This window comes from Hibiscus syriacus, unplaced genomic scaffold, assembly GCF_006381635.1.
Source record: "Hibiscus syriacus cultivar Baekdansim isolate YM2019G1 unplaced genomic scaffold, ASM638163v2 tig00111131_pilon, whole genome shotgun sequence".
Taxonomy (NCBI): Eukaryota; Viridiplantae; Streptophyta; class Magnoliopsida; order Malvales; family Malvaceae; genus Hibiscus; species Hibiscus syriacus.
The window spans coordinates 844,577-905,524 of record NW_024062991.1 but is presented as its reverse complement, the minus strand read 5'-3'; the positions used below and the strand labels follow the sequence as shown (position 1 = coordinate 905,524).

Below are 60,948 nucleotides of genomic sequence, written 5' to 3'. Positions count from 1 at the left end.
TTTACTTTTATTTTATCTAACATATTTTTTTAGTAGTAATTCCAACCAATCAGAGGTAAGTAAGTCGAATCAGGTTTTTAAATTTTAAATTTAAATTTTAAATTTTCGTAATTAAAGACAACCGAAAAATTAATTGGTACTGAAAGGGAGGTTCAAGGGTGCTAATCCTTCCTTGACTGTAATCGACTCCCGAATCCGACACATCTATGGTAAGACGCAGACCAGGTAACAAATAAGGTGTCCGATCAACCTATTTATTTTTAAATAAATGATCGGTGGCGACTGCAATTCGTTTAGTCCAAGTCGAAGCCCAATTCCAGACCCAACCGAAAGACGGTTCCAACAATATATAAATTAAAAACCATAAAATCAAGTGAAACAAAATGATTCAAATCAACTACAACATAATATTTAAGGTAAAACATATTAAATAATAAATATAATTATATAACTATAATCAAAAAAATAAAATTGGGGCTTAAAAAAATCATAAAAATGATGTCATTTGATTTAATTTTTTAAAAAAAAAACAATCTTACATAGCTAAGAAACATAGAAGAGCATCCCAAAAGTTTAAAGAGTAAAAATATGAGAACAAAACAATCTCACATGGCTAAGAAACATAAAAGAGTATCCCAACTTACTTCTATAAATAATAGAGGTAATTTGACATTCAAAATCATGGAGCCTTTTGGTGAGCACAGAGCGAACTATTCTTTCGCTTCAATTGAGCTCAAATTTTAGGTTTCAATCGAACTTCTAATTTTTTTTTGAGTTCGAGCCTTTTTGAGTTCAAGTTTTAATATTATATTTCGAGTTCGAGTTGAACTTGATAATTTTTAGCTAGTGAGTTTTTGAGTCGAGTTGAGCTTACTTTTAAAGTTTTCGAGTTCGAATCGAGCTCAACAATACTCGAATTTGAATCGGCTCGTTGAACAAATGACGTCGTTTGGTTTAATTTTTTTTTAAAAGAAAAAAAGTGAATCACCAGTTCAAACCGGTTTTGCCGGTTTTCAGCCGGTTCACCCCGGTTTTACAGGTTTTCAGCCGGTTCTATCGGTTCTACCGGTTTTCAGCCGGTTCTACCGATTTTCAGCCGGTTCATTACCAATCCAGTTTTGTGAGATAACCGGACCGGACAGGCCACCGGTTCACGGTTCAACCGGTTGAACCGACCAGTCCAGTTTTGATAACCATGCAAAATGCAGTAAAAGAGAAGAAAAAAAGGGTTTTTATCTTTATATTTTAAATTTCCTTAATATTATAATGGTTTTTATTTTTTTATTTCATCTACTTTAATTTTCCATTTCATATTACATATTTTAATATAATAATTTTATTTTATAGAATATCATATTATTTATATTTAAATTTAATTTATAAATTTTAGAAACAAATTAAAGTGACTTTTGGTTTAAAAGAATATTTTTAAGAGAAACTAATCTATATTTAACGTGTAATTCACCTAACATATTCAAATTTTATAAAAATCCGTTAAACACCCTAAACCATGCCTAATTGTTTTCTAACGTACCAAGCATATAAAAATCATCATTTGTTTAGCAGATGCGGTTAGTATTATTAAAAAATGAAAATATCTAAAATTTTTATAAGAGTTACAATTGTTATAGTAAATTAATTATATAATTTTGGCATTTTTCTATAACATTTAAATTAGTTTTAGATTATACAAAGACCACACATGAAAAAATTAAAAACCAACTAAAAGACTATAACAAAAAATAGATATGAACAAATCTACTGCAACAACAAACAAACCACAAAAGATGAATGATCTATTAAAATACTACCAAAAACTATAAATTAGAATCTAACGTATTGAGAAACTATCCACAAAATCAAAAACGTGTTTCCTTTCTTTTTAAATGAAACTAGAAAAAAAGGCGCTAATTTTTCACCTTAAAAAGGTTCAACTTGATTTCTTCTTAGAATGTTTATTAAGAGAGTTCCGCAATGCCTAGAAATTTTAGTATAAATATGATTAAAATGTAATTCTTTCTTCACTCCGGGAATCATTTTTCTGAGTGTCATTGACTTTGGAAATGGATGATACCTTATTTTTTTTATAATAATTGGCTGATTTGGAACCTTAGGTCTAAAGTGTTGGGCATTGAATTCCAGTAAAGTTGGCTTTGATTTCATTGTGAGTGAAGTTAGAAGAAATGGAGAGTAGTTTTAGAAAGCTGCTGGATTAGAAAACTTTGCTGTTGGTTCAGTCATTGTTATATGATAAAGTAGTCTGCTGCTTTGTATGTTTCAATGTTTGGTGTCAGTCCAATCGCTGATTCATGGATCTTAAGTTTGAACTTTTTTTTCTTCCAATTTGAGGCAGTATAGGGTTGATAATGCAAGAACCCATCGTTTAAACCTGTTTGTATGCTTTCTCTATGGGAATTTTTCTTTGGCTGGTTGGCCATCAGGGATTGGCTTACTACAAAGAGGATGATATTTAACCTGGGAACACATCGGAATGATTAGAGAACTTGATGTTCAATACTATTTTAATTTGTTTTAGTAATTGAAAAGAGTGCTAAGTGCTTGCGAGATGTTTTCCATGCTGACTTGATTCGGAATGATTTACAGGGTCTTGGCTTGTTGACTCTGTCAACTGCTCTTCCTTCTCTTCGGCTTCAAGTGATACTATTCTTTTTCTCACTGTATCTAGTAGCATTTGGACAAGGTGGGCACGAGCCGTGTGTTCAAGCTTTTGGTGGAGGAGTGCAAAGCCCAGAGTTCATTCTTTAATTGGTGGTACTTTGTATATGTCCTGGCACCTTCATAACCCTTTGGATTTTAACCTACATCCAAGACAATCTTAGTTGGGTTATTGGATTTGGGATACCCACTATTTTAATGGTTGTTGGACTGGTACTTTTTCTGCTTGGAACGACGACTTACAGATATAGTATCAGAGGGGATGAAGAAAGTCCATTTGTGAGAATTGGGCGAGTGTTTATTTTGGCAGTTAAGAATCGGAAAACAGAATCTTCTGCAATTGCCGCGGAGGAAGAGGCCCGGGGAACGCTTCCTACTGAAAGTTCCAAGCAATTCAAGTGAGATATTTTTGCATAATGAAAATTAGGACCATATAGAAGGGATAACAAGAGCTTTAGTGAAGTTCCATATCTCTATCTTTATACAAAGTTTCCTTTAGGAAACAAACTGAAGTTTTTTGAAAAATGATTCATGCTGATCACTTTTCTGTTTTAATGGCATCTTACATAGGTTCCAGTTATAATCTAAATGAGGCTATAAGCCGGCACATGTGCATGTATGGATCTTGTAAAATATAGTGTCATCATAATCTCTCTGTCATACAAAGCATGTGATAAGCTCATGTTCATAAATGTGCTGGGCATGTAGTTTCTTTTGCCAATCTTAAATAGCCTTGGTTGAGGCATCTATAATGATTTCTAAATGATTTGGAGCTCTTGCTCATTTCTTTTCTGTTTCCAACTATTATAATGTTCCTATTCACATTTTCCATAACAAACATATCTTAAATGGCGTTATGGTGTTGTCAACACACCTTTTCGTCCGGGTATAATATTCTCAACAACCCCGATTTAGCGGGATTCAGAAAACAAACGTTAGAGTTTTAGTACGATTCAAACTCCTAAAAATAGGATAGAGTTTTAGTAGGATTCAAACTCCTAAAAATAGGATGAAGTTTTACTATGATTCAAACTCTTAAAAATAGGTTCTATAAACATTATAAATAGCCATTGTAACTTACTATTGTAACACACGATTTACATACAAAATACAGAGGAAAGTACGAAAAATAAAAAGGCAAAGCTATTGTAAACGATTCGAAAAGGAAATAAAAGGTAACATCTTTTTTACCTTGATTCGTTCATTTATCGCATGTGCATGTTATTTTTCTTGAGATTTGGTTCGAATAACCCAAAACGTGGGTTGCGCCGATGACCAAAAAGGGGTGGGGTTTCGAAGTTTCGAACCTAGATCTACCCCCGAGGCGTGTTCATATTTTTAAATATTCAATTATCCCCCCTAAATCAATTTTTTTCTTCAAAATTTTCCCATTGATTTATTTTTCCTTTTGATTCCGTCCCTTACATTTACGTTTTAATTATTATTATTTTATTTATTTACATTTATTTATACGCATATTTCCCTTATTACTCATTTTATTTAATTGCTTTGTTATTTTTTTTCATGTAATATTTTTTTACATTTTATGCATTTTCTTTTTACTTTATATATTTTTATTTTTTAGATTATATATATATATTATTTTTTATTATTTGTTTTATTAATTTATATATATATTTAATATTTTTTATGTTTTTATTATATATATATATATTATTTTTACCTTTTTTATTATTTTTTTATATATATTTTTCTTCTTTTTCTTTATTTTTTTATATTTTTTTTATTTTACTTACTATTTTATCTTTGCTTTCTTTATCTTATCTTTTATTTAATTTTTTTTTCTTATTTTAATTTTATTTATTTATTTATTTCTTACATTTTTATCTAACATGGTTTCTTGACCTTCTTAAGGGCACACCTTTAAAACTATCTAAAGTAAGTAATTGGGATCGTATTTTTACCTTTTAATTTTAAATTACAATTTTCTTAATTTAAGACAACTGAAAATTGCATAGTACTGAAAGGACAGTTCAAGGGTGCTAACCCTTCCTTTACTGTAACCGACTCCTGAATCCAACACATCTTTGGAAAGACGCAGATCATGTAAGAAATATGGTATCCGATCAACCCATTGTTTTTAAATAAATGATCGTGGCGACTCCAATTCGTTTAATCCAAGTCGAAGCCCAAATTCACGTGCTCTCAGGAGACTTCCTCATATTCATGTAATGACGTCACCATGGCATTTCTCTGTGTGGGGCATGGACGTTATTGGGCAATTCATCCGAAGGTTTCGAATGGTCACCGTTTCATTCTCGTGGTAATCGATTACTTCACAAAATGGGTAGAGGTTGCGTCATATGCCAGTGTCACTCAGTCCACTATTTGCAAGTTTCTGAAGAAAGAGATTATATGTCGGTATGGTCTACCTGAAAGGATCATCACCGATAACGCTACAAACTTGAACAACAAAATAATGAATGTTGCTTGTGAGCAGTTCAACATAAAACATCACAATTCTACTACTTACAAACCAAAAATGAACGGAGCAGTAGAAGCAAACAAAAACATTAAGAAGATAGTGGAGAAAACGACTGAGACTTACAAAGACTGGCATGAGAAGTTGCCTTTTGCTTTGTTCGCCTACCGAACCTCGGTACGAACCTCGACTGGGGCAACTCAATTTTCACTAGCTTATGGAATGGAAGCAGTGTTGCCCATTGAAGTAGAAATTTCGTCACTCTGGGTCTTGACAGAAGTCAAACTAGATGATGCAGAATGGGTGCAATCCCGATATGATCAGTTAAATCTGATAGATGAAAAGAGATTGAAAGTCATTCATCATGGTCAAATCTATCAGAAACGAATGATCCGAGCACATGACAAAAAGGTGCGCCCGAGAATATTTCGCGAAGGAGATCTGGTGCTAAAAAGAATTTGGCCAGTCCAGAAAGATTCTCGAGGGAAATGTAGGCCAAATTGGGAAGGACCTTATGTCGTGAAAAAGGCCTTCTCCGAAGGAGCCCTTGTCCTGACTGAAATGGAGGGACTTGAACTGCCATATCCCATCAACTCGGATGCAGTCAAAAAGTACTTCGCTTAGGATGAAAACCTGAAAGGGTGTCTTAAGTTGAAGAAAGAAAAAAAGCAAAAAACAAAAAAGAGAAAAGAGAAAAAACGTTTAGGGTGAAAACCCGAAAGGGTGCCCTAAATTAAAAAAAAAAAAAAAGAGAAAAAGAACAAAAGAAAAAGAAGGTGGGTTCAAGATGAAAACCCGCAAAGGGCGTCTTGCAACCAAGGATGGGTCCAAGTTGAAACCCAAAAGACAATTTGGATATTGACTTAAGAAATCTATACAATGGAAACATCCCGACATCTGAATCTTCTACAAGACTCAACGAGTCGGAGAAATGTTGCATTCTCCTTAACGTTGTCGCATTTTCAAAGATCCTTTGGCAAAGGCTGCATTCAAGGTCACCAAACGGCTTTTCAGCTCAGAAGTGCCCATATTATCGAGATCTAAGACATTCATTTACACCTCATCATGTATTCATTTTCCAGAATGTTTGTCATGTATTATTTGTTCTTTTTTTCTCATGAATAAAAGACAATATTTTTCTCTAAACCAATTCCTTTTGAGCATCTTGGATTGAGTTTAAACTTAATGATTTATTTACTTATGCAAAATATAATCACATATTACTGTAGAAAGATTCATTGAAAAGTACAGGTACCCGGAAGCCGATCAAGGCTCATGCATATACTTGAGATGGCCGAGAAGTATTTCCCAGATCAAGGATAAAAAAAACAAAATATGCACATCATTTCAACATTTGAAGAATTCAAGACCAGGGATCAGAACCTCAAGATTCCATAATCAAAATTCCAGACATGCAACCAGAGATCAAGATTTCACTCCAGTGACCAAAATAACATATGTTGCATATGCATTTTAGGCCTACCTAAGAGCATTGCATCTATAACATCGCATATATGCATATCTTTTCAGGTTTTATCTAGAGCCAATTTCAACTTCGCAGTGAAGGAGATTGGAATCGAAACACAATTTACTCGAGAGTAGATTTCAACTTCACGATGAAGGATATCTAGCTTGAAGCCAAGCTTCACAATAAAGGGGTCATCCACGGTTTAAACTTCATGACAAAGGGAATCGTGTCCACCCACAATAAATATACTTGGATTTCAACTTCATGACGAAGGATATTCAAGTCAAGGCTCAACTTCACGACGAAAGGGCCATCCGCAATTTCAACTCCACGATGGAAGATATCGTACCACACATCCACGATTTCAACTCCACGACGGAGAATATCATGTCATTCGAGGCTCAACTTCACGACGAAGGGGCTTCCCAATTTCAGAGCCAATTTCAACTTCACAACGAAGGTTATTGGACTCAAGACAGCACAAGCTCAACTTCACAGCGAAGGGGCGGCTGACTGTCAACAAACAATTTCCCAGTTCCATAGCCAATTTCAACTTCACGGCAGGATATATTGGACTCGGAACAATACAACTTACTTGGATGTCAACTTCACGACGAAGGATATCCAATCACCAGGCTCAACTTCATGACGAAGGGGCCACCCGCTGTTTCAACTTCACGACGAAGGGAATCGTGCACACAAGCAGCATCCATCTCTAGATTGGATTTCAACTTCACGATGAAGGATTCCAACTCAAAGAAGGAGTGTCTGTCAATAAACTTTCCAGTTTCAGAGTCAATTTCAACTTCACAGTGAAGGATATTGGCCTCGAAACAATGCAACTTACATTGGATTTCAACTTCACGACGAAGGATATCCAATTCCCAGGCTCAACTTCACGACGAAGGGACCATACAATTCCAAACAGATTAACCCAACTTCATGACGAAGGAGTCATCTGTAACATAACCATACAGAAGTCTTCAAGACAAGTTTCACTTTCACGATGAAGTATCTTGAGCCAGAAGACATCCAAGAGCTACTGGTCAAAGTTCTGAGTTCGATTTCAACTTGGAAGATTTCGTGCTCAGAATCTTCCAGTCTGACTCAACCTCACAACGAGAGAGTCATTTCAAACCAGTCTTAATATCGGATTTCAGCTCTACGACAGAGGATATTCGATATGGACAAATTTTGTGTCTTTAATCTTTGCTCTAATTTCGTGACACGATAATGAGCAAAGAGAGACAACTGAAGACACCGAATTTCAGCCATTAACATTAATATTATATAATATATTTTATTTATAAACTATATTATATAATAAATATATATATGTTTATTTTTTATTTATTTGGGTTTTTATTTTTTGTACAGGCTCAATACATCAGCAACCCAATTACAGCAGACTTGTTGAAACCTAGCTGGCACCCAAGTCAAACCCGAGACCAGGGTTTTCAGAAACCCTAGTGCGCCACCTTCTTCGTTTGAAGCCCCATCTCGCGAACCGTCCTCACACTGCACGCCTCTCCCACGACCACCATCCGCCCGAGATTCACGGCAACGTCAAGAGAACAAGAAGTGTTAATGTTTTGTTAGGATTTAAACACCTAAAACTAGGGGTATTCTAACCCTATAAAAGCATGTAACCATCTATTTATAACACCACGGTTGATACGAAATACAAGCAAAGATTTTGAGCAAATTATAGCCAAAGTAACAGAACGTTCGAGGCATTTTTTTAGAAATATTTCGAGAGAAAACAAGGTAAAAGGACTCACCTTTTTTCATGTTCTTGGTTTGCATGTAGTCAATGTTCGCTCTTCATTTCTAATTAAAAAAAAACCAAAACCATGATTTCTAGCCGATGAACCGAGGCGTTTCCAAGATCTACTTCCGTAGATCTAGCCCCCGAGGCTTGTGTTTTTAAAAAAATATTCGGATTTTTAAAACAATGAGAGGAAGAGCTTTGAAAAAATCAATTTTTTTTATGTTTCACCATCGATGAATGGTGGTCGGCGCCATTCAACGACGGTCGGCGAGGCAAAAAAGGCGGTCGTTTTCTGGGTTCATCGAACCCCACGGCAGTGTTCATCTCTCGGATGAACAAACGAGAGAACAGAGTGAGAGGGGTTTTTGGCTCGTGAAGAGGGAAAAATGAGAGACAAAACAAATTTTTGGGTTAAATACTAAACCATTGGTGACTCGCCTGTCGACCCAACCCGGGGAGGATCCACGCATTTTCTAGTAATTAGGGTAAACTACCCTTTTGGTCCCTCTGGTTTTAAACTTATATTTTTTAACTCTAATTCAAATTTCCCCTTGATTTTTATTCGAAATTGACCTTCAAATTTGATTATCGTTTCAATTTCATCCTTCTATTATTAACGTATATTTATTTGTTTCTCTTTTTATTATTTTCTAATATTTCCTTTTTTTATATCATCATTCTTATTTATTATTTATTTTACCCTTTATACCTACTATATTTTCTCTAATATTTTATATATTTATACATATATATATATATATATATTCCTCATTATTATTATTATTATTATTATTATTCTAATACCTTGCTTATATGCTATTATATATATTTATTTTGTTTTTTTCCTTTTTTATTTTTTATCGTGTTTTTATTTCTCTTATTTCATTATTTCTTTATTCTATTTTTTTAGTTATTTTCGTTTATTTTTTTTCTTCTCTACTTATCTTATGTTTTTATACTTGTCCTTATTTTTATGTCTTTCATTTCCATGTTAATTATGTTATTTACTGTTTATGATTTATTTTGTCTATTTTGTTCTTTATTTCATTTTCTTCATTTTCAATTATTTCCATCACATTTGTAGCACTTTTCATGACTCTTTAAGGTTATCCTTTTAAATCGATTAGAGGTAAGTGGTTTGGATCATTATTTTACCTTTAAATTTAACTTACAATTTTCTTAATTTAAGACAACTGGAAATTACGTAGTACCGAAAGGGCAGTTCAAGGGTGCTAACCCTTCCTTGACTGTAACTGACTCCCGAATCTGACACATCTTTGGTAAGACGCAGATCAGGTAAGAAATAAGGTATTGGATCAACCCTATTTAAGTAGGGGTGAAAGCGACGCCTTCGTGTGAATTTATTCACCGCACAGGTCTAGCAAGTAGCCTTCGGATTCATATACCTTATGTATTCGTATGAATTTATTCACCGTGCGGCATAAGGAATATTTCCTCTCGAGTTTAACTTAGTCCACACAAGCTTGTAACGGGCTTAGGACTAAAAGTCTGGCAAGCCCAAGGGGGCACCGGCAATGAGGGTACCATTTTAGAACCTAAATCGAGATTACAAAGAATTAGAGCCAACCCCGAAACCTCATTCCAAACCCTAGGTTGCTTTGATTTTATTTTCTGTTTTACTTTCTGTTCAAAGCATACAAACTAGACAAATATGCGGTTAGAATTTGTTTGAAATTAGCATGCGGGATAGAGATCATGTCCGGGTATGAATAATAAGCATGTGGTGTAGGATTTTTCATTTTTATTATTGTTTTGATTTACCTCACTAACTCTTTTTATTTTTGTTCTCTTTGATTTTAATTTTCATCATTTGCATCATTAAAAAAGAGGTGTTGATCCAAAACAAAATGTGTTCGTTAAACGTAAATAATTCGCATTAATGGACAAAGGGGTTGTAATACAAGAGGTGAAAAACGCAGGAGTCCAGCTATGGTCAGAAAAGACTCAGAAAGAAGAAGGACAATTTGCAAGGCAACTATGTGTCACATTCGATCAAGAAGACGTGGTGCCCACAATCAAGTACATCACAAGTCAACTTTTCAAAAATAGGTTGACAAAGGTAGGGGCAAGACGAGAAAAATATTGCTGACCTCGAGAGTCCCTTCAAAGACAAAAATAACAAGATGACAAAACGATAGCTGAATTGGAAGCCATTGTCGACAAATTTAAGAAACAATCAAATGAACTTCAAATAATCCCTTTGATGGAGGATTTCAATGGCGTTTCCATTATAGAACAGGTTCAGAAAAGGATGAAAGCTAGAGATACAGTCATTCAATACTTCTGGGAACATGTACAAAAAGCAGCTCGTCACTTGCACGTTTGGCCAGAGAAGCCGAAGCGTTCGACAGGGTATTCGACCGGTGACAGATTAAAGGATAAGACTAGTCAACTTGTTTCTTGTTTAAAAGATTTAGTACGGATATACCTTTAAATATGTTTATTGTCTCTTAAAAGATAAAACACTTTTGTCCCAATAAGGATTATTTATAATAACAAACATGTTTTCGGATCAATGCCTCAAACATTTCATGCATTTTTCATCTATATTTCATTTTTAAGTATTTTTATAAACATGAAATTTCTTCATGGAGGATTCGATGGAGTGTTCTTAACCACGTGACACCACATGAAAGCAAGATTTTAACAATTAAAAGAAAAATTAAAATCAGTACAGTGGGAGCCTGGTCAGCTGATTATAGGAATAAGCCTGCCAGGATGATATGAGAATAGAGTCCATATATCCTAGGGGCTACAATGTTGAAGTTGTTTGCAGTTACCACATAGGAAGCTTCAGATATTCATCTAATAACTTTTAGCGCAAGATCCAAAACCTGATGGATTCAGGGGCATGGACAGTCGAAGAAGGGGGCATGACATTTACCATTTGCATTGAGAGCATTGTTTTGTTTGAACACGCTTTTGATCTTTCATGTTTGTTTAATCTTTTAAACGATTGAATTTATGCTACCTTCTAAGGTGGAATAATTGAACAAATTTTAATCTTTAGTTCTTCGAATATTAAATGAATTAAGGATTCTTTTAATTCTTCAAGAATTATAGATTTTTGACATATGGCAAGATTAGACCTTTCTTATCCTGTCTCAAATCCCAAAATAAAATACCTTGATTCTTTACCCAAAATAACTCATGGTCATTACCAAAAGACCAGATTTTGACATTATCACCCTTTAAAACTTTTGAACCTTTCTTTGAGTCAATAAAGTCACACCATTTTCTTTTTAGACTCAAAATTGATTTTTTTATACCATTAAGACCTAAGGCATTGAGTTGTTCATTTGAACATGAGACTTCTTCTAACTCGGGGCATTTCGCAGGGAGCTTGAACATTAAGACATGTCGGACCAAGAAGCAGAAAGAAGAATTCATTCGAAATAATTCTATCATGCATTAATTACATTGTTTTCATGTAAACGAAATTAATCCTGAAAATCTATCCCCCTGGGGATACCTCTTCTGTGAAAACTTCCATGTATAAAATAATGAACATATTTCTTTCTTTATCCCTTCACAACCGGAGAAAATATATATCCCTTATCCCCTTTTGAGCCTATAGTATTTTTCTTCTAATTCAACCCTAACCAAGGATCACCCTCCACACTGGGGGCAAGGTGAAGAAATCTACTCACATGAGTGAAGACATCAATCCAAAGGAGTAACAAATGCCAAGTGCAAAGATCCAATCAAGAACAAAAAGAGAAGAAGAAAAAAGAGAAAAACAAAGAAAAAAGCAAAAAGAAAATAAAAAAGAAAAAAAACAAAAATAAAGAAAAAAGAAAACAAGATGTATATGCAAAGATTCACTCGATTCAAATGACGCGTCGAGATTCAAATTATGAGATTGATCATGCACAATCATTCTAGAATCACTTCACTCAAAGATCATGAAACATCCAAAGAAAATCAAGATAAACACATACGATCAGATTCAAATTAATCCTTGGTTCGATACCTTGAAACACTTGTTTGGGCCTATTTATCCTTTTCTTTCATAATCATGAACCATGACCTACATTACGTGCCTTAAAAGTCCCTTCTAATCATACATGAATTTCTGAACATAAGAGACTATCTTCAGATTTCATCTCGCCCATCAAGATTAATCTGTATTTGCAAAAAATAATGTAATTAATGCATGATAGAGAAAAATAACAAAGGGGGGTTCAAGACGTAAATTCCGAATGACATCTTGAAACCAAAGGAGGATTCAAGTTGAAAACTTGAAAAGGCGACTTGAATATAAAAATTGGGCAATTGAGGTGATCGCACAAATTCCTTGATAAGGCATCGCACAATCCGAGCGTGACCATGAAAGATGGGAGTCAGAGAACACTTCCAATAGAGGAGCATACAAGCTACCCCATCAAACCTTTGAGCATCAAAAAAACAAAAATGTCAAACCTTTGACCAAACACAATAACCTGAGACTTTTTTATCCTTTCCTTACTTAACCATCTCCCAAAAATAGCTTTGATCTTGGCACGTGTCAAATAGCTATAATTTATTGAAGGATTAACAATGTAATTAATTCTTTAATATCCAATGAACTCTAGTTTTATGATTCGTCTCAATTGTAAAACCGTGAAAGGGAATATTTTCAAAACTTTTGACTAAACATTTTTCGAAATTCTTTTAATTGATATTTTCAGAACTTTGAAAATAAAATAGAAAGAAAAACATTTTTTCAAACAAGACAATCTCTCTAGCGTGGATCTTGGTAAATGACATGTGGCTCTCAGACACTAATCTCATGCTTAGAATCAATGTTGAAGCAATAAATGAGGAACATTGAGGGCATCTTTGAAGATTCAACATCAAATGTTGGGCATTTTTGAAGATTCAACATCAAATATTGGGGCATCTTTGGGGATTCAACATCCTGATGTGAATGATTAGACCTTCTGAAGGCATTTCCTCCATATGCAGGAACAAGCAGTCAAAACATGAGACTCCATCTAGGAGATAAAACGAAACTAATTCATGTTACATGCATCTTAGACATACTTAAGAGTATCACAATTATCATATTTTGTATACATAAGTTTTTGTAGCTTTTAGAGTCAAGTTTAAAAGATACTCGATTCAAAAGCACATTCAGAAATTGTTAGTGGTTGCTCAACTTTACAGCGAAGGGGCGACTGACTGTCAACAAATAACTTTGCAGTTTCATTCAGAGTCAATTTCAACTTCACAGCGAAGGATATTGGACTCGAGACAACACAAGCTCAACTTCACAGCGAAGGGGTGACTGACTGTCAACAAACAACTTTTCAGTTTCATTCAGAGTCAATTTCAACTTCACAGCGAAGTATATTGGACTCGAGACAACACAAGCTCAACTTCACAGCGAAGGGGCGACTGACTGTCAACAAACAACTTTGAAGTTTCATTCAGTCAATTTCAACTTCACAGCGAAGGATATTGGACTCGAGACAACACAAGCTCAACTTCATAGCGAAGGGGCGACTGACTGTCAACAAATAACTTTTCATTTTCATTCAGAGTCAATTTCAACTTCACAGTGAAGGATATTGGACTCGAGACAACACAAGCTCAACTTCACAGCGAAGGGGCGACTTACTGTCAACAAACAACTTTTCAGTTTCATTCAGAGTCAATTTCAACTTCACAGCGAAGGATATTGGACTCGAGACAACACAAGCTCAACTTCACAGCAAAGGGGCGGCTGGCTGTCAACAAACAAATTTCCAGTTTCAGAGTCAATTTCAACTTCACGGCGAAGGATATTGGCCTCGAAACAACACAAATATTTGGATTTCAACTTCACGACGAATGCATCCAATTCGAGTCTCAACTTCACAACGAAGGGGCCATCTATGGTTTCAACTTCACAACGAAGGGAATCGTGCCCACCAAAGGCCTTCGAGTTTGACTATGCTCAGCTCCAAGGCCCATCATTTGCATCATAACTTAAGTCGAGAAGGGTTATCTGCCAACCAAAAACCTTTGAGTTCGACTACGCTCAGCTCCAAGGCACATCATTTGCAGCATAGCTTAAGTCGAGAAGAGCTATCTGCCAACCAAAGACCTTCTAGTTCGATTACACTCAGCTCAGAGGCAAATTTACAGAATAGTCCAAGGCAAGAAGGGTTATTGTCAATAAATTGGTCGAGCTCAATTTCATTCAGCTCAATGACACATCAATCACACCACTTTCCGGTTGTAGTCGAGAAGAAGACCTGAATTAACTGTGCCTTAGTGACAAACAACCATTTTCAAGCAGCATAGCTTAAGTCAAGAAAAGCTATCTATCAACGAAGATTTCTGAGTTCGATTCCGATCCAAGGTCTTTAAACCGAGAAGAAGACCGAAGGGTAACGAGAAGCCACGTGTTGATTCCAATTATGAACTACGGCTTCAATTCCATATCATTTCAAGATGAACTCAACTTCACGACGGATGAGTCATCCGCTACTCAATTCGACAGGGAGTTATTGAAACATCAGAGTCAATTTTCAACTCCACCGAACGAAAAGCGTTTCTTTTAATTTTGCCCTATCCCCGTTACATGACTATGGGAAAAGAGGGGTAGCTGTCAACACACCTTTTTGTCCGGTATAACACTCTCAACAACCCTGATTTAGTGGGATTCAAAAAACAAATGTTAGAGTTTTAGTAGGATTCAAACTCCTAAAAATAGTATAGAGTTTTACTAGGATTTAAACTCCTAAAAATAGGATAGAGTTTTACTATGATTCAAACTCCTAAAAATAGGTTTCATAAGCATTATAAATAGCCATTGTGACTCACTATTGTAACACACGATTTACATACAAAATACAGAGGAAAGCACGAAACAATACAAAGGCAAAGCTATTGTAAACGATTCAAAAAGGAAATAAAATGTAACATCTTTTTTACCTTGATTCGTTCATTTCTCGCATGTGCATGTTATTTTTCTTGAGATTTGGTTTGAATAACCCAAAACGTGGGTTGCGCCGATGACCAAAAAGAGGTGGGGTTTCGAAGTTTCGAACCTAGATCTACCCCCGAGGCGTGTTCCTATTTTTAAATATTCAATTCTCCCCCTAAATCAATTTTTTTCTTCGAAATTTGCCCATTGATTTGTTTTTCCTTTTGATTCGGTCCCTTACATTTACGTTTTAATTATTATTATTTTATTTATTTACCTTTATTTATACGCGCATTTCCTTTATTACTCATTTTATTTAATTGCTTTGTTATTTTTCTTTTTTTTCATGTAATATTTTTTACATTTTATGCATTTTATTTTTTACTTTAGTATATATTTTTATTTTTTTAGATAGATATATATATATATATTATTTTTTATTATCTGTTTTATTAATTTATATATATATTTACTATTTTTATGTTTTTATTTATTATATATATATATTATTTTTACTTTTTTATTATTATTTTATTTATATATTTTTTCTTCTTTTTTTTATTTTTTTATATTTTTTCTTTATTTTAGTTACTATTTTATCTTTGTTTTCTTTATCTTATCTTTTATTTAATTTGTTTTTTCTTCATTTTAATTTTATTTATTTATTTATTTCTTACATTTTTATCTAGCATGGTTTATTGACCTTTTTAAGAGCACACCTTTCAAACTATCTAAGGTAAGTAATTGGGATCGTATTTTTATCTTTTAATTTTAAATTACAATTTTCTTAATTTAAGATAACTAGAAATTGCGTAGTACCGAAAGGACAGTTCAAGGGTGCTAACCCTTCCTTGACTGTAACCGACTCCCGAATCCGACACATCTTTGAAAGATGCAGATCAGGTAAGAAATAGATATCCGATCAACCCATTTGTTTTAAAATAAATGATCGGTGGTGACTCCAATTTGTTTAATCCAAGTCGAAGCCCAAATTTGGGATCCACTCGAAAGACGGTTACGACAGGTGTGTAGGTTCCTAAATAAAGCCTTGCTTGCTCCTGATGGTTCGAAGGAACAAGGAAAGGTGTGTAGCATCGGAGAGGTTGAAGAAGCGAAGACAGTAATAAGGCTTGCCCCAATATGGGCTTCAAGCTTGTTTTATGCAATTGTCTATGCGCAAACCACGACATTCTTTACCAAGCAAGGGCTATCATGGACAAATCAATTACAACAGGGTTTCAAATACCTGCTGCTTCACTTCTGTCATTTATTAGCCTTACAATTATGATCTTCATTCCTATATATGACCGCATTTTTGTTCCTTTAGCAAGAGGATTGACTGGGAAACCAGCCGGAATTACAGTGCTACAAAGAATTGGAACCGGAATGCTTCTATCTGCCTTGTCAATGTTAGCTGCTGCTTTAGTAGAGATGAAGAGGCTTAAAACTGCACAAGACTGAGGGTTGATAGACAAGCCAAACGTGACAGTTCCGATGAGTGTGTGGTGGTTGGTCCCTCAATACATACTGTCTGGATTGTCCGACGTATTCACAACGGTTGGTCTTCAAGAATTTTTCTATCATCAGGTGCCTAAAGAATTAAGGAGTGTGGGCCTTGCACTCTACCTCAGCATCTTTGGTGTTGGAAGCTTTTTGAGTAGCTTTCTCATCTCAGCCATTGACAAGATGACCGGTGGGGAAGACCGAGATAGCTGGTTTGCGAATAATCTTAATAGGGCACATCTTGATTACTTTTATTGGCTGCTTGCTGCATTTAGTGCCATTGGATTATCTCTCTTTTTATGTTCTACAAAATCGTACATCTATTCCCGTGGAGCCACCATATAGATTACTCAGGCTTACCTGAGTTGCCTCGTGCGTGCAATCATCCTTGAAAGGTAGCATTCAACAAATTATGTATGGTATTCTTAGTCTCACCATGACATAGCTTGTTGTAAAGGTAAAATAGTACGTTCTAAAGTGAGTTCCTACTTGAATGTTGTTTAAATTATAAAATTGCAAATCTGATTGGTGATGGCATAAAATGTTCATTTAGGTTTTCGCTTGGGCTTAATTATCTTTTACTGTTCTTATTTCTTTGAAAGAAGAAACATTTTAAGCTGTAGTCTCGCGTTGACATGCAAGCAGTAGAAAGATATTGGAGTCATAAATTTCAATACATTTTTGCATTTGCATTGTGTTGATATGTATATATACTAAGCAAGGAATTTGGTTGACTTCTACTAAAAGTTTAGTATTTTTGTTCGGGTCGGTTTTGCGTGATCTTATGGCAGTGTTAGGTGTCTTTGCCTACAAATTAAAGGCAAGTTCGGAATATATATACTCGTCAACTCAATTCGCCGTGTCATTCGACTCTGCACTCTGTTTCTCTATATTCCTTCCATTTTTAAGCCCCCACATCCTCTTCCTCTCTCTTTTCACTTACAGTCATCGTCATTATCTAATATTCATGGCTGTGGAGACCCAAAAGCTAGGAGCTGTTGTTAAACTTGAGAAGGCCAAGGTTGAAGAAAGTAAGATTATTGAGCCTGTTTCTTTCAAAGAAGGAACTAATGTTGTTGCTGAACTTTCCGAGGATGAAAAAGAGGCTCTTGATGAGCTTAAATATCATATTCAGGATGCCCTTAATAAGCACGAATTCACTGCCAAAGAAGAAGAAAAACCTGTAGCTGAAAAAAAATGAACTAAAGAAGGAAGAGAAAGCCGCGGAGGCTCCTCAAGCCGAAAAGTCAAAAGAGGCAAAAGTTCCACCACCACCGGAGGAGGTGTCTATATGGGGAATCCAACTCTTGGCAGACGAGAAAAGCGACGTGATCCTGTTGAAATTTTTAAGAGCAAGAGATTTCAAAGCAAATGATGCATTCACTATGATCAAAAACACAGTTTGCTGGCGAAAAGAATTCGGAACCGAATCCTTGCTAGGTGAAGATTTAGGAAATAAACTAGAGAGAGTGATTTTCATGCACGGATTCGATAGAGAGGTCATCCTGTCTGTTACAACGTGTATGGAGAATTTCAGAACAAGGTGATGTATCAAAATACTTTCGCTGATGAAGAAAAACGATCCAAGTTCTTGAGATGGAGGATTCAATTCTCGGAAAAGAGCATCCGTAAATTTGACTTCAGTCCTAATGGTATCAATACAATTCTACAAGCCATCGATCTCAAGAATTTTCCTGGATCCTCCAAAAAGGAGTTAAGACAAGCTACCAATCAAGCCCTTAACTTGCTACAGGACAATTATCCCGAATTTGTGGCCAAACAAGTATGCTTTAATGATGTAAATTTTTCATTGTTTGTTAAAATTTGAACCAACATCGATTGGGTTTTGGATTTTGAAGGTGTTTATCAATGTTCCATGGTGGTACTTGGCTTTCATTAGGATGATCAGTCCTTTCCTTACTCAGAGAATCAAGAGCAAGTTTGTATTTGCAGGTCCATCCAAATCTGCTGAGACCCTTATCAAGTAACTGGTTTTTCATTCATTATTCATTCCCTTCTTTAACTCTGCTTCTTTGATTAATATGAATGATCTTTCAATAAAACATAGATATATTGCTCCTGAACAAGTACCAGCTCAATACGGTGGAATGAACAGAGGTGGTGAAGAAGAATTTACAGTAGTCGATGTCGTCACCGATGTTACAATCAAGCCAAAAACCAAGCACATCATCGAATTCCCCATAACCAAGGTATGATAAGAACGTTCGTATCATTTCAGTGAACTTCAATTCCCTGTATTCACGTAATAACAATACATGGAACTGTATTTGACTTTGAATTTGCACAAGTCTAATCTGGTTTGGGAGCTCCGAGTTGTGGGATGGGATGTCAAATACGGAGCTGAATTCGTGCCGACTGCTGAAGACGGGTATGCCATGATCATATCGGAAACGAGAAAAGTCTCCTCCGCCGATGAAACAGTGATTTCCGGTAGCTTCGAAACCAGTAATCCCGGAAAAGTTGTTCTCACCATTGATAATCAAACATTTAAGAAGAAGAAACTTCTTTATCGGTTTAAGACCAAGGCTTATTCTTATTGAAGATTTCAAATAATCAATGGATTTAGATTTCATTTTTATTGAATTTTAATTTGTATATTTAGATCTTTTGAGATTTTTTTTTATATTTTTTATTAGTTAATCGGATTTTGGTTTTATTTAATATGGTTATATATAAGGAACTACTTTTTTTTATTGTGAAACCTCATTTTGTTTGTAAAGTTTGTTGGAAAATATACCGTCTTAAAACGAAGTGTTAGCATTGGCTGTAAGTATTAAACAAAATGATTATATGAAACGATAATCGTATCGTGGTAATCTATTGTTTTATAAGCGAATTCGTCTCGACATGTGTAATCGTTACAATAGACGAATGACACCCCAAGGTTAGTGAGACTCTTCAAATTCTGTACATGCGAAAGATAGAGTAGACTTGGTGGTATTGCTCTTCTCTCAAATCCTAAAGCGACACTCCGAACAAGTTTATAAAAACCAAAAGAGTGTTTCTAAAACAAACAGTTGCTTAGAGGCATTTATCTTGAAGTGTCATATGAAATGGAAAAATAAACATCCATTTATAGGTTTAATATAATGGTAAAATGGTAAAATATTAAATAGCAGTTACAAAATAATTAATTGTCATAAACATTATTTTAATGATCATAACTATATTAAATATATTGTAAAGGCTTTAAACTATAAAATAAACTATGATAAATAATATTCTACCGAGATAATCTTGTCTAAAAGAAACACATATGAATTGAATCAGATCATACCAAACGGTTCATATCTAATACAAAATTCTTTGTACTACCAACAATTCATACCCAATACAGATTTCTTTGTACTACCAACAAGTCATACCCAATACAAAATTCTTTGTACTACAGACAAAATTTGTATAAATTTCTTGGCATGCTATATTCGTATTTGTTCATTGATCAGTTATTAGATTGACTTTTCAGAATATGTGCACATAAGGGTTGACTTTTTTAAATGAATGATTTTTTCTAATTATTAAATTAGGGGTTAGTTTTATTTTAATTGTATCAAATAAGGGGTTGTACCATATAGACAGATACACTAAACACTCTTAAATTATAGTTAAAATTTTAAATTGAGATTTAATTTTTAGATATAAAATTAAGGTAAAATAAATATAAGATATTAATAAAATATTGTTTAAATAGTCAAAATATTTAAAGCGTGTTCACATAAAAGTTGACTTTTTCAAATGGTCAAATAAAGGGTTATTTTTTTTAATTAGGTCCGTCAAATAAATGATTTGCATTATGCAGTTATGGATTAATTATATAAAATGTCTTTATATTATAATTTAAACTCTAGATCAACTGATACATCTAATGTAAAATAAATATAGGGCATTAACATAAAATAGAATTATTTTGTTGTTAAAGATTGTGTAAATTTCTTGGTATTATCTTTCTATTTGTTCATTGATCGTTTGTTTATTTTTATTTGGCTAAATGATTGGATTGGGGTTGACTTTTAAGGATGTGTTTACATAAGTATTGACTTTTTAAATGGTTAAATACAGTTACTTTTTAAAATTAAAACAAATACGAGATTGTGTTACATACATGTAAGATTAATTTATATTTTAAATAAAATAATTTAGATATAAGATATTAATGTAAAATATTATTATTTAAATGATTGGAATATCATGTTGGAATCCTTGTGTATACAGAAAATCCTCGTTGGGAGACTCACTCATCAAAACAAGGTGTACTACCTGAGTCATCCAGATTAGTCAAGGCAAAGCCTTGAAACAAGAGGGCAACAAAAAAATATTAATGTAGAAGTTATTCTCATCATTGATAATCAAACATTTAAGAAGTGGAGAACTTATGAGGTGGTATAAGTAATAAGAGTGGAAGATATATCTTCTTAGAATTTTTTGAGTTTGAGTAGTTGTATTTATTTAGACTTGGCAAATTTGATCCGAACACGATTATCCGAATCGATTTACTCGATCCAATACTTGATATTAACACGGATATGATGATCAAATTTGATTTGAAACCCGAACCATACCTTACCTAAACTATACTCAATACAAAATTTAGTTGACCCAATATGGACACATATTCAATTTGACCCGAATAAAAAATAATCCAACTGAAATTAACCCGAATCGAAAGTAATCTGAACCGAAAATAATTGAACCAAAACAACCTGAACTGAATTTAGACCTATCAAAAAATAATTCGAATCGAAAGCTATCCGAATCAAAAGCAATCTGGATCGAAAATCAATATATATTTGATTAGACTTATAACTAAATTAAGCCTAAATGATAAGATTAGCAAACGAAGACATGTTTTTATAAGAATATAACAATAATTCTATATATATTTTATTAGACTTATAACCAATTCAAAGGTTCCCAAATCGAAATCAATCGATCCGATATTAACCCAACCTAAATCTAACCGATCTGATATTATCTCGACCCAAAAATCAATCGATCTGATATTAACCCAACTTGAAATCTAACCGATCTGATATTAACCGACCCAAAAATCAATCGATTTGATATTGATCCGAACTGAAAAACAACCGATCTGATAGTCACCTGACCCAAAAATTGACCCACCCAAAAATTGACCCGACATACTACCCAACCCGACCCAATTTACCATACACCTAAACTAAATTCGAACCAAACCTGATCCGACCCGAATAAAATTAAATCAAATATAATCTAGACCCGAAATGTCCTGACCCAAACCCAATTCGAATGACCCGTTTGCCACATCTATGTTTATTACGTGAAAATGATATTTTTTTAATAATGATAACTTGATTTCATTGATAATGGAGAGAATCAGAATTACAATGCTCTAAAATATAGAAAGCAAATTGAAGAAAATAATCGCTAAAATACTCATACAAAAATAAAATATTAAATCTAAAGTTACAAAGAAAAAAAACCTTCAATTGAAAATGGCAACCAACATAAATAAAGCCAATAACCTTCATAAAAACTCATTGTCTATGTCGAATGAAACGTTTTACGAAGTAATGAGCAAACCAACCAATCCGACAGATTGTTTCATAACGCAGTTTTGATTATATCGGCAAACAACATTTTACCATAGAGAGGATCTAACTATACATGATCACCGACAAATCAATCAGAAAATAAATATCGTGATGATTGTTATGAGAGCACCAAAACGATCGCAAAGGTGCGTGAAAAACGTACCAAACATCATAAGGATCGTGTCTGAAGAGTAGAGAAAACGCGTGTCACAAAAGCAAAGAAAAAAGCGTCACAATAACAGAGATTTTTATTTGAAATTAAAAAGACTCAAGAAAGAAAAGACATATTTTGTGACGGAGATTTTTATTTGAAATTAAAAAGACTCAAGAAAGAAAAGACATATTTTGTGACGGAGATTTTTATTTGAAATTAAAAGGACTCAAGAAAGAAAAGACATATTTTAAAAACCAAAAAAACTAATAATCATCTACGATCGACAACTAACATTAAAATTAATGTCACCGTCGATTAAACAAAAATTAATGAAAAAAATGAGACTAAAATATTGTAAGAAAATTAGATCGAACAAAAAGGTAGAGGTCGCTAGCAGGTGAAAATGATATTAATACGAGCATATGTAAAAGAACATATAAACAAATAATAATATAAAAGAATGAAAATTTCCATATAATTAGAAACTAAAGAAATCAAAATCAGAATGGACGGATTCGAGGTCGAGTTCACTAAGATGAAAGAATAAATGCTTAACCATTTAACCAACTTTAAAATCGACAATATATTATATAATTTAGACCAAGATTTGTTCAAAAGAAAATTAGACTAGAATTAATAAATAATTCATATTTATTATAATACATATATAATAAAATATTAATATGTTTAATAATATTTATTACTTTCATAAAAATATTATTTAATATAAAAAATATATTAAGAAAGACAAAATGACTTAAAAATAAAAAAAATTATATCAGTACTGTCGTTAAAGTTTTAGTTATTATAACCAAAATTTAAAAACGTAACAAAGAAATAGTTGGATAACATAATAGACAAGAGACAATCATTAAGTAACTAATGAAGCAATTTACCCTAATCTTTTAAAAAAAATGGAATCAAACAAGCACTGGATCCAATGTATTCTGACAAATTACAAAAATGCCAGCCGGTGAAAGATTAAAAAAAAGGAAAGCACTTCAGATTTTAGATTTAATTATGTTTTCACATTAAAAACCTACTAATAACAATAATTAGTGTAACACAGTAGCAGGCAGGTCCCTCGCTCAAAGGACCCTACAAAAGCTAGCTACCTTCTTTTTCTGCTTTTCAAAAATTAAAGATCTTAATTTATATCCTTCAAAATTAGTCTGTAAAGTGAAAATGTAAGAGGGACTTCAAGTGCAAAATAAAGAAATATATTGTACCTTCCCCCACCCAACCTAATCCACCTACAAATTGAAACCTCAACAAACGCATGGCATTTCAAAGCCTTTAGTCATCAACTTATCATGTTCCCACATGTCCTACAAAAGTTAGAAACCATGATTGAGCTGCATGGTCATGCATGATGAAACATGCATCAATCATGGCAAAGCCTCGAGTTAAAATCCAGACAACATCAGTATTCTCAACTCAAGTCTTTTAAATGCTTAATGGGGATTTATAGGTCCAAAAATTATATACCAAATAGAAACTATGGAATAGGAAAGATAACATAAACCAAAACAATCCCTCGTGTTCTTACAAATCTATAAAGAGTATAAAAGGTTCCACAATATAGACATGATACACAAGGAAAATATACAGTGCACACACCAGGGTAAACCCTACATTATGACCAAAAACAAATTTCAAAACCATGAACAACTTGCTTGTCAGCCATGCCCTTCACAGTCGATGCAAAACAGAGAAAACTGAACAAGTGAATTGTCCAAAATTTAGACAAGAATAAATCAAATCATACTACGGATAGTACCCTCAGTTACAGAAGGGTTTAACCTTGAACCTGTAGAGAAGCTTCTTCTTTTTTGAAGTCGGGTTGTCAACTGTGAGCAATACTTTACCCAGTTCACTAACTCTGAAGCTTTGAGACACAACCGGTTCATCTTTTGAAGTCATCTTTGACGGTTTTTGGATGATGACAGCATAGCTATCTTTGGAATCAGGCACAAATTCAGCTCCATAGCTCACCTCCCAACCGACTACCCTGATTTCCCAAACAAAAACACATTTCTGCAATGCAAAGTTTTTCGCATTAATATAAGTGGGATTAGATCTTACATTCATCATCACTGGCACAGACACCGAAGCACATAGTAGCCAAATATGTTTAGTTAAAATCGGTGAATGAGATTAGCAGGATGAAGAAACAATGGAATTCGAACCTCAAAGATTGATATTTCAACAGTTTGTTTTGTCCCCGGTTTCACAGTCATTTCAGTGGCAGGATCGGAATCGCTGAATTCCGGGTTGCAATCACAATAATCCACACTCAAACCACCATATTGAATAGGCACTTGCTCAGGTGGTATGTATCTGTTTTACACATCATATATTTCAGGAGATTAACCACTAAAAGAACCATAGGTACTTAGAATAAACACTAGGATAAATCACCCACTTGAAAAGGGTTTCAGCAGATTTTGCTGGCAGTGCAATGACAAACTTGCTCTTGGTTCTTTGTGTCATAAATGGACTAATCATTGTATAGAATGCAAGATACCACCAAGGAACGTTAATGAACACCTAAACAAAATATGAAACCCAAATCAATGCATCTCCCAAAGAATCTAATAGACAGTAAAAACAGAACATTATGGGTATATAGATAGATAGATAGATATAAAGCAAACCTGTTTTGCAACAAACTCTGGATAATTATCTTGGAGAACCTGAAGAGCCTGCTTAGTTGCCAATCTAAGCTCCTTTTTTGCAGGTCCAGGCGAATTTTTGAGGTCACTAACCTGGAAAATGGTGGAAACACCACCAGGACTAAAATCAAGCTTTCTTATACTCTTCTCCAAAAGCTGAATTCGCCATCGCAGGAACTTCTTTCGCTTTTCCTCATCGGAAAATGCTTTCTGGTACAATTCTTTATTCTGAAACTCCCCATAAACATTGTAACAAACAGGGTGCCCTTCCTTGTCTTTTCCATGCATGAACACAACTTTGTCCATGTCATCACCAAGATCTTCATCCAAAAGCTCATCGATTCCAAACTCTTTCCTCCACTGGATTGTGTTTTTGATCATCACATACGCATCTTTAGCTTTGAAATCCCTTGCTCTCAAGAACTTCAAAAGGATGTCATCGCTTCTGTCATCTTTTAAAAGAGAAATGCCCCAAATGGATACCTCTTTTGGTTCTTGTTTCTTTTCCTTTTCTGGGTTCTCTTCACTTTTGGATTCTGAATTGAAAAGGTTAGAGTCTATAGCTTCTTTTACAAGCTGCTTCAGTTCTTCCAAAGCTTTCCTTTCGAAATCAGATAGATCAGCTTCCTTGTTGCTTTCCTCTTTGAAAGAAACCAGATTTTGGGGAGCCTTTTTCTCTTCAACAACAGCAGCCACCTCTTCTTGAGCAGTACTACTACTCGCTGCAGTAGGCTCTTCATCTTTCTCCGTCACGGCCTCCAGTGATTCCGACCCCGTGACCACCTCCGGTTGCTGCGACTCGGATTCCGATATCACAGCAGTTTCTGCTTTTGGAGCTGGTGGCGCTCCTTCCTTTTGTGTCTCTGTTACGGCAGATGGCTCAGATTCTGACTCCACCGCTTGCGGTGGTGGCGTTGGAGGTAGTTCCTCTTTTCCCGACCCTTTATCCATTGAATCAGGATCCAAATCTGTCGGTTCGTGTGGCAGCGGTGTTTGCTCTTCTTTTTCAACTGTAGTCGTTGAAACGGATTCGGTAACAGAAACAGACACAGCTCCTACATGAGATGGTGGAGAAGAGTCTTCTTTTTCTAAAACAGCAGGTGAACCAGTCTCGGTCACCGTAGGCGGTGGCGCTGCTGCCACAGGGGGACTCTGTGTTGTAGTTTCATCGGTCATGTTTGGTTGTTTGTTGTATGGAAAAGTTAAGAGTGCGACTGTGAAACGAAGAAGTGAGAAGGTTCATACGGACAAGGAAATATCTGGAACGGTAACAATATGGAAAACGGAATCCTATGCTATAATGTCCAATCTAACCAAATGTAGACTAGACATCAGTGGTATATGATATTTTAGTTTAAATTAATTCAAATTATTATTATTATTGTATTTAAAAATAAATAATATATATCTTTAATTTAAAATTTTATCTAAATATTATACATGAATATTCTTAAATTTTTTTACACAATCCGAAATATAAATTTGATATATACGAATAATATAATTTCAATTATATCTTTTTAAAACCATATATCGATTAAAATAGTAAAATAATAAAATATAAATCAATTAATTAAATATATTAAAATTTTAAAACAAATAAATATTAGAAATGGACAAATGTAAAAGGTTTTCATGTTTGAAGGGCATTGATCATATTATGGTGTATTTCTCGAAAAATCATTGGTGATCGGTATCTTTACTGATCTAACACCGGTCAGATTATATTTTTAGATCTAACACCTGTAGCAGTAAAGCGCGCCCCCTGAATCGTGTTATATGTTGATTTGGTGTCACATGGGATATAGCGCGCCCCCTGTACCGCGCTATACGCTGACATGGGTTACACGTGTGTATAGCGCGCCCCTTTATCCGCGCTATACGCCACGTAGGGGTATAGAGCGGATCAGGGGCCGCGTTATACGCCACGTATGGTGAATTATATTTAACGCGGTTCTTGGTCCGCGCTATATCTTTTATCTGAAAAATTACATATAGCGCGGTGCAAGTACCGCGCCTTATATGGTTATAAATATCCTCCTCCGCCGGTTAAGTTTCTCAAATCTCCTCGCATCTCTCTCTCAACTTATAAATTAATACAACAATTATGTCAACGAGTAATAATTCTGGCAATCTTCTCATATTTGATTTAGAAGTTCGTGCGATTTTTCGTTATAAGGTAATTTTGTTATAATTTTTTAATTATACTTATTGTTTATTATCATTATTTGAAAAAATATTATACTAATTATTTTTCAATTAATTTTTATGTTTGTAAAATTGAAAAGCGGGAGCATACGTAGAAATAGTTTTGCGGTACATGTAATAATATAAAATTATATTATTTAAATTATTTACGTTGATGTGTAAAAAATGTATTGTGTTATATTTTCGTTCATATATAATTTATTTAATCAGGTTTGTTTCATTTTTTTTTTGCAGATATAATATTGTCACACTTTTAAACTCAAAGAATGGCGCGACTTTCAGCTATTGTTTATTATGATGGTGAAATTCGAGAAGATGAAACCGACGTTGTTTTCGTATCAAATGAGCGTGTTAAAATATCATTCAAGAGAAACATAACTCTTGAGGAGCTGATAACGAAGATTTCGAGGAAGATTCATGTTGGAAGTAGTAGAAGAATGTCGTCGTTGCAGTACAAATTTCCAACATCATTGTTGCCATTAACTTATACAGCGTTCGAACTTTCGAACAAAGATGATGTTCAAATGATGGTTGAAGTTCAAAGTAATTATTCAGACGCCGCTATTGAGATGTATGCATATTTTGTTCAAGTGCGTACTTTTCGGGGTCAATCATTAAGCTCCCACTATGGGTAGGCTGAATAAGTTGATCAAGTTGACAGCCCGACTACAGTAATGTGTAATGGTTTTAATGCCATAATGGGGAGACATTCATCCGCAACTCCTTATGATATGTACCGAGGTGGGTCCACGAACAATCTGTATGGCAACACCGCGTCCAGTTCAAGGGGAAAACATTCATCTGCAAATTTCTTTGACCTTAATATGGAGATGTCATCGACACAACAATCTGTGCAGTTTCTATTTGACACGATGGCTTCAAGCTTCAGGGGGAGGCATTCGACTGCGAGCTTTTTCGATCTCAATGTCGATATGCCTTCTAGTTCAAGGGAAAGACATGCAAGTAGCAGGTTCTTCGACCTAAATATGGAGCGCATAGAGGAACCATCATCTCCACCAGAAGAACCGCTTCGTGAGCCTGGTGCGGATGGTGCTGAGACTGGACTATTCATTTACCCAGAATCACCGCAATTCAACTCCGATGATAATGAAGTTCCAGGAAATGTGGCACAAACTGACCCTCCTATACACATGTATGAAGCTGATTATGGTGTAATGTACGGGCCAGAATTTGCGGATATGCCTTATCTCGGTGACTATGGATATTACTCATCAATAAATAATGGTGAGTTATCTTTAGGCATGGAGTTTTCAAGCAAAGAAGAAGCGATGATGACTATCAAAAATTACAATATCCGTAATTCTGTTCAGTCCAGAGTCAACCAATCGACGACCGAAAAATATGTATGCTACTGTGCCCGATGCGAAAACGTATGCAATTGGATGGTTCGCGTATAGAAAATGAAGAGGAAAAACAACATATGGGAACTAACAATATACAACGGTCCTCACACATGTTGTGCTGGAGGGGTCAACCAAGATCATCCCAACTTGGACTCTGAAATGATATGCCAAGCCATCATGCCCATGGTAAAAGCAAGCTCTCATATAGCTGTTGCAGTGTTGATTTCAGCTATACAATCGCAGTATGGGTACATTGTCTCCTATAAAAAAGCTTGGTTGGCAAAACAAAATGCCATTGTCAAACTTCATGGCGAATGGGATGCATCTTACAACGAACTTCCAGGTTGGTTTAGGCTGGTACGGACGTTGAATCCTGAGACAATTGTGGACTTCGAAACCTCCTATGCATACCATAATGATTGAGTTCTTCGCGATCGAAGCCAATTTACCTAGTTTTTTGGAGTTACCCACAGTGCGTTAATGTTGCCAAATACTGCAAGCATGTGGTCCAGATCGACGGGACTTTCTTGTATGGAAAATACAAGCAAGTTTTATTATTGACGGTTATCCAAGATGACAATCGCAACATTCCTCCAGTTGCTTTTGCTCTTGTCGAATGAGAAGATACAGATTATTGGGCTTTTTTCCTCCAAAATTTACGTGCACATGTTATCACGAGGGAAGGCATTTGTGTCATTTCAGATCGCGGAGCTGGGATCAAAGCAGCAATGGAGTCTTTGGGTCCAATGTGGCAACCACCCTTTGTCCAACATAGGTATTGTCTCCGACACATTGCTACGAACTATCATGGAATGTACAAGAAGAATGATGAGCGTCAATTAATTGTGCGCATGGGTAAGTGAAAGTAAGTTATACATTTTTTGATCATTTTAATTTTGCAAAGAAAGCAAGTTAGTAAGTTATACATTTTTTTATCAGGTTACGAACTACTACCTCGAACGTTTGAATCAATGCTTCAAGATTTGCGGGCGAAGAACGAGGAAGGATACGATTACATCAGCCTCATCGATAAAGAAATGTGGACGAACGCATATGATGGTGGATATCGATATGGACACATGACGACCAACTTGGCTGAGGCAATCAATTCAATCTTAAAGGGTGCACGTCACTTACCTGTAGCGGCTTTGGTAAAAACTATATATTTTCGTTTGGGGGCGTTTTTTGCGAAGCTCGGGGGACAAGCTCAAACCTGGATGCAAGGCGATCATGTCTATCAGCCTAGATTAGTTGCATATCTACAGGAAAAAAATTGATGCATCAAATGGAATGTCTGCAACAAGCTTCTCTAGAAGGCATGAAATGTTTCGTGTCACAGAGTTGCCACGACCTCTTCAAGGGATTGAAGCTGTGTCGTTAAGAGTAAATCTAAGGGACAAAACGTGCGACTGCGGGTTTTTTCAAGCCCTAAAGTATCCATGCTCTCATGTGATAGCAGCTTACTCGCATACACGTCAAGACTATAACCATTTTGTGGATCCCGTATACCTACTATCTGAAGTTTTTAAGGTATACGAATTTGAGTTTCCCCCATAGGTAATGACAAAGACCCTGATAAGGTTCAAGATTGGCTTCCGATTGTACCAAATCCGAGTTTATTGAGGGAGCGTGGTCGTCCAAAATCCAATCGAATTCATTACGATATAGGTATTCGAGAAAGATCTAGACAAAGACAGAGGATGTGGCCATTGTAGAAACCCATGACACATTAGAAAAACATGTCCACTTCTGTTGTCATCAAGTAACAATTGATGAGGAAATGATGTATTTGTTTATCAAATAATAATTCTTGTATTTTAATTTGCATTTACTTCAAGTTAATGTCATTCGATAATCGCTGATGAAGATTAAAAAAACGAACACAATCATTAAATTTTATCAAACTAATAACAATTTGGTATTTAAATACAACAAACTTACAATAAGAATTAAATGGTAAATGATAACCAAATTACAATAACTGATATTAAATGGTAATAAACAAAATTAACTGAAATATATTAAAAAAAGTCTAACAAATTTAACAAAATAAAATAAGTATTAAATGAGAAATAATATAAAATTACAATTAAACAAAATAAAGTAAATACAAATATAATACAAATATATATCGATGCCTGCATCGCGAATGTGTTCCGCAGGGCGGTGGCTGTCGGTCTCGAGGAGGATTTCTTTGTATCACTAGTTCTTACTCCTGCTGTCGTCGTCGTCGTCCTGAGCAGGTACATTAGGTTGATGATGAGCTGATGACGATGAAGCACCTCCATAGAATAAGAACCATGGATGTGTATGACTGACTATCCCACCGGCCTGCGAAAACTGGGAAAACCCAGACATCGCTGAGTGTGAAAACTGTACAGGAGATATCTGTGCTGCGGCCATGGGTGATGAGGCTGAACCCGCCAAATATCCAGTATATGAACCTTAAGTCAGATCTACAAACATAGACCCATAATAGCCTCTGGGAGGGGCCATCTGTGATGGTGGCGGCGACGGGGTCATAAAACCAGGTGAAGGCGGTGGCGACGACATCTGGTAATGGAAAGGCGATGGCGACATCATATACGGCTGCAGCATCATAAATGGCTGCGGTGGTTGCTGTGAAGGTCCTACTGGTGCAGTTGAGGATGAACCAGAAGCACCTGTTATCCGTCCACGAGTCGGGGGACGATGGTGCTGTGTCGGTGAACGTCTCTGTCGACGTCGTGGAAAGGTCTACCCTCGTGCATCCTCGGGAAGTAAAAACGATTTCCCGTTACTTTTGAACCAATCATAATAATCCTTAGCATACATCAAGAAGTCAGTAAAAATGGGCTCTCTAAGTGGAAGGCGCCGATGTCGATCCTCCCACAACACGACCCACTCATGATGCCTCACTAGCTAATCTGTATATGTCTTTCCGCGTCTATCTAAGCTATGCAACTCATCCATATTGCGAGGTGCTTCCGGAATTGGTTGAAAACAACCAAACTGCCGGAGCACGCGATCAGTGGAGTGCCACTCGACGGTCGCATAACAGATCAGAGGGACCATCGCCATCCAAACATCTGATGGACCCCTCAACTCAGGTGGGACCACCGCCCTCACATCATCAGTAGAATATGGCACTCATTCAAACTAAAACAAATAATATATAATTTTTATCAAAATAATAATCTAATTATATAACTATAATCTAAAATTGATTTTTAAACATTAAAATTCATACCTGTGTGCCAGCCTTCTAATCGATTAGCACCCTAATTTTTTCTAAATCATCAGGTAGCTCCTGATGATTTTTCCTATTAGTAGACCACCTATTCAAGGAAAAAAATTTATTATAAGCTGTATAAAATTATTATATGTTGTATAAAATTATTAATATACAAAATCAGTTTTATAATTACCTCAGAAGTAGTGGAAATACGAATGGGTTCTTCACAACGGGACATAAAAAGGGCAATCGATATCATGCCCAAGACTACAGCAGTAGGAGACATCCGCCGATAGCATTACGCCTGTAGTTAGTGGCTCCACACATCTCCCTGTACAACAAAGCCAAAATTGCCGAGCCCCAACTGAATGATCCGGCGAGACGAAAGTCGCTAAGATGTCGCAACTACATACAGTGAACTAGGTTACGCGATTTGTCTAACATCAGCAACCCTCCTATCAACTGCAATATGCATGCCCGTGCATACATCTTAACCTCATCCTCAGAGGCGTCTGCGCTCAACTCCCGAAAATTGGCATCTAACCAATTTAACGGTATCCTACCTTCGATAAAACTTTCCGGGACACGTCTTAGATTATCTCGACACAAAGTAGTCCAAGAACCGAAAACTATCCCTGATATCACATCTCCATCCACCGGAAGCCCCAGGTGCATAGAAACATCCTCAAGCGTGATCGTGTACTCTCCGTACGGAAGATGGAATGTGTGGGTCTCCGGCCTCCACCGCTCTACTAAGGCAGAAATAAGGTATGGTTCTATCTTACAGTGACTCTGATATCTACCTATGTAACCAAATCCAACCTCTACTAAATACGACAAGACACGGCTAGGTATCACTAACTTAAGATTCCTAATAAAAAGATCTAATACACGGTCCTTCTCCTAAAAATAAATAATTACAAAAATTAATTCTTAATCTAATAATCATGCATTAAATAAATCAACTAATTATTATTAATAATTTAAATTAAATTAAAACGTTAAAATGTTATTGTATCAGCAAAGTGTCGAGATATATGATTTCCATATAAGCGAAGTAGACTGCCTTCCATTATATATCTGCAAAAGAATTATATTAGTAAAATATTAAATAAAGTAAAATACTTAAATAAATTAAATACATAATATTAAAAATATCATAAAATATACCTTAAACAGAGAGAGTATTTGAGAGAAATTGAGAGAATTTGGTGTGATGAAAGTGATTGAGGATTGGGGTGTGGACGGGTGGGTAATTAAAGGTATAGCGCGCCCTCTGTACCGCGCTATACCCCACGTGTCAGATAACCAGGTATAACGAGACCCCTGATCCGCGCTATACCCCTACGTGGCGTATAGCGCGGATCAAGGGCCGCGCTATACCCACTTGTAACCCATGTCAGCGTGTAGCATGGGGCAGGGGGCGCGTTATACCCCACGTGGCGCCAAATCAACATATAACGCGGGACAAAAGGCGCGTTTACTGCTACGGGTGTTAAATCGAAAAATATAATCTGACTAGTATTAGATCGATAAATATAACGATCACCGATGATTTTTCGAGAAAAACGCCTTATATTATATGTTGTACCTTTCAGATAGTGTTATTGTCAAACATTGAAGCATCACTTTTCACTTGCGGTCGCTTGTTCCACACGCCTTCCTATGTTGTCTTCAATTGATAGTTACTTGCCAAGCCTAATTTTATCCCAACATTAGACATTATGCGGTTATATAAAAGTGTGATTTTTAGTGAAATGTTTTGATTTTGTAAGTAACGTTTAAACCTAAAGTTAAATCTCAAGGTTATTACATGTGATAACCGCTTAATGTAGAAGCAATGATCATCATCTCAAACTAGTTTGCTTCATTCGTAATTGTTAAGATTCGAATCTTTAACTTTACTTAAGGGATTTAATCTCTCATCCTACTAAACCAACTAATTGTTGGTATTACATATGTTATATATAAAATATAGTTTAATATTTGTATTTTAATTTGAGTTAGATTCTATGAATTAATTAATTAAGTTTATTTTAAAAAAAATCATCGGAAAAAGTTATCCATTTGTTATCATTTATACTACCAAAATATTATGATCATGATCATTAAGAATTCAACGAGACCCTTCCTCGTGAATAGGAGAGACCCCGTTGAGTTCTTACACTTTCTTGCCCATAACTTAATTCATCCCATTATTACATCTTATATTCCATATTAGAGGGATGAACACAATCCAAAATATGAACCATAAAATAAAATACATAATATTTGATCGGTTAGTCAAATTGTTCATTTTTGTTCTCTCTATTATCTTAAGTCACGAGTTCTAGACATGCTAGGTGTACTCTCCATCCTTCAAGATAGGATTAAATTTAGAATTTGTAAAAAATAAATAAATAAATTATATATTTTTAAAATTTAAAATTTTGATTTTAATTAAAACAATATATATTATATGACCTAAAATTATAAAACCAAATAGAAAAATAAATAAGTTTATAACTAACATATAATATAATAGTTTGATGTGATTATAAGATGATATTAATATTTTTTTAGAATCTTTATTAACTATTAATAACATACATCTTATAAACTTAACTGCTCAAACTTATAACTTCAAAAAAAATGACACTCTTTTTTTTAATACCGAGGTCGCTCAATAGATTCAAACTGATGATAAAATTTAATTTAACAAAATTTAAAAATTATTTTATTGATCAATACCAAAATTTTAAAATCTATCAAATATAAAAATTAAAAACGACTAAAATGAAATATCTACCATTATCTTAAAATAAACTTATTCAATTGTGGAGTTATTAGTCTAAATTGGAATTTAGGTACGATTTTTTATATAGTCTAAATTGATACTAAAATTTTATTATCTTTTTAAATAGTATAATGGACTATTCGAGACGATGAAATTATCACACACACACACACACATATATATATATATATATATATATATATATATATATATATATATATATATATATATATATATATATATATATATATATATTGCATAGTCTAATTTGGCATGCAGTCCAAATATCTAAGCACTCTATGATTGTATGGATGACTGTTTTTAATAGATTGTCAACTAAGACATGACTGTGGGCCTTTGGTATGCAGGTAGACGGGATTTGAGTTTGTGTAAAAGGGGGTTTGAATCTAGAAATCATATCTTCTTTGAGAGTATTTTCTCTTAGGAGGTTTGACATATTGTTCTGAGAATGTGTGGCTTACAGTGGATAGTCCTTAGTTGGCATTAAGAGCGTATCTAGAAGATTTATTTTAAGGTGTTAAATTTAAAAATTATATAAAAATATTTTAAGTGAGAAATTGAGTATTAAATTTTAGAGTTTAGGGTTTATATATCTTATTCATTAATTTAAAATGTAACTTGCTCGTGTTTTTATTCGTTAAAATGATAAATGAACACATATAAATGAATAAAAAGAAACGTAAATGAACATAAACGAACAAATATAAAATTAATTGGGTTTACATTTGGTAATAATTTTTTCTTTCCAAATAATTTTGGGATTTATATTTTCTTTAAGTGATTTGAGAACTTTCTATTTGTGTTTAAAATTAATTGTGTTTAAAATTAATTGGATTTTAAAATATTAATGAGTTTAAGTTTAAAATTTATTAGATATTAATATTTTAAACGGGTCTAGAGATTGTATCGAATATAAAAGAATAAACATAAATGAACGGATTATTGAAGGTTCATGAACGTAAATAAATGATGTGTTCGTTCATTTAATTAAATGAACATAACATCTTGTTCATGTTCATTCATCTAATAAATAAATGAACATAAATGAACTTATCACCGAATAGTTCACAAATAATTTGCTGAACGTTTGATTCGTTTACATACCTATTAAATTTTTTATTGTTAAATATATTTTAAAATACCGAATCATTTTTTTAAAAAGGTGTCAATTATTTTTCAAAGTGGAGTTATTTCTTTAATTTTATTATATATATATAATTTATATAGGAATTTTTCTTTTTAAAAAGTTTTGGGGTGGCAATCGACACCCCTAACTTCTTTGCGCTGTGAGGGATTTAGAGGTCAAGTCTTTATTTCTTAGGTTTGTAAACGAATATAAACAAGGATATGTTTATATTTATTCGTTTAATTTCAATTGAATAAACGAACAGATATGAATAACTAAACAGATAAAATTTTAAGTTCATGTTCATTCATTAAGGAATGTAATTTGTCCGTGTTTATTCATGTTCGTTTGTTAAAATAATAAATGGACACAAACGGTAAAAAACGACGAACATAAAATTAACTAGGTTTATATTTTAGAAGAGTTTTTTTTTCAAATAGTTTTAGAGTTTATATTTATTTAACTGATTTAGGTAATTTCTATTTGAGTTTGAAATTAACTAGATTTTAAAACATTAATAGGTTTAATATTAAAATTTATTGGGTCTTAATATTTTAAACGGGTCAGAAGATTGGGATGAACATAAACGAGCATAAATAAATGAATATAAACGAACAAATTACTGAACATTCACAAATGTAAATGAACGAACAAGTTCTTTGTTCATTATTTAATTAAACAAACATAAAATCTTATTCATGTTCGTTCGTTTAATAAATAAGTCAACATAAACAAACTTCCCGACAAACTGTTCACAAACGATTGATTGAAAGTCCGATTTATTTACATGTCTACTACTAACGGTTATTCTGTAATTTGCTTGGAGCTCTCTCATTTATTTTGGTAGATATAGGTTGTTAGGCAAACTTGTGAATAGATAACTTGATTAATTTTAATCTATGTATTGAGGGGGTGATATTAAAGGAATGCAAATTCGGATATCAGATCCGATCTGATATGAAAATTTGGATATCTAAAATTTCGAATAGTCAAAATAATGAACCGAATCCAGTCCGAAAAAATAGGATATCTGAATATTCAATCCGAACAAGTTACTTATAGTTAAAGGCCCATTTATTTTTCAATTTTCAGGTAATCCAAAATTAAGATTTTTTTAATCTGTATCTGATTTGATTATTCAAAATTTTTATCGGATATCTGAATTGAATTATCCGAAAAAAGTTTCGAATCAAATATCCGAAATTTCAGATCAAATCATCAGAATAAATGAATTGAATCATTTAACTCTGATATTTTTGCATACCCCCAGATGATATAATTAATTGTTTTTCCTTGTAAAGGATTTTGGTTTGGTTGTGATGTACTTTTGGTGGCAGTTTTGCTGCTTTCAAATAAATACAAACACATTTATCAACAAAAAAAAAAATGTTGGTCACAACTAGGCTCATCCATGGGCACTTCTAGGTATTTTTGGCCCAATATCTCAAGCGGGTCAATTATTAGGGTATTGGGCCAATATGGAAATTATTTTGAGAATTATAGTAATTTCTACAGTGCATAACGAACTCATCACTTCGAGTTGACGTCACGTCGAGGGGACGAACCCATTAAAAATATTTTTGTTAAAAAATAATTTAGAAAATTAAAAAAAGGTGGACTAGTCACCTCAAGATGACAAGTCTCTTTGAATTTAAAAATGGTCGTTTCAAGTCATGTGTCAATGGTCATATGGAATTGTTACTTCGAGGTGATGTGTTTCACCGACAAAATTAAAAAAAATTAATTAAAAAAATTAAAATGTTTATTAAGATAAAATTGTTTACAAAGTAAAAAATTATTTACAAACTAATAAAATTTATTTATATTTCCTTAGTTCTTGTCAATGCCGAGAAGTTTTCGAATGATAAAGCCGCGGGTCGAATGATAAAGCCGCGGGGCTTGTCAAGTACGCCGGGGTCATCCGCCTTGAACGTCATCCCCGTCATCTTTATCAGCTGCATCTTGGGTTGGTTGCTGAAAAAATTGAAGTGTACTCAACACACTCTCATACGCACCTTCGAAATATGAGGATGATTTTATGGTGTTTGACGCCATCAAAGTCGTTACTGATTCGACTTGGTGACTTTGTTTACTATATACGAAGTTATCTCATTCACCCTGACTCGCATCTTCGTGTACCATAGATGTGTGTTAGATTGCATCCCATGAATGTCCAACCCAAGTCGGCTGAGTCGCGTTTGAAGTATGATATGAGGTATGAAAATCAAAATTAGCCTGAGATGCATGGTAGTAATCTTCAACGGTAGATGCTAAAGAAGATGAAGATGCTGATGATTTCTTCTTGGACTTGGACTTGAGAAATCTGGCCTGATGTTGTTCCCATTCTTTCCTTTATTCTGTTGTCGTGAGATATGGTTTTCCATTTGTTTCATAATTTATGAGATAGAGAGAATGGTCAAAATCAAGGTTCAACTGTATAATCTCATAACGCGGGGGAAACGATAGGTGATGTTGATTCTAATGCTCGATGTAGGCAGCGTACCTCGTCATTCAATCTTCCAAATTTTTCCCACGCATATTGATTCTATGGTGTGCATCCATTTCAACGATATTCGTAGGAATCGACTGATGCGGCGCAAACTGCTGCAACACTCTATCAGCAGCGTGCCACTCTAAAATCGTAAAATGTAGTAACGATGTCACGACACACCATAACTCAGACCCCTAAAAAATCCCGCGACAATAACCAATGGATCTTGTAATACTCCAAATTTTGACTAATGTCTAAAATGTAAGTTTTGAAAGTTTGAGGGCTAAAGTATAAACTTTGTAAAAGTTCAGGGAACAAAAATGTAATTTTGAAAAGTTATAGATTTTAGGTTGTAAATGAACAGTTTGACCTAAAACAAAGATTTTTGTGGGAATCAGATTTTTGGTACGAGATTTGTGTTAAAAGCTATAAAGCGATGATGTTCGGTATTGAAATCGGATAATCGTATCGAACCAGAATTTTATGAAAATTTGAAGAATGTTAGAAAATGGTTGAAAATATTATTTCCATATTTTATATCAGAGAAATTTGGCTTAGAACGGTGTAATTTTTCAAATTTGATCAAATAGTGGGATTTTAGTGACTAAAATGCAATTTTTGAAAATTGCATGGCTAAAGTAGAAAGTCAACTTAAATTTGGTTCATCTTTGACTTTGAGATATTTTAATGGAAGATATTTTCAATGGCCAGTGGTAATTTTCAAGATTCATTAATGATATTTTGGAAATTTCTCATTAAATGAATTTTAAATTCATTTTTATTAGATTAAAACAAGTGTAAAGGCTAATAAATCAAAGGAAAAAGCATAAAAATTGTTCATCTTCTCCCCCTTGCTTCTTAGAACTCCAAGAAGGTGAGAAAAATTATTTTCCATTTTTAAGTCATTTTCTTTGATTTTTGGGTTAAGCTATTAGATAGAGAATTAATCTTCTTGAAATTCTCTATCATTTGGTATAAAAATTTACATGAAAATCATGCTTAGATGTTGAGATTCATGAATTGGGTGGTTGAAGAATATGTTTGATTTTGAAGATTTGATGGGAGACTTTTATGTTTTTGATGTTGTTGACTAATTCTAAAGCTTAGGTGATGCTTAAATTCAAGTGTGCAAGCTTATATTATGTTTGGCCATGGTTAGGGTTTATAGAAGTTGATTGAGTTGTGAATAAATTTGATGTTGTAATGATTGAAATAGCATGAATTTAATGAAAAGAGGTTGAATTCATGCTTGAAATTTAATGGAAATAAAGTCATAGTCTACTAAGGATATTCAGTCATAAGAAAGAAATTAGGGGGAAAATATTGAAAATTTTTCTATAATCTAGAATTGATATTGGAAGCGTTCTATGTGAATTGGAGATCAATTTGGAAGCTTGAAATAGAAAAAGGGCTAATTTATTAGTATTGCGAATTGTGGGACATTAGAGCATGAATGTGAGATTTGGAGTATTCAATGATAATATTTAGTATTGAGATGCCGGAAAATTAAGTTGGAAAGTTATTTGGAAACAAATTGCAAATTTGGTAAAAGTTTGGGTTGGAATTCGAAAGGTTCTAAGAAAATGGGGACTTGTTTGCAAGTTAGTAAAAGTAGAAGTATCATTTGGGTAAATTAGGACAATTCTGGAAATTCTGGAAGCTTGCTGAAATTTTTGTTTAATTATTAAGTTCAAATTAAATTATAATTTTATAGAGATTGGAGGTTGAATTGACAATGTTTAAGAAAGTTTAGGATGAATTTGCAAACTTTTGAATGCTTAAGTGTTGATTTGAATATTTTATTGAGGTGCTGGAAATTTTATGTGATTAATGTGAAATAATCATAATGGTGAATGATCATTATGAAGTTCATAGAAAAGTTAAGGTGAATTCTAGAAATAATTCATAATTAGTGGTTTGATTGTGTAGTTGGCAAAAGGTGAAGGGTTGATAGTGAAAATAAATATTCATAGGATCGAATAAGTATTTTGAGAAGTTTGAAAGTTACGATGGAAGTACGATTTAGTTTTATATCGATTTAAGTATCAGATTTATTTCTATCTAATTTTATGTTTAAGTTTAGATTGTGTTAGTTCGATGCTAACATATAGTTTGAATATTTTTATTATTATATAATGTCTTTAGATCATGGTATATCTAGTGATTCAAGTAGCTTGAAGGGAAGGAAAAAGTATGTATCGAGAAGATTATTGTGGTGAAGGTTCGATAGCGAGGCAGAGATGAGTGCATTTAACTTGTATTTATGTTATTGAAAAAAATTTGCTTGCGATTAGCCAGTATCGGAGTTACGTTAAGAAGTGACTCATAGTGCATGAGAAGTGTACTTCAAGCCTATGTGTTTAATTGGTAAGCTTATAGATTTAGTGAATAAGTTAAGGATGCAAGTTGGTGAAATCTGCCTAGAAAATAAGTTTCGAACAGAAAGTTTAGAAAATCACCAGAAATTCTAAACAAATAATTGAAGAATGAATCTTATATCATTGGATTTTTATATAGGTCTAGTTTTGTTTAGAGCAAACGAAAACCGATTTCAATGGGTATACAAAAAGATATAAATTTTTAATCAGTGATAGGTCAGAAAACAGGGCAGCAGATTCTGCCCGAAACATATTCTGTCAGTCAACTTTGAAAATTCGCGATAAATTGTACAAGTGGAACTAGATTAAGTGACTTATATGGTTAGATTTTTATTCGAGTCTAGTTTCCATTGGTGAAAAAAATAATTTTTACAATATATAAATTAATACATAATAATATTTGTTTGAAGGTAGTTCAAACTGTCAGAATATGGGATTTTGATAAATTGTGTATTGAAAGTAGTGGAAGGCAAATGATTTAAATCTAAAGCTTAGTGAGACTTATATTTTTATTTTAAAAAATAAAGTGTTACAGTGAGTGTAGTTTATTTATTTGATTATTATAGTCGATGAAGATTTGCGATAAGTCAACCTCATTTTATTTTCTAGTATGATTTATAAATTTGCAGTATGAAATATTTCTATAATATTTCTATAATATTTTTCATCAAGTGTTATAAATGATTTTGAGTATAAACTGCCAAAGTATGATATTTATAATGATGAATTCTAAATGTTTACAGTTATCAGATGATTTTCAGTTATAAGATATTTACAGATATCAGATGATTTTCAATTATCATATATTTACAGATATCAGATGCTTTACAGTTATCAGAAATAAATTAATAAATGATTATATGATGATACATATAAGTCCATTGTATGTTGCATTGAGAGTCATAATACATTTGGCATGCCATTTAATGAGTACTTTTCATTTATCAGTTCAGCTTTGGTACATTCATATACCAATGTTCAACACCATTGGTGCTCAGGTTATGATTGCACTGAAGTGCATCATATTTCAGTTTCAGTTATAATTCGACCCTATGTTGTGCCTAGTGCGCTCCTTAAACTCACGTACCTTATATTCTCTTACAATACATTGGGCTATAACAGTAAGTGTGAAAATTATGACAATATATAAAAACACAGAATAAAAAAGAAAGTTATGAAATATGTTCGAATGAAACGAACAAAAGTTATTTATGATATATGATGATGACTTACATGATTTTTTATAAAATCATGAGATGATGATTTTTCAGGTTTTCAGAAGGAAAAAAAGCTTGACTAGCCGGTTTTGAAGTTTAATGTTTTTATTTAAATTACATTTTATTTCTTATATTTTATGAAATTTAAGGTTTTATATCACTTTAGTTATATTTCTGCCTCACTAAGTTTTTCTTAGCGCATGTTGATTTTCATGCGTAGGTTCGAATAAAGTAGAGGTCGTGAAGTGAGGAGCTTGTCAGCATCTTATGCATAATCAAACCTACCAACATAATCAATAAGACATCCTAACTTTGACTTATTAGTGGCATGTACATTATATCTGTTGGGTTGTTTTATCAGATTTATTTTAAAAGGGTTTGTAATAGTAATTAGGGTTATTTTCTTTAGTTTTGTCTAATTTTAGTATTAATCGTAGTTATGAGTGAATAATATAAATGTTATATTTTAAATGGTTTAAAATCAAGCGGTATTAGGCTGTTGTATTTGGATATGAAACAACATTGAACTGCCTAATGACTGGCTGAAATCAGATTAGTTTTCAATGATCAAACAATATTTTATAAATTTATATGATTAATGAAAAGGTTTTTAAAGTTAAAAAGGAAATTATTAAATGAAACAAAATTTTTAAGCATTTAAGTTCAGAAAATATCAGTTGAGTTGATGTGACATATGTGGCTCATAGTACGAGACATATATGGGCTATGTGTGTTACATTTATTGGTATCAGATCAACATGTTTAGTCGATTCTCGACCTGAACCGAGCTTATGTTATGTTAGAAATATATGCATGCCACTAAGATGTCAAAATTTCTGATATGATATGGTTGTATGATTTTATTGATGATGCTACTCTTCATTAATGTAATATGAAAATGTATGTGTTGGAGAGTTAAGAACTAGGGTAAGAATGTATATAGTATTAGAAATAGAATTAAGACTAAAATGGATTCAATTGGATCCAGGGAGACTTTAGTATCTCGCCTTAGTAAGGTTAAGGTTGTCAAAGATTTTCCTCTATTCTTTAGGAGATATACCCCATTGTTTAATAAGGTAGCTGGATTAAAGGAAACTATCAGAAAGTTTGGAAAGTATATAAGAGAAATCGAAATTAAAGATACAACGAGATTATTGAAATTACCGATGATTTTGGAATGCCTATAGGTAAGTAAATTGTCTGTTAAAGTTTAAAGAAAGTTAAGTTTTAGTGAAGAAGATGATAATTATGTTATTCTTTGAAAAGATATAAAATGAGATTGAAAAAAGAGTAGTTGTTGATTTGAAGGACTTGAAGGATTTCACTATTATGGAAATTGCAGCAAGATTATAGAAATGAGAAAGTATATGAAGAATAACTCCAAGTTTTAGAGTAGTGATTTAATTGTTGAGAATATAATTTATGAATAAGTTGTGTTAATAAAAGAATTTCCTTAATAAGACATTCTCTTAAAATTTATTTACAGTAACGAAACTGCTGGATTTTAGCGTTATAATAAAATAAATAAGTAGGAATTTCCTTATAACACTCAAGGAATGATATTTCCAGAAAATCTAATGGAATTGCCTTTTTGATGAATTTGAGATCATCATGGTAAGTGCCATTGATAGTTGAACAAATGAAGTTAGATCAGAGGATATTCTGATAGTTTGGGAAATTCTAGATGTAACCCTAATGAATTATATGTATTACCTCCTGATCAAGAAGTGGAGTTTAAACTTTATATTTTTCGGATACAATGTCAATTTTGATGGTCCTATATCGGATAACTCTGATAGAATTTAGAGAGTTAAAGGTACAACTACATGAGCTATTTGACCGCAATTTTATCAGACCAAAAGTATCTCTATGTGGTATACTAGTACTATTTGGTAAAAGAAAAAATGAATAGATGAGGCTATATATAGATTGTCGTCAACTGAATAAAGTGACAAAAAGAAATAAATACCCTCTTTCGAGGATCGATGATCAATTCAATCAACTCAAAGGTACATCAAAATTTTCGAATATTTACAGATTTAATGAAACAAATGTTCTAGTTGTAAATAGATTACTTTATGGTCGTGTTCATAGATGATTTTGATTTATTCTAAGATTAAAAAGTAGCACAACACACATCTTCGTATTTTACTTCAAACATTGCAACATCAAAAGTTGATGTTAACATGTCAAAATGCGAATTCTGGTTGTCAGAAATTTCTTTCCTTAGCCATGTGATTTCAACAGAGGGAATTTGAGTAGATTCCAAGAAAGTACAAGTTACAATAGAATGGAAAACCTCAAAGAATGTATTCGAAGTTCTTAATTTCTTAGGATTAACTGGCAGTTATCGGGGATTTGTGAAGAATTTCTCGATGATTACTTCTTTGTTTACAAAGTTGCTTAGAAATGATGTACCAATTATTTGGATTGAAAATGACAAGAAAACTTCGATACACTTAAGAAAATTGACAGAAACATCAGTTTTAGTGCCGTCAGAATCAGGTAAAAAGTATGTGAATTGCAATGATTCGTTCCTTAATGGTTTATGATATGTCTTGATACAAGAAGGTAAAGTGATAGTTTATACATCGAGACAACTAAAGATGCACGAACAAAATTATTCGAGTTAGAATTTAGAGTTAACGGTTGTGGTGTTTACCTGGAAAATATGACACCACTATCTATATGGTGATCGATGTTATATTTAAACAAATTATAAAGGTTTGAAGTATTTAGTTATTCAAAAAGATTGGATATAAGATAACGGAGATAGATCGAGCTTCTAAAAGATGAATATGATTATTGATTATCATCATGGAAAGGTTAATATGGTAGTTGACACATTTAGTAGAAAGATCTTCTCTTCTTTGATAGCTTTAAATACTTGATTTTCAAGGAAAATGATGGTGTACTTGTTGTAGAGTTGATGTTGAGACCTATATTTTCAGATTTGATTAAATATCTTCCCAACAAAGATAAAATATATTCAGAAAGGATCGAAAAACCAAAGAAAGGAAATCGAATATCAAAGAGATGATAAAGTATTTTTCAAAGCTTTACTTTAGAAAAAGATATGAGATTTGAACATAAAAGAAAGTAAAGTTCGAGATTTATCAGTTATATGAGATTATTTGAGCATAAAAGAAAGTAAAGTCTGAGATTTGAGCATAAAAGAAAGTATTTTCCGGAAAATAGTTTTCGAAAACTATTTTACGATGTTTTGATGATGTTGTGTAAATCATTTTCACTAATTTTTTGATTCACTATAATTAATTTAATAGAAAATGATTTACATAAAATGAATAAAGTGCATTTCGATTAATATTTTCAAAAAAAATGATTCAATTCACTATTAAAGAAAAAAAGTTTGATTTATTCGGTTAATGATAATTTAATTTGATAGGTGGTTGAATTAACCATTTGAACACCCTTAATTTAATTATTAGTATTTTATTAACAAAATAGTAAATTATTATATTAATATTAAATATATAAATTGATATTACTCATTATTAATAACTTAATAATATTATATTATAAAAAATAATAGATAAATATTAATAATTTATTTAAAAAATATAATATAATATATTATTATAATATATTTGAGTATATATTAGTATAATATTAAAAATATAGTATTATTAAAATTATATCATATGTAATTTTTATTAAAATGATATTGAAATATTAATTTAATAGTATATGTAAAAAGTTATGAAAATATTTTACGGAAAATCATATAGTAAAACAATTTACAGAAAATACAAATGAATTAGAAAAATGAATTACATTGAGAAAATCAATTACAACTATATGAAAAATGTTTTCTGCAAAACCAATTACAACTATCAAACACAAGGAAAACATTTTCCGAAATACAATTTTAAGCAATCAAAAACACCCTAAACGAAGTACCACAACCAAAATACTCAATTCTGCTATTTACAAGCTGAATTTCATCTTCACTTGGAACAATAAAAGCATTTCAACCTGCAAATGTAGTGTCAGTTGGAAGGCACGTGGTAGTATTTGCCTTTACACATGCATCTGTAAACCACCGGGCATGACTCTGCCATGGAGCACTTGAAGCTAATCATCACCCTCTTGCATGGAAAGCATGGGCCACAAGCGTGTGAACAATCGGGCAAGCTCGACCCTGTCGGGTATAACTCCATCCCCACTTCCTCCTTTACTCCTTCCTGCAATTCCATTCACCCATCAGTGATGGATATCTTGATTTTGACAGAAAAAACTCTATACTTACATACATCACATGGGGGATAACAAACCTTGGGGTTCATTTGTGTTTTGTCCCCAAATCTGTTAGCTTTCCCATGAATGCTTGCTGCTGCTGCTGCTGCTGCTGCTGCACAAAGCTTGAAAATGATTTAAACAAGGGAAACCAACACATGAATGTTGGGAGGGTCAAAAGAGTTTTCATCAATAAAAAAACAATATTTAATATATTTTTCTGTATGTTTCAATATATATTATTTAAAGTATGATTCGGGTCAAGAATAACTCTAGACAACACTTACCATGATGATGAGGTGGCATGGAGAGTAGACAAAACATGGACAAGATAACAACAGGCATTAGACGTCCAACAACTCCGGGAGACAAGGTCTTCATGTTTCCTTGTTATGATAGCAGACAAATTTGATAAGTTTAAGGAAAGTGCATGCAAAGAAACAAATATTATGTTTGGGGAGGAGATTTGGGTGGTGGGTTTTAGGGCAGTAATATATAAGGTTGGTGAAGAAAGAGAGGGGAGACATTGATTTTAATGTAGGAGGAAGGTACACCTGATACACTTCACATGATATCCATGCCTATCCACTCAAAGGGACGTTTCACATGATTTGGTAAGTCTTCCACAATTATACATTTCCTACTTATAACAACATTTAAACCTAAAAGTTCAAAACAAAATTTCAAACATATAATAGTCAAAATTAAAATAAAAAAAAAATTTGTTAAGAAGCCACTTGATTGTAATAAAACGCTAACAAATATTATATTCTTTAGGACTTACATATATAATTACAACAACCAAGTTGTCCCGGCAAAACTTTTGAGATAATGTTCTGGAAAAAATTAATTCACGAGATAAAACACTCCCAAGATTAATTGCTCAAATAAGGTGAAATCCATAGTGTTGGCCGTAGGTCGCCATGCCTTCCGGGCGACCTACTAGGTTGCCATGTCTTCCCGGCGAGCTACAAGAGATTGCATGTTCCATGCACGTCCCAACACGCTGGGCATCCGAGGCCATCGACAGAGGCCATCCGAGAGCATCTGAGGCATTCGAGAGCATCCGAGGCCATCCGAACGAGCTATCCGAGGGTAACCGAGCGAGCTATGCGAGGGAATCCGAGGGCAGCCGAGCGAGGGTTGGTCGCCCGGAGTGTATGGAGACCTACAAGGTCGCCCGGAGGACATGGCGACCTACAAGGTCGCCCTGAGGGCATGGCGACCTACAAGGTCGCCTTGAGGGCATGGCGACCTATGTGTTGGGATGTGCATGTGCCATGCAACACGTTCATTCTCTCTGTTTGAGCAAGGGTAGGTCGCCCGGAGTGCATGGCGACCTACAAGGTCGCAAGGAGTGCATGGCGACCTACGACCAACACTGTGGATTTCACCCTATTTGAGCAATTAATCTTGGGAGTGCATTAGCTCGTGAATTAATTTCTTTCAAACATTATCTCGAAAGTTTCGCCAGTTGTCCCCATGTTTAAAAAGATTATTGTTATCTCTAAAAGTTTTAGGTCTGAGTATCAGAAACTGCGACTACTTTATAATCACCCTATATTAATAAAATTTATATATATTATTGAAAACATTTTCACCACTCAATTTAAATATCTGAGAATTTGAGACGTAAGCATACATGTTTATAGCTTGGATACATCCAACCCGAACTATTATTTTGATTTTTATTCCGACTATTCTATTGGTAAAAGTTTGAAATTGAAAAGTGAAATAATTAATAGTATTCAAAGAATATTAAATTGAGAAAGGAAGGACAGAAGAATCTTACTGAGAATTTAGAGTCGTAATAATAAATGAAGTCATGAGAAATTCTCCAGAATGCAAAAGATATGGCCACCAGAAATTAATGAAGAAGGCCTGCCATAAACGTGAAGTTCAGACCCTTGACTTAAATGAACTCTACTGTATCACTTGCTCCATATGCAACTCTCTCGGTCTCTTCCCTTTCACAATGACTCTCATTAATGCTTCCATTCCTCACCCCTTATTCACCATTGAGCACTCAGTTCTAGTAGCTTATAGTATTGGTATTTCTTCTTATTAGTCTTGGATTATAGTCCATCATCCGTTTAGAATTTTTCTAGTTAATTAATAATGCAAGCACATACAATCTACAATATAATTGTTCGAATATGAAACTCCTAAACAATAATTTAAATTACTCACCAAGTGACTTCTGACATACACCCTGGGTCGAGCAATTGTGGATAATGTGCGCGTTGTCAATAAGTTAAAAATATTTTAACAAATATTACCTTACAATCACTCAAATTAGTAAAAAAATATTTAAATTAAACATAAAAATAAAAATAAAAATACTCTTGTGCCTGTTTAAGTACAACTTGATCTAAAATATTAGTAATTTGTTTTCTACCGAAAGCTAACCTGTATAATAAAATATCATCCAAAGCCTGACATGACCCGTCTAGAAAATCTCAACCCTTTTGCCTTTTACGGCCATGAGCGAATGTTTTGCATGTGAAAGTAACCTTTTGCTATCAGGTTTTAGGGTATTGGGCTATCAATTGGGTTATGTGACAATGGATGGCATAAAAACACTGTGTTGGGTACTTGGATTTAATCCATAAACCTTTTCTCTCTCATATATTTGAGTTAAATAACATTTTAACCACTAAAAATGTCTCTTGTTATAACTGAAAAAAAAGCCACACAAAATTCTAGAAAATATCTAGGGATGTCACCGGACGGTTCCCACTATGATATTGCGGCAATTTAACCTGGAATAGATAAATTTTAACTTGACATTATTGGATAGAATTAATATTTTAAAAAAATAAGTTATATTCTAATTAAATTTTATATAAAATGAGATTAGATCAAATCGAGTTTGGATGGAGAGTGAAATTATAAAAAGCTTCTAACCGAATTTTACTTGGGGGTAATAGTATAATTTTTTTATATAAATTTAAAGATAATTATTATAATATCCAACCTCTATAATTTTTTAATTAGTTCCTTATTTTATGTCGAATTGGATCAGATTTATGATTCAAAATTCAAGTTAGATTGAATAAAAAATATACTCTTTAAGATCAAATAGAAGAGTGGATAATATATAATTAAAGAATATATATTTTTGGATTAGGTTGACAAAAACCGCAACAACCCTTGATCTCAACATATATTTGTGTTAATCAATCAGGTGGCTCACATAAAAAAGGAGTGTATGATGATTGATGTGCACAGAGCCATTTATACACGCCTGATGTGTCATATACATCTCACTATACAATCAACCAACCGAATTAATCTTCGAACTTTTTTTTCTTGAAGTAAAAAGAGGAAAAAATAAAAGGAAAATATAACGAGTACAATAGAGAGAAGAAAAATCGTCAGGTTTTCTTTCCATCCAAGCACACTTATTTCTCTATAGTTTTTAACCTTACTATTTAATTTGTATCTATTATAGTTATTATCCTCAGAAACTCTCCCCTCCCTAAATTTCGCTCACTTCTCAGAAGAAAAAAGAACACATTATGTAATCTAACTCTTGCAAAGGTATGTTTATCAGTTATATATATCATTAAGCTCTCGAATTTTAAAGGATTTGGCTTGGCTTATTTATTTTATTTAGCTATTAAAAATGACATCGTTATGAAGGACGATGCTGAATTTGATAAAAGACTAGATAAAATCGAAGAGAAAGTTAGAGTTTTTACCGAAGAAGTTATTGACCGCCAAACCGAAGGTAATAGATTGAGCTTAGAAGTTTCTAATGAAGAAGGTAGGGTTTCTCCAATGGAATATGATTTGAAATATTTTAGGGTTTCAAAGACTGATAAATTTGAGGGGGTTAGAGATATAAATGTTGATATTGTAGATAAGGAAATAGGTGACGCATCTAAGGTTCTTGATGTAAATGATCGAGTGGATGAATAAAATGATATGGTAAATGATGAGAATAATAGAATAGGAAATTTAGAGAAGTTGGAGAAGAGTACGGGTTTGGGCTATAAGTCTTTGTTATCTAAGTTTGACGATTATATAGCCATCGATAGAATTGGTGAAGCTACTTCAAAGGCATTGAGTTATGGGTTTGAAGTGGGTTATATGGTTTTGGGAAAGGTGAAATCTCATTCATGGTGGCCAGAACACGTATTTAATGAAGCCTTTGTATCATATGTACGTCGCAGAGAAGGAGGGGCATGTGTTGGTTGCTTTCTTTGGGGATAATTGTTGAATTAAGATTTTGATATAATAATAAATTGTAAATTAGTTTTGAACTTAATTAAATTTATCAAAACTTTATCAAAAATAATTCAAAGTCCAAATTAACTTAAAAATATGTTTTAAATGTTTTTCAACTTAGTCAAACCTTTTCAAAAACCTACTTGATCATTTTTAAGCTTTAAAGTCGAGTTTCCAAGATTTTCTGGCTCAAAGGATCTATTCTTTGGATTCTAGTAGGTTTGGGATCGATCCCTTTACAAAAAGGATTGATCATCAAGGAAAAGGATCGATCCTTTCACCAAAAGGATTAATCTCTTCCCTTAAAGGATCGATCCCTTTCTTGTAACGGTTGAATTATTTGAAAAAGAATTGATCATTTTCACCAAAGAATCGATCCATTGTGCAATAAATGTTGTTTTTTGTTGTAGGTAACGGCTATAATGATCCCCAACGGCTCTAAACGACTATAATTAATGGAGAGGATATAAATTAAAGGTAAAAGCTTCCCAAGGTAACAAAAACATATTGAACCAACCTACCAACTTCAAAGTATTCCTTTGTGCTTAATTTGTCAAATTCTTTCTTTTAAACACACTTGTGAGCTTTATTGTTTATTTTGCTCAAGTTTGATTGGGTGAGAGCTTAATTAGTGCAAACACATTTGCTTTGTGAGGTTTCTTTGTTTACTTTATTTGTAATTCTTCTTATGGAAAGAGTGTAAACAATGTTTTAGGGTATAAACCTTCTAGGTTGTTGTAAGGCTACACTTTGTCCTCAAAAGTAAGCATATCTAGTGGATTTGAGAAATCCTTAGTGCAGACGCTAAGGTACTGGATGTAGACTTTGATTGAGAAAGTTGAATCACTCTAAATCGTTGTGTAATTTTTTTTATTTTTCGATTGCTTCCACCAAAATTCTTAAAAATGCCAATTCACCATCTTTTTGTCCTTATTCGGTTGATCAATAAAGATAATAATTGGTATCAAAGAGGGTCTCTATCGACGGTTTAACAACCTTGAGAATGTCCTAGGATAGCTCTATCATATTCCTTTATTAACCAAGAAAAATGTCTTCAACCTTCAGCTCCTACTACATTGAAGATTCACAACCGGTTAATAAGCCACTATATTTTAATGGAGTTAATTATGCTTATTGGAAAAATATGATAGTGCTCTTTATTCAAGCAAATGATTTGAGAGCATGGAGCATTACGATGAGCGAACATTCTACTCCAACTAGAGAAACGGTGGAGTAGAATGAAGAAGAAAGAAAAAGTTCCAACACAATGATAAGGCCATGCACATTTTGTTTTGTGCATTAGGCCCGGATGAATATGAAAGAGTCTCCTCTTGTTCAAATGTCAAGGAGATTTGGGACAAGCTCCAAGTCACTCATGAAGGAACCGACGAAGTAAAAGAAACAAAAATCGGTCTCTCAACCATAGCAATGAGAAATTCAAGATGAAACTGTGTTAGGATTTTGGAAGCTCGATTCGACAACTGGAATGGTTTGCAAAGAGGGGTGGAACGGTTTTTGAGTTTAGGGAGTAAGGAGATTGAAAGATAGAAAATTGCACAACGATTTAGAGTGGTTCGACTTTCTAAACCAAAGTCTACGTCCACTACCTTAGCTCCTCACCAAGGATTTTCCAACAAATTCACTAATTTGTTCTTTCTTTTGAGGACAAAGAGATAACCTTACAACTCCCTAGTCTTTCTGGGCTAAAATAGAACCTTTCCCTAGCTTTTACATGGGATAAGCTAGAACCTTTCCCCTTTAAAAAAGGATAAAATAAGTAAACAAGAAAACCTCTCTAAGGTAGGTGTTACAAGATTGAGCTCACAAGAACAAAATATTTACAAGAGAAAGATGAAATAAGATTGAAAAACTCTTCTCTTGTGTTTGACGGCTTGGATAGTTGTTCTCTTACTTTTTCAAGTGTCCTTAGCTTGTATTTAGAGCTTGGAATGTGTTTGATGTCGTATATAACTGTTGGGGATGTTTTGGAGCCGTTTGGATATGATTTTTCTACTCAAAAAGGCTGCCCATAACATGGTGCATCGGTGCACTATCAAGGTGCATCGATACCCCTTCATTAAATTCAAATAAACTAGTCGTTGCAGCCTTGGTGCATGGATGCACAGCAGGATGCATCGATGCACTAATTGCATTCGAAATGGAGAGCATGGATGCACTACATGGTGCATCGATGCACTAGTGGCAGGTCCATGGATGCACTGCATGGGTGCATGGATGCACTTTGACACCCTTTAGCATTTTTTCTCAAATCCGAATTTAATGGACTTTGAATTATTTTTGAAACCTTTTTAAAACTTTGAATAAATTCAATTCAAGTCTAAAAACATTTTGCCTTTAAATTTGTTATATCGAAACATAATTCAACAATCTCCCCCTTTTTGATATAACAAAATATTTGAAAAATTGTTTTTGACAAACTCTCCCTTAATAAAATGTTTAATGAAAAAGATACCAATTGTTAACAAAATGATATCAATTGTTACCAATTGTTTGAAAATATATGAAAATGTTAAGCTCCCCCTTTTTCATTAAGAAATTGAATTTTTCAAACAAAAAATTCTCCCACTTTTTGTTATATCAAAAATAATTCAATCTTATATGTTCAAAATAACTTTGGAGAGTAAGTAGTAATTTTGAAATTTTAAAAATCATTTGAAAAATCAAAGCTCCCCCTCGATAAATGCATTCCAAACAAAATTAGCTTTTAGGATCATGACACTTAAACAAAATTGAATTTCAACAAAGAATAACAAACATGTTAGTAGTACATGAAATTCAATATATCCAAGTCTAAAATACTTTATGCAATATTAATTATTGAAATTAAGTGCATATGCATAAAGTTTTCCAAAAATGTTATGCATTTTAAAATTTTGATATCATTTGTTAGAGAGATATCATTTTCATTTAAATCACATGCATAAACATTTAAATTTAGGTAAAAAAATTAAAATTTGTAAAATCAAAGTTTTTTGAAAAATTGATATCAATTGTTAGAGAGATATCATTTGCATTAAAACCAATTTTGACCAAAATTTTATTATGATGAACTAAAAATAAAAAAAATCATTAAAAATTTAAAATGTTCATCATAACCATTTTATTTAAACATACATGAGATTAAAACAATCCATAATCATTTAAAATCAAAACTCATGCATGCATAAATCCTATGAGCAACCATATAACTAAAACTAAAAACATTAAGCTTAGAGGTTACCCATTCCTTTTCATGTGTGGCTAGAGCCTTTTGAATATCATCATCTTCATCACCATTGCTCCCACACACCTACAAGAGACATTCATTTCGATTTTGGTATCCAAATTGCTTTGGATCCTTAGACGTTAGTTTCAATGCCCCTTGTTCCCTTAGGAACCCATACTTGTCTAATTTTAAAATATTTTCCTTTCTTTAAAGGACAAGTATGTTCCAAATGACCATAAAAATGACAATGTGAGCATTTTCATTTTTAAACATAATAGTTATTTTTAGAAATTAATTCTTTTTTTTGTTAAGCCTTTAAGCTTAACTCCTAACTCAAAATTTTCTTTTTCTAAATCATTTATTTTGATTTTTGAAAGCTCTAAATTATTTTTCAAAATTTCATTTTGATTTTCAAAATCAACTTTTGCTTTCAAAATCAACTTTTGCTTTCAAAATCAAATTATCTTTAATTTTGAGTTTTGAAATAATTTCGTATATTTGGAATTCATGGTCTCAAATCCCAAATACAACCTATTATAAGCATCTTGTAACTCATCAAAAGTAAATGAATTAAATTCATTTGAGTTAGAAGATACCTTGAATTCTTCTTGAGTGGTCATGAGGCATAAGTTGACTACTTCATCTTTGTCATTGGAATCATCTTCATCACTCCAAGATTCAAAAAATGCCTTCTTCCCCTTTTTCTTTAGAAGATGACATTCATACTTGACATGCCCCTTTCTTTGACAATTGAAACATATCGGGGGACTTTTCTTCTTGGTTGATTCATGTTTCACTTCCTTGGAAATCATGAATCTCTTGAGTTCCTTCAAGAGCTTGACATCTCTTCTTCTTGTTCATCATCGTCTTCATCCACCTCATCACTTGAATCTTGATAGCTTTCATTGCTGGATTTGAAGGCAATGCCTACCTCTTATTCTTCTTGTTTTATTCTCTTCCATTTCTTTATCTTCCTTCACCATCATCTCATGAGTGAGAAGGGAACCAATTAGCTCATCGAGAGTGAGAGACTTTAAGTTTCTTGCTTCGATAATGGCCGTCTTCTTCGATTTTCACTCATTTGGAAGAGAGTATATCATCTTCCTCACAAGCTTCTCATTAGGGATTACTTCTCCATATCCCTTGAGACCGTTCACAATCACAAAAAATTTATCATTCATAACTTTAATGTCTTCATCGGGTTTCATCTTGAAGTTCTCGTAGCTATGGTTGAGAAGACTTTTCTTTGATTCCCTCACTTCGTCGGTTCCTTCATGAGTGACTTGGAGCTTATCCCAAATCTCTTTGGCACTGGAACAAGATGAGATTCTTCCATATTCATTTGGGCCTAAAGCACATAATAGAATATGTATAGCCTTAGAGTTAAGCTGGAAATTTTTTTGCTCTTCTCTACTCCAATCGTTGTACTTGCTGAGTGAAGAGGAGTAACCGTCCATGATTGAGTTCCAAGCTCCTAGGTTGTAGGATTGAATAAAGTACATCATCTTATTCTTCCAATATGCATAATTTGCTCCATCGAAGAAGGGTGGCTTATTGACATGTTGTGAATCCATAATAGGATATTCTTCAAGATAATAAGCATTGGAGGAAAAAGTCATTTCTTTGTCAGTTGCATCAGAAATTGGTAGAGATTCTTCGAGGATCGTCTAAGGTGGTTAAACCTTCTTAACGAGTTAGGCTCTGGTACCAATTGTTAGGATTTTGGAAGCTCGATTCGACAACCGGAACGGTTTGTAAATAGGGGTCAGAATGGTTTTTGAGTTTAGGAGATTGAAAGATAGAAAATTGCACATCGATTTAGAGTGGTTCGACTTTCTAAACCAAAGTCTACGTCCACTACCTTAGCCCTCACCAAGGATTTTCCAACAAATTCACTAATTTGTTCTTTCTTTTGAGGACAAAGAGATAACCTTACAACTCCTTAGTTTTTCCAGGCTAAACTAGAACCTTTCGCTAGCTTTTACACGGGATAAACTAGAACTTTTCCCCTTTACAAAAGGATAAAATAAGTAAACAAGAAAACCTCTCTAAGGTAGGTGTTTACAAGATTAAGCTCACAAGAACAAAATATTTACAAGAAAGAGATGAAATAAGATTGAAAAACTCTTATCTTGTGTTTGATTGCTTGGATAGTTTTTTTCTTACTTCTTCAAGTGTCCTTAGCTTGTATTTATAGCTTGGAATGTGTTTTATATCGTATATAACCGTTGGGGATGTTTTGGAGCCGTTTGGGGATGATTTTTCTACTCAAAAAGGCTGCCCATAACATGGTGCATTGGTGCACTATCAAGGTGCATCGATACCCCTTCATTAAATTCAAATAAACTAGCCGTTACTAGCCATTAACATGGATGCATTAGGGGTTCATGATACACTTTGACACCCTTTAGCATTTTTGCTCAAATTCGAATTTAATGGACTTTGAATTATTTTTGAAACCTTTTTAAAACTTTGAATAAATTCAATTCAAGTCCAAAAACATTTTGCCTTTAAATTTATTATATAAAACATAATTCAACAAACTGGATGAAGAAACAAAACTATGACGGATAGATTTTTCGTAATTTTCAATGGCCTTAAGGGATATGGAGAGATTATCCCTAATAAAAAATTTATAAGGAAAATGATTTACTTTCTTTCAAAGTCTTGGCAATCAAGAAGATGATGATAATTGAAGAAAAGAACCTAATGTCTCTCTATCTCTTGATGATGTTATTAGCTTCGTGCTCACTTATGAGTTAATGGTAAAAGAGGAGAAGCAAGAAGAAGAAAAGAAAGAAGAGAAGAAAGAAAACAAAAAGTAAGTTGGTGTTCTTTATGATCCTATACACATGAAGAATGTAATTCCGATGAAAAGGGTGAAGAAGAAGGTGAAGAAATGGCCAAATTTTTCAAAAGATTCAAGTGATTAATTCATCAAAGATAAAGAGATGAAGCATGAATCTAGAAAGGAGAAGGATCCTATCAGATGTTATAATTGTAAGAAATCGGGCATGTCAAGTATGATTGTCCACTATTGAGGAAGAAGAGATCAAACAAGCCAAAGAATAAGATTTTTTGGCTACATGGAGTGATAAAGACTCTACCGATGATGAGGATGATGAAGTAATCAACTTTTACCTCCTGTCCATCCAAGAAGATTCAAGATGCTTATGATGAATTGATTTTAGAATTTGAGATCATGAATTCCAAATATAAGAAAATAATCTCTAAGTTTAAAATTGAAAATGATTCTATTTTAATAAAAAATTGGATTTTGAAAATCAAAATGAAATTTTGAAAAGTAGCTAGATTTTTCAAAATTTAAAATTGAGCAATTTGAAAGAGAAAATATTGATTGAAAAACAAGCTGAAATTAAAAAAAAAATTCCAACAATACATTAAAGTTAATAATGGAAAAATATTCACATTGCCATTATCATGGTCATAATTCTAATACTTGTCCTACAAAGAAAAGAAAATTTTATAAAATAAGAAAGTATGAGTTCCTAAGGGAATTAGAGGTATTGAAACTAACAATCAAAGACTCAAAGTAATTTGGGTACCAAAAATCAAGTAAATGTCTTTTGTAGGTATATTGGAGAAATGGTGAGCAATGACAATGAATTTGGAAGCTCTAAATCACACTAAAGAATGACACTTGAAGAAAGGTAAACCTAAGAAATCAACCTTAATTCAAATGGTAACAAGTTTCAATTTCACGCAATTTTGTGCTTTATATGATTTTATATGTTTATATGCATGATTAAGTGTCCCACATAGTGCTTAATTGTAATTAGTTAGGGGAAGTTATTATTGCATGAGTTGCAATTTTATGGCCTTATATGCTTATGATTATAATTTTGGCCTTAAATTTACAATATTTTTTTATTGTTGTGAAATCATATTCTCTTACTTTGTATTGATCATATATGTTAATTTTGAGAAAATGATGTTTAAATGTAGCAAAATTGAAAATATGCATGTTCAAGATCTTTAGAGCGATTGTATGTTTGTGTGACTTTATTTGGACTTTATTTATGCAAATCAAGGACTAAATTGATCAATAATAAAAATTTGCATAATTTAATATTTTAAGTTGAAATTCATGCACATTTAGTATCCTATAAGTCATTAAAATTAATTTTCTATCAATAATATGACTTAGGTTGCATCAAATTTGAGTCTAGTGTCCTTCGTTTTGGTCCTTGGAATAAAAATGTAATTTTTCAGACAAATGATCGATCCCTTTTTGCGAAGGATCGATCCCTTTAGGCCAAAATCGTTTAGGGAGCCTTTTTAAGCTTTTTATGCTCATTTCTCTCTATCACTCTCATATTTCAAACCGAAATTACACAAAACACTCCCAAACTCAAAATCTTCGATCTGAATCATTTTCAAGTGGGTTTTGTGGGAAAATCAATCGCATTTCATCATTTTAACAAACCATTCTTCAATTTTTGAAAATCATCACATTTTGGTAAGATTTCTAAAAAACCCTAACTTTTCAATATTTTAAATTCAGATTAATTGGGTTGAATTAGGAGGTTAGAGAATAAATTTTAAATTATTTATCACTTGTTTTGTTGCAGGGAGCTTTACCCATAACCAATTGCTTTAAAAAAACTCAAATTTTTATCTTACACCCACAAGGTGTTCGATAAAAGTCCCTAACCAAAACCACATTCAAAACCATTAGGCCATAACCACTTTTCTAGCACAAAAAGTTATTTTAATTCTTCCTAAATTACCTTTTAACATCCTTTAAACATCTATTTTGGCCATAAATTACCTTTTTTTCTAAAATTCGTTCAAAATGCCAAAAAAAAATCAATGGCTTAAAGGGACAATCCACATGCAACACTCAAATTGATTATTGGATTGGCCAATATTTTTGAAACTCCAAAGCTCGTGAGCATTTTGACTCGTTATTTTATCTTGATCGATTAAGGAAACCCAAAAAATCGATTTTGAATTTTAAACAATTTAGGTTTTCCTTACGAGTAAAACTTAAAAGATATGAAACTCTTCACCTTTCTTAACTTTCATGGCGTTACTTTTCATATTTGCTTCTCGTGGTAACACCACCTATCGGACCATTATCTCGTATATTATGGGTCAGACCGTCACCATTATCGTCAACTTCATCGTTCAATCTTTTAACCTTCCTCTTACTGGTACTGACAATGAAAAATGCACTTTTTCCTCCTGAGATGCATCTTCTAAACAATAGAACCACCCTTTTCTCCCTTAATGATCATTTGCTCCATCTCATTGTTTCTCATTGGATCTGTGCTCGAGACACAAAATTCTCTACCGTTCATGAGAGCTACTATTGGTGGATATTTTGCATTCAACATTATCACAAGTTTCACCTCACAAGTATGATCTTTAATGATATCGTGAGTGTCATCAAATCTAAGGCTTAATTGAACCTTGTATATGGAATGTACCCTAGTCACTTGTTCGAGCTTCTTAACGTCGACACATCACATGAGATCAATACGTATCCTTCCAATGAGAGGACCATTGTTGCGACAATAGTGAAGATTGGCTACATGAGCCTGAGGGATCCATGTATTGGGTTCGTAGTCATCACAGAGAGCATATAGATGATGACCACGATGGAAATGAGCACATGGATGAGGCTCATGACAACGACGTTGTGAGAAGCCTAAGAGAGTGGCTCATGTAGACCAGACATCTCCCATAGATTTCTTTCAAGGTTTTATGGAAAGGATGCTTCAGTCTTTTGCTTCTCTCTGATCCCATGTTTACTCTCTCTTTGATCTGATCTAGCGTCATCAGGATGCTCTTAAGTCTCATATGATTGAGAAGTTTCGAGCGATTCAACGTCAGCTTGACAGATTTTTATTTCCTCTTCATCACCATCTTAGTTCATGCATGCATATCCCATCATTTTCATGTCATTTGACTTTGCTACATTTATGTAATTGGATCTTTGATGTTTATTTTGTATTTGGTACTTGATTTTTTTTGTTATTTGAATTGTTATGACTTTGGTACTTTATGTTTTGTATGGATTTTTCCATTTATTGTAAAGTACTTTTATGCTTCATATATAATTCTCCATATGTGTTTAATTGTTTCTAGCTCTATTACTTTATCTCTTTTGTTATATAATACTAATATTGTTGAATTATTTTTTATATAATGAAAAAGGGAGAAGTAAGTATAAAATGAAAAATGATTTTCTAAATTAAAAGTGGTGCTTAAATTTTTATATTCATAAATCTTTCTATTATTTTTCAGAGGGGGAACATTTTTGGACTTAATTGATATAGCAATAAATTGCAAAATTATTTTGGACTTAATTGAATTTATCAAAACTTTATAAAAAATAATTTAAACTCCAAATTAACTTGAAAAATATGTTTTAAATGTTTTCCAACTTAGTTAAACCTTTTCAAAAACTTACTCAATTGTTTTTGTGATTTAAATTCAAGTTTCCAAGCTTTTTTGGCTTAAAAGATGGATCCCTTGGATTCAAGTAGGTTTGGGATTGATCCCCTTACAAAAAGGATTGATCCTTTCACCAAAGGATCAATCCTTTCACCAAAGGGTCAATCACACAACTAGAAAATACCCCTTTAATGACGATCATTACGCGTCATCTATTGGTGCGGAGGAAACACATTTTTCGTTCGTTGAAGCCACCGACATCAATCTCAGATGACACACAATTTTGTGTCATAAATCTATGACGCGCATTTATGACGTGCATGTATGACACGCATTTATGACACATATTTATGAAGCTCATTTATGACGCGCATTGAGCATTATTGAAGCCCCCGTCATAAATGAAGATGACACACATTTATGTGTCATAAATTTATAACACGCATGTATGACTTAGATTGCGTGTCATTGAAGCACACATCATTAAAAAAGATGACACATTCCGTGTATCGTGATTGTATTTCATAAATTATATATATATATATATTGTAGATTGACAAATAATCAAACTAAATCACATTTAATGCGTCATAATACTAAATATATATATCATATTATATATAAGCAATCCATTTGCATACACTATATTCACATTAAGTTATAAAAAATATTGTAATCATATGTCGATACAAAATATCACGGCATAATAAAGTTCTACTAATATGCCCTCGCCATCCGGGCTTGTACACAAGAAATCATCATCAAGTTCTACTAAAGGGGAGTCTTGTGAAAAATCAAAAGTAGCATGGTATTCCAA

The 60,948-nt window shown here is 33.3% G+C and overlaps 1 protein-coding gene and 2 pseudogenes across 1 annotated transcript; 2 read left to right on the top strand and 1 right to left on the bottom strand.

Moving 5' to 3' along the window:
• Positions 1-206: 206 nt before the first annotated feature.
• On the top strand, positions 207-17,122 carry LOC120154474 (annotated as a pseudogene).
• A 622-nt stretch (positions 17,123-17,744) lies between these two features.
• Positions 17,745-19,427, top strand: LOC120154472 (annotated as a pseudogene).
• Positions 19,428-24,021: 4,594 nt separating this feature from the next.
• Positions 24,022-26,513, bottom strand: LOC120154529 (patellin-3-like). The gene is made up of 4 exons (XM_039166249.1): positions 25,180-26,513; positions 24,948-25,072; positions 24,712-24,862; positions 24,022-24,559 (listed from the first exon to the last, which is right to left on the bottom strand). The coding sequence occupies exons 1-4, from the start codon at positions 26,371-26,373 to the stop codon at positions 24,305-24,307; spliced, it is 1,725 nt and encodes a 574-aa protein (XP_039022180.1). The 5' UTR covers positions 26,374-26,513; the 3' UTR covers positions 24,022-24,304.
• Positions 26,514-60,948: the final 34,435 nt, after the last annotated feature.

Coding starts and splice junctions, on each gene's coding strand:
- LOC120154529 (XM_039166249.1), bottom strand. CDS start 26,373: ATGACCGATGAAACTACAACACAGAGTCCCCCTGTGGCAGCAGCGCCA. Junction 25,073..25,179: donor CAGAGTTTGTTGCAAAACAG/GTTTGCTTTATA, acceptor TATTTTGTTTAG/GTGTTCATTAACGTTCCTTG. Junction 24,863..24,947: donor TCTGCTGAAACCCTTTTCAA/GTGGGTGATTTA, acceptor TGTGTAAAACAG/ATACATACCACCTGAGCAAG.